This window comes from Protopterus annectens, chromosome 9.part0 (assembly GCF_019279795.1).
Source record: "Protopterus annectens isolate FY-2018-M chromosome 9.part0, PAN1.0, whole genome shotgun sequence".
In the NCBI taxonomy this organism is placed as follows: Eukaryota; Metazoa; Chordata; order Ceratodontiformes; family Protopteridae; genus Protopterus; species Protopterus annectens.
In genome coordinates this window covers 1,800,705,579-1,800,777,667 of record NC_056743.1, presented here as the reverse complement: position 1 = coordinate 1,800,777,667, position 72,089 = coordinate 1,800,705,579, and positions in this window count along the sequence as shown.

The window sequence follows — 72,089 nt, the reverse complement described above, 5'->3', positions numbered from 1 at the left end:
TCTGGGAAAGGCTGGCACAGGTTCTCCAGCTGTGCCCCTTTTACCCAGACTATACAGTAGTAATTACTGCCACCACCCAGCTAATATTATCAGCTACCCAAAGGCCCTTAAAAGGGTGCCCAGTTATTACTGTACAATATTATTATCCAATTGGTAGATGTGACTAAACAGTCAGAGCTTATTTGGAGTGTCTTGGACAGTAAACTCTATAAATATGCAATGTACTCTAGAGCTTAACTGATCTCTACACAAACCCATCCACACTTAAAAGGTTTTAAAATATTTAATAATAAATAATTAAAACCACAAGACAATAATTTCTACTACAAAGTCAGTGCTAGTCAAAAGTTCAAAGATCACACAGAAATACTTAAAATAAATCAGTAGTACAGTTCTGGGGTCTACTTTATTAACTTGAACATTCAAAGTTCGAGTGCATAAAGATCAACACATATGCATTAAACTCTTAAACAGTCGAGAGTTAATAAAGAAAAAAATACACAGGAAAAAAAAAAGCTGTAGGCAGGGGGGCAAGCTCCCCTGTGCCCCCCACTCCACCCCCCGCTACTTAAATATACCAATTCCGAGATTAGACGACGTTGAAGTAAATGGAAATCTCCACCTACGGAGATTTCCGTTTACAGTTTTCGATGGCTTGCACTTTCGATGCATATGGTTTGATCCATATATATTCGCAGTTTTATGCTTTTGCGTAAATAAAGCAGACCCCAGTTCTGACATCACAGAAAAACACTTAGTCTAATATTTCTAGCTTCTAGCTATCTATAAGAAAACACACTTCTAAAATAACTTACTTAAATAGAGCAACAGGCAGTGCTGTGCCTTGGATAGTCAGACAAAAATGCTTCATAATCTCTGGTTCTCACTGTTTAAATTGAAACTGCAGTTCTGCTAAAACATTATATCATGTCACACTTTCCTGGTGTTCCCAGGCTGACAGAAACTGCATTTACATTCTTTTACACTTAGAGCAATAAAGGACATTCCACATGTAAATTCTGGTCATTAACTTTAGCCATAAAACAATAGGCAGGAAGCCTTCATCTAGCCATACTGGAGCCAACTTATAAACATCAAAGGCACTCATGAAATAATTTTAATGCTTGACTTAGCTTTCTTTACAGCAGAGGGCAATGTTGCCACATTGTTTTAAGTTCAATGATAGAATTATAGGCCGCGGTGGTGCAGCGGTTAGCATTGTTACCTCATAGCAAGAGGTTCTCCCCTTCGACTCCCGGCTGGAGTGCCTTCTGTGTGGAGTCTGCATGTCCTTCCCATGTTTGAGTGACGCTAAAGACATGCTGGTAGGTACGAGTGTGAATGGGCGTGCCTTCTTTGAGAGTTGTGCGTCGAGCTGGCAACTCGGCTCCATAAAAATCCACTGCCAATCATGAGCGGACCAGAGTTCCGCTGTGGCGACCCCTAACCGGGAAAAGCTGAAAGACTAAGACAAATGATAGAATTATGTAAATTATATTTGACTAGGCTGGCAGCCTTCACCCATCTCTACCAGTCTTCAAACCCACTAACATGGAAAAGTGTTACACCCTTCCACCCCCATGTCATGTCCTCAATAATGAGGTCAGATCACAAAGCTGTTGCCCTTGAAGTAAAAATCAACCTGGAATACCCAGCTAAACCAGTAACAGTTAGGAACTATTCTAAGGCAAACTACATCCTATTATGTTCCTCATTGAAAGAATACAAGACATAAGTAAAATGTCCTATGCAGACCGCCTCAGTGCCCTATCCCTGTATTATGTCTCCTACTGGCTTTTGAGGTGAAATCTATACCTGGCATATAGGGCATTGTCAGACTCCACTCTGATGGACCTCCTGCATATCCACAAAAAAAAACAGCACCAGAATTATCCCTTCTAAAGACTTAAACCTTGCCTGTGATATAAATAGGACTTGCTAGAGAGATAGATATGCATGCCAGAGACTACCCAGTTTGTGGCACTGGCTCCCTATCCATGTCAAGCAGGGTTGCTCCCTAACCCAATTCAAGTGCAACTTGGACAATTGGATGGGAAACCAGAAATTTATCCCTGGTTTGGCACCTATGTCTCTAATGGACATGGGTAACCTGTAAAGGATTCATCTCCCAGGTCTATGTTTATACTTATCAAGGGTATCAGAACTTGACAGAGATTTGGGATACATGGCTAGGCTTAAAAAGGCCCTTGTGGTTGTTAGCCTAGTAAACACCTATGAACCTATGAACCTATGTAAAAATTTGTCAAAATTCAAGGCTCCCCCAACCCCAAGGCCACAGCTACCTATGGAGAATTTTTCACAGAGTCCATAAAGTTGAGATTCCTCATCAAATCCTCTAAAGCTAGCTATGAAAACAGAATTGCAGCAGATAGTAAAGACAACCACAAGGTCTTCTATAGTTATGTAAAGAATCTCCACAGCAATACCCAGACTTGTTCTGAGCTACTGCACAATGGTACCTCCTATACCGAGCCAACAGATATTGCCAATATACTGGCCAACAGATTCAGTGCTAACTTTACCCCTCTCTCCCCCACCAAAGAACCAATCACAATACCAATAGAATGCCAGGTACCCAGTATTACTGCTGCACAGGTTAAAACAGCACTGTCCAAGGCCAAAAATACAGCTTCTATGGGACCTGACAATATCCCTGGCTGTGTTCTACATGAACTACAGAGTGAACTGGCACCTCACCTGTGTGCTCTGTTCAATCACAGCCTCACCTCAGGCTTTGTCCCTACTGAATGGTGCACTGCTACAGTCATCCCTCTCCACAAAGGAGGAGCAACTACAGACCTTAGGAACTATCACCCCATTAGCCTGATGAGTCTGATATGCAAAGCTATGGAATGCATCATCATGGACATAATAAACAAGGATATAGGGAATCTCCAAACTCTGAACCCCACACAGTTTGGTTTTGTAAAGGGTAGATCATACCTGCTCAACCTGGTTGACTTCTTTGAATCAGTTACCAGAGCTGTGGATGAAGGCAAGGTGGTTCATACAGCCTACCTTGATCTGACCAAGGTCTTTGAGACCATTCCCCATTCAGGAATCACAGAAAAACTCACTAAGCTAGGCATCAACCCCTATATCACTAGGTGGCTTGCAAACTGGTTCACAGATAGAACCCACAGTGTGAAAGTAGCTGACTCCAAGTCAGACTGCCAACCTGTCACGAGTGGAGTCCCATAAGGTTAGGTCCTGGGTCCTCTCCTGTTTGGTATCTACTTCTCTGAAGTCCAGATGAACATGCAGAGATTCTGGATGACAAAGTTGGCAGATGATTGCAAGTTGGGAGCGGTTATTAATTCCCCAAGTGATACTAACATCCTACAGAAAGGCCTCAATGAGTCCAATGACTGGTGTCAGAACCATGGCTTTAAGCTCAATGCCAAAATACGTGTCATCATCCCCTTTGGGAAAAACCTGGTTCCCATGAATTACCACATCGATGGTAGTCCACTGAACATGGAAGGAGTTATAAGAGATCTGGGAACACAGGTTGACAGCAGCCTCTCTTTTGACCACCACATTGCCACTGGGGTCAGAAAGTCCTTCTATGTGGCACATCTCATTACTAAGGGTTTTGCATCCAGGAAGAAAGAAGTCATTGTCTACCCTCTACTCGTCCCTCATTAGGCCAATCATTGAGTACAATGCCCCAGTGGCATGTACCTCACTAGACACCTGCAACAACTGGAGAGGCTGCAAAAGTACCTCACAGAGGATCCTAGGCCTTAAACACTTGTCCTATATGGATAGACTCAAAATACTCCAACTAATCTCTGTCTCATATCGCCTACTTAGAGGTGATCTCTGCTTGACTTACAAATCCATGTCTAAGCCAGCTCTGCTAGAAATGCTACATCTAAAGAAATCCCAATCCCTCCACACCACACGCTCCAGAGACCTCAACCTCGATACCACAATCAACAGAACACACTGGAGGGACAGGTCCTTAACCCATGGACTGCCCATGCTATGGAATAGACTTCCCTTACATGTCAAACAGAGAACCTCACTGGCTCTCTTCAAGAGAAATCTTGATGAGTGGATGGGAAATAGAAAAATCACCCCAGGGATCACTCCAGTGGCTCTACCCAACAGAGGTACTGGGAACTAAGGTTGGATGGCAAGATGTCAGGGTAATCCTATGGGTTAGGCTTGTAAAGGCTCCAGGGCCATTAGCCTAGCATACACCTATGAACCTATGAATCCATGAACCTATGTGAATGGCTACATAAAAGCTGCCATACCTACTGGAAGTAAACCCAAAACAAATATTAAAAATAAACCCCACTGTTGGAATCCTCAACTAGGCAGGGTATATAATAAATGAGAGAAAAAACTCATGGCCAAAATCAGGAAGAGCAACTGCCTTAAAGACAAGTGCTCTCTTATACAACTAAAAAAGAAACTAGGAAGCCTAATTAATTCCAACAAAGTCAGAATAGCCTCATAGGCTATGGGCAATCACATAGCCTTTTTACCTATGTCTGGAACCTTAATGGTGACGGTATGTTGAACTGCTGGTGAATGGCATCATCTTTGCTGATCAGTGTAACAAAGCAAATCTACTGGTTGATAAATTCAGCTCAAACTTTACCCCCCACTCCCCCCTCAGTTTCACTAGGTGAAATCTCCTCCAACATACTTCTCCCAACTATTAACAGGGACCAGGTGCTGACAGCACTCGCTAAAGCCAAAAACACCACCTCTGTAGGACCTGATAACATCCCTAGTTGCCTGCTGAATAGTCTAAACATGGCCTATCAGGACCACGTGTGTCACTCTTAAACTACAGCCTCAAAATAGGCTGCATTCCAGGTGAATGAAGGACCACAACAGTTATTTCCCTCCACAAGTGTGGACCATCAACCGACCCAGGGGACAACAGATCCATCAATATAACAAGCCTAATATGTAAAGCCATGGAACAAATTCTCATAGAAATGATAAACAAGGACATTGGCAACCTACAGACATTGGATCAGTCCTAGTTTGGCTTTGATAAGTGAAGGTCATGCCTACTTCACCTAGTAGACTTCTTTGAGAGGACTGCCAGGGCAGTAGACAAGGGTAAAACAGTGTACACTGCATCTTTTGATCTGGTCAAGGCATTGAACACAATACCCCACTCAAGCATTGTTGACTAGTTCTCTGAGCTAGGCATAAATCTCTACGTAACTCAGTGGATTGCTGGTTGGCTCACAGACAGGACCCAAGAAGTCAGGTTTGGGAGACCACCTCCACCAAGAGACTGGTCACCAGTGGAGTACTCCAGGGCTCCATCCTGGGCTCACTCTTTGTTGGAATCTACGTCTTGGAAGTCAAGGCTAATGTTCAAAGCCTCTGGCTCACTGTGTTTGCACCTGACTGTAAATTGGGAACTATTATAGATTCCACCCAAGACACCAACATTTTGCAAGAGGGCTTAACACAGACAAATGACTGGTTCCAAAGCCATAGGCTAAAACTCAATACCAAAATATGTATTATAATACCTTTTGGGAAACTGTAAATCCAAGTTAATTACTACACTGAAAAAACATCCCTAAGAGCCAGCCCAATAGTAAGTGATCTATGAACAGCAGACAACAATCTGGCCTTTGACCAACACAAAGCAAAGAAAGTAAGAAAATCATTTTATGTCACCCAACTTGTAGGTAAGGGCATAGTATCCAGGACCAAGGAAGTCATAGCATCAATCTACTTGGCCCATATCAGACCTATCACTGAACACAATGCTCCCTTTGGCTTGTACCTAATCAGACACTTGCAACAGTTGGAATGACTACAAAACTTTCCCACCAGGAAATTTAGGGATGAATACCCTGTCCTATACTGAGCACCTAAAGACTCTGTCTCTGTATTCATGCTCCTACAGACTGCTGAGAGGGGATCTTTGCCTTATTTACAAGGCTTTCTCAGATTCAGACCTGATGGATTTGTTGTACATGTGCAAAACAAACACCACCAAAACCGCTAGATCTAGAGATCTGAACTTGGCTTGTGACATAAACAGAACGTGCTGGAGAGACAGATATGTGTCCCAAAGGATTCATACACTGTGGAATAGGCTCCTCATCCATGTAAAACAGAGATCATCCCTGAGCCTATTCAAACAAAATCATGAGAATTGGATGGGAAATAATACCTTATTGCAGAGGCCATCAATAAGAAAAGCATTATCCTAACACTCCTCTACAAGTCCCTTGGTAGCCAGCCTGCTCACATGACCTCCGTGTATAGATCCCCATGAGACTCGAGATCAAAATGGGTTTGTTGTTCGCAGCTAGGCTTGAAACAGCCCTAATGGTTATTCGTCTAGTAAAACCCTGTGAACCTATGTGTAAAGACCAGGAGTTTTAAAATGGGTTCTATAAAAAAAAATCTTTAAAATTGTTTTGTGCTTAAGTTACCATGAAAATCTTTCAAAATATGATAAGCAATTGCAACTATTTTGACCACCTTTACAGGATTACTTAATCTTTTATTTAAAATCAACCATTGCTAATTTTATAAAATATAAATGCATTGCCTGCCTTCATAGAATTAATCATAGATGCCAGGGCCTTGCCTTCTTCAAATATTTCAGCAGAGAGACCTTGATAGTTCATTTTTCCTCCCTCGTACCAGACAGGAAGCTGTCCCTTTATCCTTTGCCAGTCTGGTGAGTGTTGTGTGTGTATATCTTACAATGGAGTCACCAATGACTAATACATTTCAGGGAGGCACTGTAGGCTTATGAACCTCAAGGGTACAGGACTACAGTCCAGGTGACTCCCAGTAACAGTCAGTGCAGGTGTGATGTTAGTATTTTGGTTACATGGCTTAGGTAAGGTAGCAGGCTGCCTCGGAGACCTAGAAGACTTAGGTAAAGACTTTATTACTACCTCAGCATTATGTAGGAGTAATACTGCAAAAATGAAAATGTAGTGTTGTTTATTGACCTTGGGTAAGACATAGAGTCCAATTTGTGATAAACAAATGCATCTTTCACATGTACAATCAGTATGTGTTAAAAAATAAGTGGGATGTCAGTAAACTCCAAGCAGTGACTACACTTCAGAAAATCAAATACCAGTAGGATGGCTAAGAATGATGTAAATTCAGGAGGCAATTATAAGCAGCCAGCGATGTATGGCTTACCTTCCCCTTGATGAGTATATACTGTGCCCCTTTAAGATTTAGTTTACTGTGCCCTCTGTCCTAATAGTGACAGGGAGTAATCCCTGACAAAAACCGATCCCCCCATCCACCTATCGAGATTCTTCTTGAAGAGATTCAGTGAGGTGCCACATGAACTGGAGAATTGGAATTCTATTCCAGAGAGCTTCTATGAACCTGTCCTGTCCACCCACAAGTTCTATTTATTTTATGAACCTCTAGAGTACAGGACTACAGTCCAGGTGAGGTCAGCAACCCAGTTCAGTGCAGTGATGTTAGTATTTTGGTTACATGGCTTAGGTAAGGTAGCAGGCTGCCTGGAGACCCTAGAAGACTTAGGTAGGTAAAGACTTATTACTACAGCAGCATTATGTAGTAATATACAAAAAAAAAAAATGTAGTGGGACTCTATGGTCACAGATAGTGTTTTTTTTTGTTTTTCACTTCAGCACAGATAACAGCAAAGGCAATGTAGACACTGTTTTAATCTAAAATCAGTGCAAAAAGGTGACAGCTAATGATGTGCAATGCATAAGCAGCTCAGTTAAAATAGTGGAGGGTATCAGTTTTAAGTGAAATTATCAGTTACACCCTTAGTTATCTGTGGGTGCTCAGTATTCTGGGTATATGAAATACAGTGGGAGGGCAAGTTAATTTAATTCATTTAAAGGGACTGCAATTTATATTTTTGTGCTAACTAACAAGAACCAGTAAAAGAGGAGTAGGGGGGAATTTTTCAGTCAAAGTTACAAAAGAGGCAGACAACTAAAGTCACACTGGGTTTAAGAACAGAGCAGAAAGAGAGTGAAATTGTTCTAATTCCTATAACTCACCAATAGACACAGCTTTGGTTTCTGGCCTAAGCAGAACTTTTAATATGGAATGGGAACGCACTTGACATAGTGCTAACAGACTGCAGTGAAATGAAACTGTGAAAGGTTACCACCTAGTCCTTTTTTGTAAGAACCACCCCCTCTTTAGGCATGTATATGTTATGAAAAATTAATTAATTCATTTATTGATAACCAGATAGGAGGGCTTTTCAAGGAGACCTTTTTGGCCACAACCCAAGTCACATTGTGAAATAAGTATGGCATGGATTGACTACAAAAAAACATTTGACAATATCTCACATTCATGGATAAAAGACTGCTTTAAAATGTATAAGATACACCCGACTCTCATCAATTACATTACAGCAACCATGAAACAGTAGCAAACCACTTTGCAGTTAAGCCATGATAAAGGACAATTTATTATTCCAGGGATTAAAATCCAAAGGGGAATATTCCAGGGTGACTATCACCATTGCCCTCTTACCTCGCCCTTAACCCATTAAGCGGTTTGCTTAACAGATTAGGTCATGGCTATAATTTGGCTCCAAGAAAACAACAAAGTCTAATAACTTCTCATCTTCTCTTTGTCAATTATTTAAAACTGTATAGCTCATAAGATGAGGAAGTGAAAGCACAACTGCAAGTAGTGAAAACTTTTTCAGATGATATAAGAATGGCATTTGGTCTTAACAAATGTGCAAAAGCAACCTTTAAAGCAGGAAAACTGCAGCAGCAAGAAAACATCAGTTTGGGATAGAAATGTGATATAAAAGAACTTGAGCAAGAGGGAGTGTATAAATACTTGGGAACTGATGAATGATCAACAATAAAACAAACAAATGTAAATAAAACATAGAAAGGAATATTTTAGAAGACTTCAATTAATCCTGAAAACAGTACTGACATCTAGGAACAATATTCAAGCTATAAACCAATTTGCTCTTCCTGCCCTAACTTACAGTTTTGGAGTGCTTGACTGGTCCCAAAAGGTGTTGGATAGATTAGACAGGAAAACAAAAAGCATGTTTCATGCTCACCAAATGATTTATAAAAATTAGTTCATACCAAGACTATATATTCCCCATTCCAAAGGAGGTATGGGCCTCCTTGAAATTGATTACATGTATAGATCTGCAATCATGGGACTGCATACATATCTGCTGACCTCACAAGACTCATAGTGGAAGTATTGAAACATGAGAAGAATAAATAGGTTCATAGGTTCATAGGTTCATAGGTTCATACTAGGCTATCTGCCCAAGGGCATTTATAAGCCTAGCCCATAGTTATGTGGCTTTCACCACCCCTTTAGTTTGAATAAAAACTATGCCTATCATTTTGCTGTGCCTCTGTCAAGCAGTGACACTGAAGTAATCCCTGGGGTATATCTGCGATCTCCCATCCATTGGTCAAGATTCCTCTTGAACAAGACCAGCGAGGTGCTCTGCCTCACATGTACCGGCATTTTGTTCCACAGCATAGGGAGTCTCTGGGTGATGAATCTGTCCCTCCAGCACGTTCTATTTATAACCGTGTCAAGGTTTAAGTCTCCTGCCCTTGTGGTTCTGAGGGATCTAGATTTTTTGAGGTGAAGCATATTCATCAAATCTGGGTTTGACATGGCCTTATATGTCAGGCACAGGTCACCTCTGAGCAAGCGGTATGAGACTGAATAGAGCTGGAGTTCTTTCAGTCGGGCAGCATAAGACATAATATTGAGACCCTTTATCCTTTTGGTGAGGAACTTTTGGGGCCTTTCAAGCTGCAGCAGGTGTCTGGTCAGATACATTCGAACGGGACATTGTACTCAATCATAGGTCTAATGAGTGATGAGTACAGGGGACGATGACCTCCCTTGATCTAGATGTGAATCCCTTCATGATCAGGTGGGCGATATAGAAGGTTTTCCTAACTACTTTAGCAACATGAGTGTCAAACGAAAGGCTACTGTCAACCTGGGTCCCCAGATCCCTGATGACTTTTTCTGTGCTCAGTGGATTGCCACCTATATGGTAGCTAGGGGTAACCTTGTTTTTCCCCGAAGGGTATGACTATGCATTTTTTGGCGTTTAACTTCAGGCCATGGCTCTGGCACCAGTTATCCGTTTCTGTGAGGCCCTTCTGGAGGATATCTGTGTCAGATGTGTTTTCGACTATGGCGCCCAGTTTGCAGTCATCTGCAAACTTTGTCAGCCATAACCCTCCTGTGTTTGCTTGTACTTCAGAAAAGGAGATGCCGAACAAGATCTAAGATGATTCCTCTTTTTAGTCTAGCAGAAGCATGTCTGCATCAAGCGGGAATGGAAATCAAACCAGAAGTAGATAAAAATCAGGTAGCAATTGATTGTGCCAAAAAAACAAAAGAAAGAATATAACATGAAGGATCAGATGAGAAGGCAAGAAATGTCGAAAATGTATAAATTTAGTTGCAAGTATAGAAAACTCTTGGAAGAATCTTCTGTTGATCAGGATTGAACACAGGAATGGTCAAGGAGAGGTGAATTCAAACCAAAAGATGAAAGGTTAATACTGGCGGCCCAAGAAACATCCACAAATCACAAGAAGATATGGCAAACGTAGTTGTAAAAAATCCATTTATTAACTGAAGCGCTTTTCGTCCAGTTTAATGCACGAACTTCATCAGATAAAATACCAAGTGAACTGTTACTTTTTAAATAGGCTAATAAATAGATCAGCTGATGTATCAGAAATTCAAAACTTTAAAGCGACATACCTTATTCAAAATGTATATGACATTCAAAAAACTTTCTATTATAAAATACAGTTATCCTAATTAATTAAATAAAACATGGAAGTTATTTTAAAATTAAAATTAAAATTGAATAACTTCACATTTGAAAATTCTTTAACAATGAACTGTTAAAAAGCATACTGTTAAATACATATACAAGCCAGTCTTATTCAAGCAATGACAATTATAAATATTTCATGTATAATGTAAAGTAAGTTACCAGATCTATCATCCGGTACTCAGTAAAGTAACCCATTATACCAATTCTTATTAAAACTATCTACGAAGACTCTTTAGTTTTAATATAGACATAATGGAACACATATCATTAAGGCCCGGCAGGTTATATGCATACAATCTAATCTGCCATAATAATTCTAACCTTTCTAGTTCTACTTCTATTGGTCCCCCTCTCATATTTGGCACTAACTGATCTAAGATCCAGAATTTAAATATATGGGTGGAATATTCAGAAACATGCTTAGCTAATGCATTTTCTTGTTTAAGTTTACTTATATTGTAAACATGTTCGTAAATTCTATCTCTCAATCTACAAATTGTTTTACCCACGTAAAAACATAGGCAAAACTGGCATTTAGCTAAATAAACCACCATCTTTGAGTTACGGTTAAATTTACCTTTACTTTTCAAATCTAAATTATTAATACCTATCAAGTTACCCACTAAAATATTTACAATAGGGACAGGAGCCGCAGTTATGCATGCCCTTCCTATTATTAATATTATTATTATTTTTGTGTATACTCTCAAATAATTCTTTGAAGTTTCTATCTCTTCTTATAATAAATTTGGGTACTTCCCCTACTTTTTCTATTATTTCCTTACTTTCTTTTAAAATATTCCAATTTTTATATACAATATTTTTTAGGTGATAAAAATCAGTATTGAAAGTAAAGATGAAACTATGCTCAAATCGTAAAGTATTTTCAACAGTAGTTAAATTAACAGAAAGATCCATTATTTCACAATTAGAGTTCTCATTTATATTTATTATTGAATCTTGGATTTGTGCCTCTAGATTACCTTTAACAATTAGTATATAGATGCCTCTACATCTCTTCTCCTTAACCTCATCTATAATACTATCTAAGAATGCATTTGGATACGCACTTCTAAGGAACATATCTTTTAAGTTTCTGCATTCGTTATTAAAGTCATCTTCCCTTGAGATCATTCGTGCTGCCCTCACCAGTTGTCCTTTAACCACTGACTTTTTTTGGAAAGTAGGGTAGGCACTTGAATAATGCAGGAAGGTATTAGAATAAGACAGTTTCCTATAGATTCTTGTTTCATACTTTTTATAAGTATTATTCTTAACTAGTAATACATCCGAGAATGAAATTTGTTTCTCTTCAAAGTTATATGTAAATTCGAGAAAATCAGTGCTTTCATTGAAATAATGTACAAGGTCCTTAGCTTGATCTTCATTACCTTTAAATAATATAACTATATCATCTAAATATCGCATATAATATATTATTTGTGAATTTATATGTTCTTTATTAAATATAAAGGACCTTTCCCAATAATTCATAACCAAGTTTGCAAAACTTGAGCCACAGGGTGAGCCCATTGCCACTCCGCTTTTCTGATGAAAGAAGCTATTCTTGAATGTTATATAGTTATGTGCCAATACTATGTTTAGTAATTCTTCTACTAAAATCAATTCAGATGTAGGTGCACCTTTTTCTTTTAAATTCAAAATAACCCACTCTATACCTAGATCTTGTGGGATTAAGGTGTAGAGGTCCTTTACATCCGCTGTTAATAGATTATTATATTCTTCAAAACTAATATTATTTATCTTTTCTAAGAAAGACCAGGAGTCTTTACTTATACATGTTTCAGATGTCACATACTTCTTAAGAAGCCCATCAACTACTTTTGCACATGCGTAAGTTGCACTATTCCTACCATCCACAATGGGTCTGAGGGGTGGATCACTCAGATTCTTATGTATTTTAGGCACACCAAATATAACTGGAACAATAGGTGCTTGCATAATCAAATAGTTATATAAATCAATATCAATTCTCTGCATTATAAATAAGTCATTGATATAAATTTTAATCCTGGCTTATATATGTATTTAACAGTATGCTTTTTAACAGTTCATTGTTAAAGAATTTTCAAATGTGAAGTTGTTCAATTTTAATTTTAATTTTAAAATAACTTCCGTGTTTTATTTAATTAATTAGGATAACTGTATTTTATAATAGAACGTTTTTTGAATGTCATACACATTTTGAATAAGGTATGTCTCTTTAAAGTTTTGAATTTCTGATACATCAGCTGATCTATTTATTAGCCTATTTAGAAAGTAACAGTTCACTTGGTATTTTATCTGATGAAGTTCGTGCATTAAACCGGACGAAAAGCGCTTCAGTTAATAAACAGATTTTTTTCAACTATGTTTGCCATATCTTCTTGTGATTTTTGGAAGAGACTGTGTTCATTTTGTTTTAGTGGCCCAAGAAACATGTGGGAGAAACAGACAAATGCATATTTTGTAAAACAGAACTGGAAACAGTTGCATACCTTGTTGCTGGTTGTGATATATTAATGGCAGAAGGACTGTATACTGAAAGGCATAATAATGTGGCAAGACTGTTGCACTGGGGATTGTGAAAACATAATGGTATTGAAGTAACTGAAAAACACTGGAAACATGAACCACAAAGCATCATTGAAAATGATGAAATCTATATCACATGGGATCACCCATTACAAACAGCTCAAAAGATTCATGTGAGAAAACCAGATATAGTGGTCCATGAAAAGAAGACAAAAGTAGCATTGATGATTGAAATCACCATACCCAGTGACTACAGTGTCTTGCATACAGAGAGAAACAAAGTAATAAAATATCAAGATCTGCAGGCAGAAACGAGAGCAATGTGGAAGAAATATACCCAGATAGTTCCAACAGTAGTAGGAGCAATGGGTCTTATAAAGAAGAATCTATAATCATATTTATATATGTTACCAATACAGTTCAGTGCGAATTGCAGAAGGAGTTATTACTGGGCACATTGCAGGTGCTGCAAAGAACACTTCTAGCTGACATCAAAGATTGAAACAATACTAATTTCATGAACCATAATCATACTTTGACTTAGGAATGGCATCCATTTCCATCATAGTACTAGAAACCCAAAAGATTTGGAGAAATTAAAAAATGAAATAAAAATATTTAATATGAATATGTGCATAGACACACAAACTGTTAACTACTCCCTTAAATTCAAGTTTCCCCTATCATGGATGATTACATTATGTCCTAGCTATTAATACAAACTAACTACTATTCACTATTAATAGCTTTAGCAAAAAAAAAATCTGATAACTTGTGAATTTCTATATACAGTACATGATAAACTATTACACAATGGAAACTATTTTACGGATGAAGTACGGCTATTTTCTTCCTAAAAAAGGACGTGGCATCAGCACATGCAAACAAATGTGTCTTCACATCTCAACTGTCCTAATTTCTTCCTTAAGCATTCCTCTCTTCCTCAAGACACTGTGCTGCAGTCAGATAAACGGGTTTATTATAACTTGTTGATATGCTGCCCAGTGATTCTGGACTAAGCGGTTCTGCATTTTCCCAGGATTCAGTGTGTTGTTTCGGAGAGTTTCCAGCATACATTAATTACCTTTATCTTTTCTGTTTTTGATTTATTATTATATTTCTGCCTGAAAACTGAAAGCTGGTTTGAAGCATTGTGTAAGCAGGTGGTGCCTAGGGTAACTGATGCAATGGTCCAGGGGATAGGACCTGGTCTTGGAGGAAGAAAATACATTTGAAACTTTTGGCAGTCACTACTAAAGAAGTAACACTGATTTATCTTTAATACTGTTCAGACTTGTGCCATAATAGTTACCAAAACGAATCTGTTCTTGTAATTTCAAAGAATTGATAGTCTACTTGTTACTAGCAGTTCCTCTGCTAGTACCTTTAGTGTTGTTAAACCAGGTTTCATATTGTGAGTTTCCATATTCCCACATTCCAGCACAACTTTGTTTCTTTGTATCTTTTACATCTGAAAGTCTCAATTTGTAACATACCAAAAGCTTGCATTTAACTTCATCTGTCTGCACATAAGTATTTCCTTGCTGCGTGTCACCACCCCTTCAGTGCCTCTTAATTTGACGCGAACATCTTAAACAGATGGTGATAATCTTTAGCAAAATGGCTCAGACAGGAAAATATACTTTGCACATTTACAAGTGCAGACAGGCAGCTTTTGTTCTAAAGAGACCATTGCTGGCAGCAGAGAAGGGATTGCAGGCTGACTGGTTATGTGGGCTAGAGGGAGATGAAGTGAGAAATGATTGTTTATTGAATCATAAGCAAACCAGTGTCAGTAATTTAATGACTTTTTCTAGTTCCATATAATACATTAGGTAACTCTTTTTCTTTATGACTGTAGATTTTGAACTGCAAACTCTGCCAAAGTAAAATTAAAGTGGAGGTTTTGTGTGTGTGTGTGTGTGTGTGGGGGGGGGGGGCTATAATATTAAATGAAGATCAGGCCAACGTGAATCATATGGTAGGAGATTTCAAAGCCATATCTTAAGGGCCACATATACCAAGTATTTCATGGTAGGGCATTTTCCCCCAAAATTCAATCATATGTTAATTAGCCCAGTTGCCCTAAAAAAACTTTTGTTTACTAGTAACAGATCATTCAGGATGTACTGTTCCCTCAGTCCTTCACACAATGAGGATGGTCAGTAAGTACAGCGTTAGTGACACACAGAGTGGCAGTACAGTGGAACATTTACTATGCATATGGTGGCCACTGCCTAAGCTGTGTGGTAGCATGTTTCATATGCCTTCTGCTTCTGTTGTGCTTGTATGTGGCTATAAAATATAATTAAAGTAATAGAAATAACAGAAATATGCAACTTAAAGTGCATGAAAAAAAATTCTGAATCATCCATAATTTGTGTTACCAACTTTACCCACTTTATCTGATTCAGGATTACAGAAGAAAAGGATCCTCTCTGGCATTCATTTGGCATAAGGCAGAGATCTCTCTTTGGATGGGATGGCAGTCCATCACCAAACACACATGCCTATGCATGAGAACACACAAACATACATACAGTGCAATCACTAATTCGCCTATCTGAACATCTTTGGGGTGTGGAAGGAAACCAGCTTACACAGTGAAAGCCCACCTGACCACAAAGAGAAGATGCAGATTCCACACAGAAAGTTGTACAGCCAAGAACCAAGCTGAAGACCTAAGCACTGAGCGGCAGTAACTGCATGACCACTGTTGTACCGCTATACCTGGGAATCAAAAACCCAGAGGATGTATAAAGAGATAGGATAAAAACAACAAAATAAACCTGAAAGAGGGCCGATGGCAGTAGTATCAGGTAATCTAAACATAACCATGCAGTGTGTGAAAATGAATCTTCGCAGAGGGCATGTGGGATTTTATGGCTCTTAGGAAGAAGCTTCATATACTGAATGCATGATCGTCAAGAGTCCCCCTTTTTCTCATTGTCTACATGAATACCAAGATGCTTCATTTTTCATCAAGCTTCAGAGATACTGTGTACAGTTAGACAGATCCAATATCCATAATACTATAGAAAGAATGGAGGCAGTTTTTAAGCCAGATGGTACTGGGTTAGTAACTGAACCTCTGTGGATGAGAATAAAAAGAGTTATATATGCATCCCACTGAGGAAAGTTGAGAGAACAGCACATGGCAAGAATAATAAGAGTGCTTCAAGGCAATAAATAAAGTTTGAGTAGATGCTGTACTAAAGAAAAGTACTCACTGTGGTTATAATTGATGGTAGGGAGAGGGGAGATCTGGGCCATATGACAAAATATTGGCATCCTATTCACCAAAAGAAAGCTTTGGTGAAAGGGCAATATGTCATACTGGCCAGAATGATTTCAGATTTTGATGACTTTATACTACATCAGAAGCTGATAAAATGAGGGTATCCAGAGTACTTTGTAGGGGACATCATGGAGGAAGTGAAAAAGAAAAGATTAACAGGTATATTTAATACCCTCCTAGGTACTAGAATGGATGTTAACCAGACACGCCCGTGGGTATATAAAGAAGAGATTTCATTCAAAGAAATGTTAGAGAGAACCGCAACCCAACTAGAAAAGGGTGGTAGTTTTAAATGTGGGAGGTGCCCTCAATGCAAGTACATGGTTGACCAAAACCAGATAAAAATCAGGAATTGTGGGTTTATTAAACCTGGGAAGAATTACTATTGTTATTCAAAAGGAATTGTGTACATAACACTCTGTCAATCATGTGACGGGTTCTATGTGGGAAGACAAAAAGGGCTATAAAACAAAGAATATATCAACATATGTATGATATAAATAATAAAAATGATAAGAATGCCCTTTGTAAGCACATCAACACTTATCCTACCCACTCATTTAAGTTTTGTGTTATTGACCATGTGGATTTGGGGCACAGTGGTAGTCCTTCTGATGATTTCTTGGAGTTTAAATAAATGAAATGGCAAGTTAGAACCAGTGCCAGTGAATTTCCCGGTTTGAATGACAAAATTTCCTTAAGATCTTTATTGAAGCTTAGATTTGCATATTGTATATAAAATGACAGACTATGTATATATTCTTTTTGTATCAATATCGAATGTTTTTTACTTATTTTGGGGTAGTAATGCTTATTTATTTGCTTATTTATTTATTTAAGATTAATTAGTAGGAGCGGTTGGTAGGCTATTGGTGACCAATAGAGTTGCAGGAGTGTGTATTTAATTTGGTTTACTTGTGTTTTAATTCATTCTGAAGAAGTCTATTATACCGAGACAAAATCACTCAATAAAAGGTTTTAATATTATTGGTGGCAGTGGTGTTTCAGACTTTCATCTCCATGTTCGACTTTTTACATAATATTTTTTGCAAAAGATTGTGTGTTAATCCCATGTTAAAGTCTTGCACAGGAGGCTTTGTGATCATGAAGATTTGCTATTTAGGTGGTCGAATCTTAAGTAATTTACAAGGCATTTCTATGAGTTTGCCCCTGTTGTGCAGGGAGTTGTGGAGGTCGCCCCTTACTTTAGTCAGGTGTTTTTACTAATTTTGATCTGCGAAAGTCATGGAAATGTTCTGTTGATGAAACAAGACTCTATGAAATTAACTATATTCAACAGCATTTAAGTTTATATAAGGCAGACTATATCCAAGAGATTTAAGTATATATAAGGCAGATACATAGCATTTCGTTTGGGAAGGGACAGTCTGCTGAATAAATGCAGTTGTGCTGCCCAAATGGTGGTCTTCTGCATTTAGGGTCTATGTTTCTATGAAACACATCAGAAGTGAGCAGGATTTAAACAAACTTCACTATTCTATTACATGGGCAACTCTACAAAGCAGAACTTACCTAAAGGTGTCTCAATACTTAAGTTTGCTTCAAAGTGTGGCCCATGTGATTCACGTCATAGGTAGACAAATGGCAGGAGAAATCAGAACACAAATGTAGAAAATAGCTATGAACAATGCATGGAAGATATGTTAGAGAGAACCAAGCACAGTAAAGCAGCCAAACAGTTTTATATTCTTCATGATTTTCAGCATGTGATAATCACAACTATGGTGTGCCATTGTATGTTCATCTAAGTTGAGAGGTTATTTAGAAGTTAGAAGATAAGTTCATCAATTTCCCTTGCATTTCTTTTCAAAGCTGTCAACACTCCTCTGAAAAAAAAAACTGTCTGATAAGAAATAGGATACCTTTCTGTCCTAGTCACAGTAGTTCCTGACTATGGAGCTATGAACTTGGTCCCCTGTTGTTTGACTGAAGACTTGAGGACATGTAGGCCTGAAAATATATTTAACACAAGTTTTTTTTGCAGTGTCACATAAAATGATGGACAGTTTTAGTAAATATGTTTTAAATATTTTAGTTAGAAACCATCAATTGATTTAAATGACAGAGGAAATTAAAGAAAAGTTGTGTACATTTACCATAAATGTAGATGTTCGATTGTATTCACTGTTGTGGTCATTACATTAGGCTTATCTGCTTGCAGGTAGCCCTCAGTCGGCCTGATTATCAAAGTCTTGGGTCCTGCATCAGTTGCTGTCTCATCTTCCATGACATCAGGTAGTCAGGGGTATAAAGCATGCAGCCAATGCCATTACATCAGTTTTTCTTTCCTCAGATGTCAGGTGCCTCCATAATGGGAAGCAAATTATATATAAGGTTACACCTCCAACAAAAAAAGCAAATACACCAGAAAGCTTTAAGCCTAGTAAGCAAGAATAGAGGTATAGTCAATAGAAGTCAGGGGGCTGGAGGGAGGGTAACCAGGACTGCAACAGTGAATACACTCAAACATCTACATTTATGGTAAGTGTACACAACTGTACTATACTCTTCATGTTTCACTGTTGCAGTCATTACTTTTGGGTAGATTCCCAAATCTAAGGAAGAGGAGGCAATTAGATAGCATTAGGACCAGCTATAAGGCCCTGCAAGACTGCAGTGGCAAAACCAGCTCTGAATTTAGAAAAAATTAGCAAATGGTAATGCTTGGTGAAGGTATATACATAACTCCAGATAGCAGCTTCTAGGATGTCCCTGGTAGGGACACCTCTGAGAAAGGCTATAGAGGTAGATGCAGCCCTGGTTGAATGTGGTCTTATCCCCTGTGGGGTAGGTTTTCCATGGTGCTTATAGCAGAAATTAATGCAATGGCCTATCCACTTAGAAATGGTTTGCTTTGAAATGACCTTCCCTTCTGCCCCTGCAGCAAATGCAACCAGCAGCTGTTCAGATTTCCTGAGAGGCTTAGTCCTGTCCAAGTAAAATCTAAATTGTCTGTGCATGTCAAAGGAGTGCAGTATTCATTCCCCTTTGTTTTGTGGATTAGAAAAGAAGGTTGGCAAATGAATGGACTGATTAAGGGCCACACTGGATACCACCTTGGGCATAAAGGAAGGATTAGTCTTGAGGGAAACCCTGTCTGCATGGAAGCTAAATAATGAAGGGTTCCACTGCCATAAGGGCCTGTAATTCAGACACCCTTCTTGCTGAAGTGATGGCTAGAAGGAAGGCTGTTTTCCAAGAAAGGAATTTCAACTCTGCATTTGCAGTTGGCTCAAAGGGAGGTACAGTGAGCTTTTCCAATACAAAGTTAAGGTCCCAGGCTGGAGTAGGGGTGGTCTTAAGTTTTTTGGCCCCACTGAGGAATTGCTTCAGCAGTGGATGAGAGAAGAGGGGTGGCTCTGTATTGTAATGAGCTGAAATGGCTGAGGCATGAATTTTGATGGAAGAAAAGGAAAGGCCCTTGTGAAGCATCTCAGTTAAGTATTGAAGAATATGCGGTAAATTGGGCACAGTTGTATCCATCCCCTGTGTTTGGTACCAGGAACAGAATCTTTTCCATTTTTCAGCATAGGATTTTCTAGTACTAGGCCTCCTTGCCTCCAGAATGACATCCATCACTTGTTTACTGAGGGATGGTAACAGAGAGATCATGAAATTAGCCAGGCTGCAAGATTCAGTGTTGAAGCTGTGGGTGCAGAATCTGGCCATCCCGCTAGGACAGCAGGGCAGGGGTCTGAGGCAGGTGCCATGGTTCCAGAAGTGACACACTGCACAAGATGGGGTACCAGTGTTGGCGTGGCCAGTCTGGTGCAATAAGTATTGTCCTTGGTTTGTCCTGGTTGATCTTTAGTAGCACTTTGGAGAGGACAGGCAGAGGGGGAAAGGCATAAACTGATAGGTTTTCCCATGTGAAGGACAGAGCATCCACTTTTCAAGCTTGTCTGTGGGGAGTCCTTTTGCAGAATTTCTCCAATTGGTAGTTCTGAGGGGAGGCAAACAGGTCTATCTCTGGGTTCCCCTGTTTGTTTCTCAAAATGTTGAATATCTTTGGATTCAGTTTCCAATTGTGTAGGTCCATGAGATTTCTGCTTAGGTCATCTGCCAGTGTATTTAGCTTGCTTGGCAGGAATTGAGCTTATAGGTGCACTTGGTAGCTCCACAGAGCCATGGCTAGTCTGCAGAGAGAGTATGAGTGGGTTCCCCCCTGCTTGTTTATGTACCACATAACAGTGGTGTTGTCCATTTTTACCAATAATTGTCCTGGAAGAATGTGGTCCTTGAAGGCTGTCAGAGCATCTGTACAGCTAACATTTCTTTTTGATTGATATGCAGGTGCATTTGCCTCGGGTTCCATTTGCCCTGAATGCACTGCCCTGCCAAGTGAGCCCCCCATGCATAGTCTGATGCATCTGTTGTTAGGGTTTGAGCGGCAGGGGGTAGAGTGAATGGCAGTCCCTTGTTTTGGTGGCAGGCCTCTGCCCACCAAAGGAACTCTATCTTTAGACAAGGATCTTTATCTTTACTCTATCTTATCAAATCTTTACTATCTTTACTCTATCTTATAACTATCTTTACTCTATCTTATCAAAGGAACTCTATCTTTAGACGGGAAACATTGACTCTAGGTCCTGAGAATGTTGACACCATAGGCTTTTTAGATACCATTGTAGTTTCCTCATATGCAGTCTTGCGTATTGAATTAGTAGAATGCAAGAGGCCATGAACCCCAGGGCTTGCAGTATTTTCCTTGCAGATAGTTGGGTCTTTGTGGCCAGTTTTTTGAAGTAGTCTGTCAAGTGAACTTGTTTCTCTGGTGTAAGGTAGTCCATCTGGGAAGTTGTATTCAAGCTTGCTCCCAGGAATACAATTTGTTGGCAGGGTACTAGATGTGATTTCTTTTCGTTTATGGTGTACCCCGGAGAAGTTAGTAATTTCTTTACAAATGCCAGATGGTTTAATAGTATGTCCTGGCTTTCTGCCTGAATTAGACAATCGTCCAGGTATGGGTATATTTGAATATTTCTTTGCCTGAAAAATGCAATGACTGGAGCTAGGCACTTTGTGAATACCCTGGATGCAGTAAATAAGCCAAAGGGCAGTGCAGAGAACTGATAGTGCATGTAGCCTGCTCTGAGGCACAGCTATCTTCTGCGAGATTCCCTTATTGGGATGTGCAGGTAGGCTTCCTTTAAATCCAGTGTTGCCAACCAGGCATTTATGCCTAGCATGGGAAGCAGCTGATGAAGAGTTAGCATTTTGAATTTTGGGATTACCAAAAAAGTGTTTAGGATACAGTTCCAGGAATTGTCTTTTCTGGGTACCAGGAAAAGTCTTGAGTAGAAACCTTGCCCCCATTCTTCTTCTGGGACAAGCTGAATGGCCCTGATGCTTAGAAGAGAGATAACTTGCTTTTGAGCCTCTGCCCACTGATTTGGGGGTAGGTCTGGCCAACCGTTTGGGGTTGGTAAGGAGTGGAAGTGAAATCTGTATCCTTGGGAAACTATATTTAAAACCCATTTGTCTTGCGTAATGAATTCCCAGTTTTTTTGCATGCAGGGCGATCTTTCCACCTAAAGGAACAGTCAGTTGAGCAGGGCTTGGAAGGTTTAAAGTTAAGTCATTGTGACAGTTTACCATAGGGGGCTGTCTTACTACTCCCAACTTTGGAAGTGGGAGCACCCCACTGCTTAGGCTTGTGAGTACCTTGGGACTGAAGCCTGGGTATTCTACTGGTTCTGGGTTTGGACTGAGAGGGCCTGGAAGAGGCAGGAAAGCGCCAATGCTTAGAAGGCCAGTGCCTACTAAATCTGGGAGGCTGTACTTGCAGGAAATATTTAACAGTTTGCATACATTTAGCTTTTTCCTCCTTTTTTTAAGTACTTCTTCTGCTTTGTTGCCAAACAGGTTGTCTTGGTTTAAGGAAGCATCCAGTAATTTAGCTTTAACATGATCTGACAAAGATTGCTCTTTAAGCCAAGCATGCCTTCTAAGTACAGACCCAATGACAGCAGCCCTGAAAGATGCCTCAAATGAATCAAAACCACATTGCACAGTATGTTTTCCAACTTCTTCAGCAGAATGCATTAAATCCTGTAATTCTTTATTTTCAGCACAGTCAGGAATCAACATCATTTTCTGTTTAAGCAATCCAATAATATGCTGCTGATACTTAACATATGAAGCTGGCAGTTTAAGGCCCTAATGACCAAAGTTGCAGAAGTGTATACCTTTTTACCCCATCTGTCCAGGGCCCTGGAATCTCTATCAAAGGGGGGTAGGGTTTTGGCAGTAGTAGCCTTAATGCCTTTGGGTCCCTGTGAAATGGTCTCAGTATCCACAGTAGGATTCTTAAAGAGGAACTTGTGAGAGTCAGGTACCCTGTAATACCTGTCAGGTTTTCTGGGAGCCAGCGGTAAAGAGTCAGGGGCCAGGCTAGATTCCGAGAAGGCATCGTCTACAATGTCCAGTAGAGGAGGAATAGGTAAAGGCCTGTGTTGAGGTAGGAGTAAGAATTCCCAAAGCCTGTTTTTGGAGTCAGAGTAATCCTGGCTTTCCCAGTGGAAATGCTCCCTAAGAGTATGCAAGGTTTCACCAAAAGAGAAATCCACTGGAGGGGAAGCAGAGGGAATGGAGTCCTCTGCATCAGAATCCTCATAGGTAGATAAGGGCAACTCCTGGTCATCAGAGAAAACAGAAATTTCAGAATCCTGATCAGAAGAATGAGAAGGAAAAATTAATTCTAGGTTCCTTAGAGGGAGAAGGGTGGCTTCCCCTGATTAGAGTAATAAGGTCTTCAGCCATTCTTATCATTTGTTTTTCTAAGCACAGGGGCCTGACCATGCAGTCTGGGCATCGGTTTTCTAGGCATGGATGGAGTTTTAGGCCTTGAAGAAGAAGATGCCGTCAGTTTAATATGCAAGTCAGCAGGCCTGAATACACCCTCAGAAGCTGGTGCCTGCACAGTGGCTCCGGACCCATCCAATGTAGAGACATCCGCAGGTTCCACAGTCGAAGAAGCATCTCGTGGCATTCTGGACTCTGAATGGGTCTCAGTAGAGGCCTGCGAATCTGAAGTAGCAGGTATCGGGGGCTGTGAAAGTGCCTTACTGAGTACCGGTGAACTGGCGACTAGCTTAGGAGAAGCGTCGTCGGCAGCTTTGGACCTATGCGGTCTGTCTCTGTCTTTATCTTTGTGTTTTTTCGGAATGTTGGTAGTCGGGTAGCTTACCGAAGCCATTTCTGGATAATTGAACCGAGTACCAAAATATTTAGATGCACCCGCGGTGGTGGTGCTGCGGTAGCGTTTTCGCCTCACAGTAAGATGCTGTCTGGTTCAATTCTCAGCTAGAGCATCTTCTGCATGGAGACATGCATGAATGAGCGTACCTTCATTGAAGGTTGTGCGTCAGGGCTGGTAACTCGGCATGCAAAAATCAACTACCAATCATTAGCGGACCGGAGTTCCGCTGTGGTGAACCCTAACCAGGAAAAAAGTCAAAAGACACAACAACAACCAAAATATTTAGATGCGAAAATGAACCGGCGACGAATAGTTTGAGGTTTGAATAAGGCACAGAACCGACAGCGAGGTACGTCGTGGTCTGGGCCTAAGCAAGGAAAGCAGTACGAATGAAAATCTTTATGAGGTATTTGATTTCCACAAGAAATACAATTGTTAACTTTTACTGACATCAGTTTAGATCAAGAAAAAGGATCCCCAATGGGGTACTTAGCTTAGCTGAAGACTTTGGATCTGAAACTCAAAAATGAAATTTTAGGAGTCGGCCGACCGGCACTTGCGAACTGCTTCTGCTTCGGGCACCGCACAGCAAGAAAGACTGATGTAATGGCATCAGCTGCATGCTTTATACCCCTGACTACCTGACGTCATGGAAGATGAGACAGCAACTGATGCAGGACCCCAGACTTTGATAATCAGGCCAACTGAGGACTACCTGCAAGCAGATAACCCTAATGTAATGACTGCAACCGTGAAACACGAAGAACATCTATTGTTTTTCATGTTTAAGGTGTTTAAGGGTATAAGGATCTACTTTTAGAGTTGTGTTACTGCTGTTTTTCTGATCTGAATTACTAGAAGTAGAGGGGGACAGAGTTTTTGATGACAATGGTGTTTACCTTTTCTCTGTAGTTCTGTCAACCTGGAGTTAGTACATTTAAGTAAGGGAGTATGTGGCAGCAAAGCTTTCTGTGTGGAGATGGGCAGTGGGCATGACTACCTTTTAAAACATAATGTGTTTGTGTGTGTGTGTGTGTGTGTCTGTGTGTGTGTGTGTGTGTGTTCGCGCACGTGTCTCAGTGTGTGTGCATACATGTGTCTGAGTGTGTGTGTTCATAGGTTCATAGGTTCATACTAGGCTATCTACCCTAGGGCATTTATAAGCCTAGCCAGAGTGTGTTTGGCTTTCACCACCCATTTTAAATTAATTTTGCTATGCCCTTTTTCGAGGTTAGTATACTGTGCCTCTGTCTAACAGTGACACAGAAGTGATATTTTTCTGTTTTCTTTTTTTTTTGTCCTGGTCACTACCATTTTACTTTCCTTTATTAGTGTGACAGAGAAGTTGACTGTTTAGAATGGAAGGTAACAGCACCAGTAAGACAGACTAACTAATGAAGAGCAGCTAAACAGGACAGACACAGAGCCTATCTTAACAGTCTGAGGCAAGCCAAGCACTGAACAAAGAGGAAAAAACACAAAAAATACAAAAAATACTAATGATGACTACATATACAAGATACAGAGATAAAAAAGTTTAAAAAGAAAATTTAAACTACCATCCAGTTAAACATGTATAAACTAATAAAAAAATACTTTTTACATGGTTATTTCATCTCAGTGGGGTTTGCCTGTGATCTCCTGAAACGGCTAACAAGTGCAGCATTTATTAATAAAATACAGGGCATTATCTAGCAGCTTAAGTGGCAACAAATGTTTCAAATCTTGCTTCTTGCTGTAAGATCTTATAAGGCATGAAACATTGTGCCAGTCTAATATAAAGTAATTACGCTTTCATTTTTTACACACACATATATATATATATATATATATATATACATATATACATATATATATATATATATATATATATATATATATATATATATATATATATATATATATATATATATATATATATATATATATATATATATATATATATATATATATATATATATATATATATATATATATATATATATATATATATATATATATATATATATATATATATATATACATATATATATATATACATATATATACATATATATACATATATATATATATATATATATATATATATATATATATGTATATACATATAAAGAATGCATTTTACTTTTCTAACTAGTATGAACTGTTTAACCTTAACAAGTAACATATAAATAAACATTTAAAAATACACTTTGGGTGTCACAAACAAATGTAACAAGATTCAAAGGCCAGTATTTGAGCTTGGGTGGCCCAAGAGCAAAACAGAAAACATTACATGAATATTATCTTGCCGTGTTTACAAAATCGGGTTTTGGCAAAACCTCAGTAATAACTATAAATACTTAACGCTCCAGATTATCTGAAGAATTGGGCTGCTTTCAATGCATGATGGTGAAAACAACTAAAGATAACACACACTGCATGGAATGCAGGCAAGGCAGAAGCATTTTAAAGCTTTTGTACAAATGTATAGTCTTAACATAACACATACAGTTTAATCTGTCCACACGCGCAGATGTACATAGAAAAAACAAAGGTATGCTGTCCTCTTACGAGGTTCTGCTTTTCCAAAGATCAACACACCTTCAGTTCATATAAAGTCATATGACTTCAGTTTAAAAAAGAACAGTTCCAGCCAAAAGTATATTTTTAACTGGAAGAATATGGTACTTAGATTATACAAGCAATGTCAGGTATGAAACCTGAATACGTGTGTGTGTGTGTGTGTGTGTGTGTGTGTGTGTGTGTGTGTGTGTGTGTGTGTGTGTGTGTGTGTGTGTGTGTTTTAAGGGAACTGTCACTGAAATTACAGTGCTCCACAGATTAGCACAACAAAGGCGGTCAGCATAAGGCATCTGCTTTAGGCCTGTGATTCTTTTAGTGAGGTATTTCTGCAACCTTTCCAGTTGTTGCAGATGTCTTGAGAGGTACATACCAAATGAGGCATTGTATTCTGTAATGGGTCTAATGAGGGATGAGTACAGTGGGACAATAACCTCCTTTTTTCTAGATGAAAAGCCCTTAGTGATGAGGTGTGCCACATAGAAGGATTTTCTGACTGTTGTGGCGATGTGGTTATTGAAGGTGAGACCACTGTCCACCTGTGTCCCTAAGTCTCTTATCACACTTTCAGTGTTTAGTGTACTGCCACATATGTGGTAATTCATGGGTACTTTTTTTCCCCAAAGGGGATAACTACGTTTCTTGGCAGTGAGCTTGAGCCCATGGCTCTGGCACCAAGCATCTGTTTCTGTAAGGCCCTTTTGTAGAGTTTCAACATCATTTGGGGATTCATTACTGACTCCCAGTTTGCAATCATCTGCGAACTTTGTTAGCCAGAATCCCTTAGTGTTGGCCTGCACTTCAGAGAAGTAGATGCCAAACAAGAGAGGTCTAAGGACTGAACCCTGATATACTCCACTTGTCACTTGTCTGGAGCTGGATTTAGAGTCAGCTACTTTTACAGTGTGGGTTCTGTCAGTAAGCCAGTTGGCAACCCATCGAGTGATGTAGGGATTAATGCCCAGCTTAGTAAGTTTATCTATGATTCCAGCGTGGGGGATGGTGTCAAAGGCCTTCGCGAGGTCCAGATAGGCTGTGTGAACTGCCTTACCCTCGTCCACGGCTCTGGAGACTGATTCAAAGAAGTCAATCAGGTTCAGGGGACAAGATCAGCCCTTCACGAACCCAAACTGGGTGGGGTCCAGTGTTTTAATGACTTTGTTTATAAGTTCCATGATAATACATTCCATTGACTTGCAGATCAGGCTCATCAGACTGATGGGGCGGTAGTTGCTGGGATCCAAGGTGGATCCCCCCTTGTAGAGTGACATAACTGTAGCTGTGCGCCACTCAGTGGGCATGAAGCCTGAGGTGAGGGTATGATTAAACATGACATTTAAGTGAGGTGCCAGTTCATTTTGTAGTTCATGTAGTACACAGCCTGGGATGTCATCTGGTACCATGCATGCTGTATTATTAGCTTAGGAGAGTGTGTTTTTTACCTGTGTGGCCGTTATTACCAGAATTTGGCAATCTTCCGGTATTGAGATGGGCCATTTAGGGGGTGAGAGGGGAGTGAAGTTGGCACTGAATCGATCTGCCAGGATATTGGCAATATCCTTGGGATCAGTATATTTAATGCCATTATGTTGTAGCTCATAGCAGATCTGAGCATTGCCATTTAGATTCTTGACATAGTTATAGAATGCCTTGTGGTTGTCTTTGGAATCTCTGGCAATTTTATTTTCATAATTTTGGCAATATGAATGTCAAAGGAGAGATTACTATCTACCTGGGTCCCCAGATCTCTTATTACCTCTTCTATATTAAGAGGGCTGCCACCTATGTGGTAATTCATGGGTGTTTTGTTTTTCCCAAATGGGATGACTATGCATTTTCTGGCATTTAGCTTGAGGCCATGACTTTGACACCAGGTGTCCATCTCAGTAAGGCCCTTTTGGAGGATGTCCATGTCAGCCAGAGAGTCAATTATGGCTCCCAGTTTGCAGTCATCGGCAAACTTGGTTAGCCATAGTCCTCCTGTGTTTGCCTGTACTTCTGAGAAGTATATGTCGATCAGTAGGGGTCCCAGGACCAAGCCTTGCAGGACACCACTTGTGACTGGTTTAGAGTCGGACCTGGAGCCTGTTATTCTTACTGTATGAGTTTTGTCTGTAAGCCAGTTGGCAACCCATCTCGTGATGTAGGGGTTTATGTTCAGGCTGGTGAGTTTTTCTGTAATACCCGAGTGGGGAATGGTGTTGAAAGCCTTGGCGAGGTCAAGGTAGGCTGTGTGAACCACCTTTCCCTCGTCTATGGCCTTAGTGACTGTCTCAAAGAAGTCAACCAGGTTTAGTAGGCATGATCTGCCCTTAACAAAGCCAAACTGGGTTGGGTCAAGTGTTTGGAGGTTCCCAACATCTTTGTTAATGAGTTCCATGATGATGCGCTCCATAGCCTTGCAGACCAGGTTAGTCAGGCTTATGGGGCGATAGTTACCAGGGTCAGTTGTTGCCCCTCCTTTGTGGAGTGGAATAACCGTTGCTGTGTGCCATTCTATGGGCATGTAACCTGTGGAGAGGCTGAGGTTGAACAGCGTGTTTAGGTGGGGGGTTCATTCATTCTGTAGTTCGTGCAAGACGCAGCCTGGGACACCATCTGGACCCATTGACGCTGTGTTTTTGGCTTTTGAAAGGGCTGTTTTTACCTGTGCATTTGTGATTTTTTGGGACACTACACTTTTCCGGTATTGTTGTGGGCCCTTTTGGAGATGAGAGGGGTGAAGTTTGCACTGAATCTATCTGCCAGGATGTTGGCAATATCAGTAGGTTCAGTATATGTTGTGCTATTTTGCACTAGTTCAGTGCATATCAGCGAGTTGCCACTTAGATTCTTAACATAGCTAAGGAAGGCTTTGTTGTTATCTTTTGAATCCTTGGCCATTTTTCTTTTGAAGTTAGCCTTGGATGATTTCATGTGGGACCTCAGTTTCTTACTGATACTGATCAGGGATGTCTTTCCTTCTTGGGATTTGCTTTTTTTCTGAACCTGTTTATTGCAGGGGTCCGCCAAACTGGTTTCCTTCTCTTAGAGGAGTGAGTCTTGGTTTTGCTAGGGATGGCATGATCCTTGCATCCTTGTAGGTGCTCATAGAGTGCATTTGTAAAGGTTTCTGCATCTTGGGCAGCATTATCCTTTAGTGTGGGGGCTGTGAAACTTACCACCTCTGTATTAAGTAAGGTGAAGTTTGCTTTAGAAAAGTTTTTTACTGTGGTTTCCTTAGTTCGGGGTGGTGGTGGGGTGTGGACATCCAGAGTGATTAGTTTATGGTCTGATCTAATCAGTGACAGGATGACCTCCAGTGTGGAACATCTGTCGTCCATGTTGGCGATGACCAGATCCAATATGTTTTCACCTCTGGTAGGGAAGTTTACCAGCTGATCCAGGGCATTTGAGTCGACGAATTCCAGGAAGCGCTGGACCTGGGAATTTGTACTCGAGTAGTTTTCCCAGTGAATGGTAGGGTAATTGAAATTGCCCAATATCAGGGTGTTTGGTAGGACCTTCATGTTTTCCAATGTCTCCAGAAAGGTGAAGTGGTGGTCCTGGGTCATGGAGGGTGATCTGCAGCAGGCCACAATTTGCATTGCAGATTTGCCCGATGTTAGTAGCACATGGATGATCTCAGAGGTATCATGCTGTGCCACTAACCTGGAGGTTTAAGTATCCTTGATGAATATGGATACACCCCCTCCTTTTGCGTTTCAGTCTATGTTCTGTGGCAGAAACGTGTGGTATGATCTGTAGCCCGGTAGTGCTGGGGTGCTCTCTGGAGCCTTGAACCAGGCTTCAGTTACTGCACAGATGTCGACATTCTCCATACTGAGGAGTGCTTCGAGCATGTGCATTTTGAGATTTAAACTCCTGGCACTGAGTAGCATAACCCTCAGTTTTTTGTTAATTATGCTGTTTACAAAGGTGGGTTTGACTTTTGAGCCTTGCCTAAAAAAGGCATTATGGGGGCAACAAGAGCCTTGGCCAGTATTCAAAAGCCTAGGGATGACAGATGCAAGCTGTCTCTTGCAAAGCAATGCAGCTTGTCGAGCATGTTGTCCCAGGCTGACAGACACTGGATCCCCTTTGAATGACACCAGACGCTTAGCCAATTGTTGAAATTGATATTTTTTTCTTTATACTGAGGTATCATTCTTGGTGAGGGCAGGATGCTACTCAGGGTCAGGGTCATACCAGCCTGTGCTACATGATCAGAGAGCTCTTCCATGTCTCTTTACGTGTAGTCCAGGGAGGTACGTCTAAGGTCATTCACACCAACATGAACAATGACAGAGTCATATTTGTACTTGTTCTGGAGTGATCTGAGTGCTTGTGCTATGTGGCAGATTCTGGCTCCCGACAGGCAGCTAACAGTAACCTTCTGCTTGTCCAGCCTAGTGAGTGGGACGTCAGTGTGCCTGACTACAGAGTCACCTATTACTAGTGTGTTAGGTTTGCTATTTCACCTTAAGGGCTGTGATTGTGCGGCACACTGATTTTGTCTAATTTGTGTTGTCTGATTCGTGACGGGAAGTGCAGGTTGTTCGGGTGTCTTCTTTGGAGGTCTCTGATGCTTTTGCAGGTTTTTATTTAGAGCCTCCGAGTATGATTTTGTGTATTTATGTGTATTTATTGCCAGTGCTGTTTTAGTAGGTGTGTGTGTGGCTGGAGTTGTGTACAAGTGTTAACCTTCTCCTCTTGACTGCCTGTTCCAGTCTTGGGTGGAGACAGCTTAGCTTCCAGTTTGGCTGTACAATTGCATCTCTCACATATGTTAGTGCTTTGTGGTAGGAGGATAGGGTTGTCTGTGTACATGAGGTAGTTGTAGCATTGCCTCAGGATACCCAGATTCACCAGCTGGACTGGAGAGTGCACCTGAAGTTGCCCTTTGGTCATGCCTAAATAGTAGGGTGAGCTGCTTAGTCACTTGGTTTGTGAGGGGTGAATAAAGAGCCTTGCCCTACTGGGCAATCAGTGTCAGGGTATATTAATGCTTGCTATTAGGTCTGAGCAAGTGCTGGGCTGTAAGATGCTTTTTGAGTTCTTAGTTTGAGAGTTAGACTAGTTTCAAGGGAAAAACTGAAGAGTAGACTTAGTGGAGCTGGGAATAATTTAACCCTAGCTAACCGGCACTGCCCGGTGCGCAAAACTGTGCAAATGTGGTTTTTATAGTAGGGAAATGAAAGAGATAGAAATTACCCCAAAATGGCCAATAAACTACTAACTTCTGGGCTGGAACCACTCCTCCAGGGACAGATAGGTTGCTCAAAGCTCCCCTCTCTCACAGGTGAACAGAGAAACTTCCTTCTATCCAAGTAAGGTATGAGCAACTCAGAAACTAGTATCACAACCCTGAATTCAGCACTAGCCTGAAAACTGGACTATACTAGCTTAGAAAGGCGGGAAACAAGGAATTTTTATGTTTTTTTTTTAAAAGATAAGGCAAAAACAGTAAAAAATACACTTAAAACAGCTTTAAATTACTACAAACGATCAGAAAAGGCTATCGCACTTTAGTGTGTAGCCTACAACAGTTAAACAAATTATCTAAAGAAAAAAACAACTTTTTAAAAGTGCAGGCAGTCAAATAAGTACAATGTGTGAAAAAACAAGCTTTTAAATCACAATAGACACTGGAAAATCTGTGTTTAGGCAGAAAACAGTTAAGTACAGCAAGAAAGTACAGAAAATTGATACTTAATCAGTTCAAAGTCTATCTCCTAAGCTAGAAGGCTTGTATCAGTTTAAGGCTTTATAGTGCTACCCAGTAGGTTAGTTACAGAAAAGATGGGAAACAAGTGCAGATGTGGAGTTTTAAACCAGAAAGTTGAAAGAGATGGACAAACTGTCCAAATGGTCAATAAACTACAATTTCTGGGCCAAGAACCTCTCCTCTCGTGGTAGACAGGCTACCTAATGCTTACCACTCCCACTGATAAGCTAGAAGGCTTTCCTCCAACACAGAAAGGCTTGGGGGGCTCAGAAGCTTACAAAGAGTCCTGGATACAGCAACTCTTTATCTGGACTAGGCTAGTTACAAGAAATGTGGGAAACAAACGCAAGTGCAGCTTTTAAACCAGAACATTGAAAGAGATGGGAAAAAACTGCCCAAACAGCCAATAGCTACAATTTCTGGGCTAGGAACTACTCCTCTTGTGGTAGATAGGCTACCTAGTGCTTACCACTCCCACTGATACGCTAGAAGGCTTCCCTCCAACACAGAAAGGCTTGGAGGCTCAAAAGCTTACAAAGAGTCCTGGAATACAGCAAATCTGTACCTAGACTAGTTACAGGAAAGGTGGGGAACAAATACAAACATAGGCTTTTAAGCCAGCAAGTTGAAAGAGATGGAAAACTGCCCAACGGCCAAATAAACTGCAATTTCTGGGCCAAAACTCACTCTTCCCATGGAGGATAGGCTACCTAGTGCTTACCACTCCCACTGATAAGCTAGAAGGCTTTCCTCCAATACAGAAAGGCTTGGGGACACAGAAGCTTACTAACAATCCTGGATACGGCAACTCTGTAACCGGACTAGGTTAGTTATAGGAAATGTGGGAAACAGGCAAAAGTGCAGCTTTCAAACCAGAAATTTGAAAGAGATGGAAAAAAACTGCTCAAACAGCCAATAGCTACAATTTCTGGGCCAGGGACCACTCTTCTTGTAGTAGATAGACTACCTGATGCTTACCACTCCCACTGATAAGCTAGAAGGCTTCCCTCCAACACGGAAAGGCTTGGGGGGCTCAGAAACTTACAAAGAGTCCTGGATACTGCAAATCTGTACCTGGAATAGACTAGTAACATGAAAGGCAGGAAACAAGCACAAACACAGGCTTTTAAATCAGAAGGTTGAAAGAGATGGAAAAGCTTCCCAAATGGCCAATAAACTATAATTTCTAGGCCAGAAACCACTCCTCCTGTGGTAGATTGGTTACCTAGTCCTTACCACTCCCACTGATAAGCTAGAAGGCTTCTCTCCAACACAGAAGGGCTTGGGGGGCTCAGAAGCTTACCAACAGTCCTGGATACAGCAAATCTGTACCTGGACTACACCAGTTATAGGAAAGGCAGGGACCAAACGCAAAACGGGCTTTTAACCAGAAAGTAGAAAGAGATGAAAAAACTGCCCAAACGGCCAATGAACCACAACCTCAGGGCCAAAAGCCACTCTTCCCATGGTAGATAGGCTACCTAGTGCTTACTACTCCCACTGACAAGCCAGAAAGCTTCCCCCAACACAGAAAAGCCTGAGGGGCCCAGAAGCCCACCAACAGTCCTGGATACAGTAAGTCCATATCTGGACTTGACTAGTTACAGGAAAGGCAGGAAACAAGCTTAGAATTTTTTTTTGTTACAGAAAAGCAGCTAAAACAGCAGTAAATACAATTCAAATTGTAGTGCAGGCCAGCACACAACGGCAAATACAGTTCAAATAAATGCAATTAAACTATCAAATGACTAAAAAACAAGTGCAGAAGGCAATAAATTAGAAGGCTACTAACAAGCAGCAATAAGTGCAGAGTAAGAGTGACTGAACAGATAACAGCACATAGAAGAGCAACTAAGACAGTTACAGTAAGAGCAGATGAATAAGAAATATACAAATATATATATCTATATATCTATATATATATATATATATATATATATATATATATATATATATATATATATATATATATATATATATATTTTTTTTTTTTTTTTTTTTGAGGGAAGGAGCAGAGCAGGATTAAGAGGCTACAGGGGTTGTCCTTCCCAAATGCTCTCTTTGTACACAGTAGGAGTGCCTGAAATCAGAATATGATCTCACTGCACTCAGCTGAGTGAGCAAATGAGATGGGCCCAGAAGGAGTATCCAAATACAAATCTACAAGAGGGGTGGGCAATTTCAAAGCCACCAACATTAATACCAAAACAAAAACAGGAAGGGTGGGTGGGGAACTAACTGTAGAGAGACAGCCACAACTTCAGTTGAGTTAATATTCAGTGAAAAACACAAATAAATAAATTAAATACAGTACTATATGCAAAAGAGCAGATAAAAGTGTACTTAAATTCACTTATACGCCCAGCTGATTTCAGGTAGATGTTAGCTGGCCAAAGCTCTGATATTAGAACTCTTGTCTTGCTAATGTCAGCTGCCTCCATTATTGCCTTCTGCTGCCCCTTCTGTATAACCAATGCACTTTCGACCTCTTGCATTCCCTTATTTGGTTATGTGAAGATGTGATTATCAAACAGTGCAATTCACCATTGACTTAAGTACACCAAACCAATCAAAGTGTGGGTTTAGAACTGACGGAGGGTGAGCTTTGACAATGGGGAAATACATTTCACAGGCCCAGCAATCCTTCTGAATGAAACACTTATGAAAATCAAAGACAAGGGAAAAACAAAGTAGTTCTTAAATAAAGTAACATCAAGTTTTAGGGAAACATATAACATTTCTGAAATAGAAATGAACAGAAACAGGAAGTCAGAATACTACCAAGTAAAGCAGAAGGAAGCAGGAAAGTCAGTCACAAAGTTAAATTCTGTTATTAACCAGTTTAGTCCAAAAAGGACAGAATATTCTGTTGACATTTGTTTTAGTAAAGCTAGATAAAAGGAGGGGTTGTGAAGCTGAATAACATGGAAGGAGGGTGTGGATGAAAGCGATTGGGAAAACAAAACAATGCTGCTAAGTGAATATTTTTCCTCGTTGTTCTGAAAGGAGAAAGGATTTTTATTTATGTATTTATTTAAAATTTGTTGACCAGGAAAATCCAACTAGGAGAGAGCCTGTTTTCAGCAGAGGTCCAGGAAACACTCCAGATACAAGTCTTTGGAATGTTGGAGGAAACTGGAGCACCCAGAGGAAACCCAAGCAGGACATGCATACTCTACACAGAAGGCACCCCAGCTGAGAATCTAACCACAGAACCTCTTGCTGTGAGGCAACAATGTTAACCACTGCACCACTGCTACTCAATAAGAAAACTCAGAAGAAGGAAGACTTCTCCCATGCATTTCACATAGTAAAAGTTCTGAAAGTTAAAATGGCAAAAGACAATATGGCTTGAAATAATTCAACTGAGAATTGTCTGAGAACTAGTAACACATCTGGAAGTATAGTACTAACTCAAAACTATTTTAAGCAAACCTCTTGCATGTGAGAGCATAGCACTGAAATCAGCAGAAAGCAAAACTGCACACTTTCAGTAGTTTTGAAAGAAATAAGAAAACTTGTTGATAAATGCAGAAAATCATTTTTCTTGTGGGGGAACCTTTAAGAAGGCTTTGACTGGGTAACTAGGGTATTGGGTCAGAAAAGCTACTGGCCATGACATAGTTACACTTTGGCAAAGCTTTTTATATACTACCTCACAAGAGGTTAATGTACAGATTAGAAGGATTAGTAGTCAGTCCTAGGTCAATAACACTGGTGAAATACTGATGAACACAGAAAGGGACAATGGACTAAGTGCACCAAGGCGAAGGATATGGATCAGTGCAGTACTACAGGGCAGGGGTGAGTTCTTTGGCTAGAAGTTTTCAGAATTGTCATGTGACTCTGGAGGGAACAGCTTGCCTTTTATATTAATGACAGGAAGTTATGGAACTAGATTCGTACATAATCATGTATAGCAAAAATGAAAAGAGACAACAAAATTGCAAGACTGGTGTAAATCTGGCAACATAAATGTGATTCAGAAATGGTAAATAATGCAGTGCCATTATGAGTAACTGCATGTTGTTTAACTGACATCCAGTCATTCAAAATTAAAATTTAAATCTTGCTAGGTCACAAGCGGACTCAACAGCGAACAAGGAGAGGACCTGCTGTTACTTATATCAAAAGATCCAAAGATAGGAAAGAAAACGGCACGAGGAAACAACAAGGAGTACTAAATGAATATCAAAATATAGAGGAAGAGTGAGTGCAATGCATGGAACTAAATCCCTCTGTAAAGACGGGTATTTTATTTTATTTAACATTTGTTTACCAGGAAAGTCTGACTTGGAATGAGTCAATTTTCACCAGAGGCCTGGGGAGAAGTAAAGCAAACTTACTCAAAGGAGCATATATACATAAAACAAAAAAGAAAAAAAATGTCAAAACGCCGAGTAAACCACAAACTTGTAGGAAGGAGAACAAAAGAACCGTTTATTCACAGACTAAGCGCTTTCACCCTATGTCCTTAGGGAATCATCAAAGTGAATTAACATAAAAAAATCTACATTTATACAACTCTAAAATACAACACGCCCACTACTAATTATAAAATGCTGTGCCAATTAATTCTTAAAGAAATATAGTTAAAAACAATCAAACACATTAATAAATGTACTATAATATTAAATAACTAGATGACTAAATAAACAATATATAACCATGCACAAATTAATATTAATATACATAAATATGTGCAAATCCTGCTATAAATAAATAAGTTAAGTTAAAAAACTTGACTAACAGAAGTGTACCAAAGAAACATATATGTATTTTAAACCTGCTTATGAGACATTACAAAAAGGGGGGAGGTGCTATTATAAAAGTGACATTATTTCTAGTGGTCACTTTAAACTGCAATGCTCTTAACTTCAGTACAGAACTTAATGATATATTATCATTAATACCTGGAGATATAGTGGTGTTTGTCCTCAATTGCATTTCTAACTCCAAATTCTGTAGGTATAGGTTAACATCACCCTCTCTAAAACGGTCAACAATTCTGTCAATAATAAAAAAACAAGAATTTACTCACATTTCGCTGAATGATTATAAATTGCACTTTCCTTCTTACTTGTTTTAATGTGCCTTACATGTTCTAATATTCTTTCTTTCAATTTTCTAGTGGTTTTAACCACATAGAATGCTGAGCTAGTATTACAATTACAATTGCCTGTACTAGGTATCGAACGTTGGTACCCCTCTACCATGACATATGGCCCTGTGTTAATAAACTTACATGCCTTACACATGTTGCACTTAGGCATCCTAGATACCATCCTTTTCTTGTTACATGTTTTTTCAAATAGATTCTTAAGGTTGGGCACTAGAAGAAAGAGTCACTTAGGGGCAAAATTAACATATTTTTTTAATCAGAGGAAAATCTGGTTCCATGAATTTTGTTGTTCATAATAATCTGTATTTGTATCATAAAATAAAAAAAAGCCAATACTAAAGATGTATCTAATCTACCTTTTTTAATTTGTGAATGCCGTCCCTGTGTTGGTATGCAAGATAAGTTTTTTTTTTTCTTTTTTTTTCTACTTTCATTCCTAATTTTAATCAGTAACTTGTTTGGGTAACCACTTTCTTGAAACATACCTACAAGAGTATACATTTCCTGTTCAAAATCAACTTCACTACTTGTCAATCTTGAAATCCTAACAATTTGGCCCTTTACTACACTCTTTTTTGATGGTTGGGGTGACAACTGTTGTAGTGTATGTTTTCTTTCTATGCACTCTAGAAATTAATTTCTTATAATTTTTATCCCAAATTAGTGTAATGTCAAGAAAATCAATGCTCTCATTACCAACTTTATATGTAAAGTTCAAAAATGAAGTTGTAGAATTTAAATAACTAATAAATTCTTCAAGCTCACCTACTGAACCTCGCCATAAGATCAGTATGTCATCAAGGAATCTTAACCATGTAATCACTTTACCATACACGTTGTGTTCAAAAACACAGTTTTCCTCCCACTTAGCTAGTACCAGGTTAGCATGTATGGGTGCACATTTAGCTCACATAGCTACACCCATTGTTTGATGGAAAACTTCACCTTCAAATAGTAAGCTATTATTCAATAACACGAGTTCCATAAAAATCAACTAAAAGCTGTCTTTTCACATTGTGCATGCCCTCTTTGCCAAAGAGGGCATCTCCAAAAAGCACCAAGCCTTGATTGTGCAGTATTGAGATGAATAAATTTGTGACATCAACTGTAACAAATAAAAAGTGATCATTAATGGAAGTGTCCCTTAAGATTTCTAAACAGTGCTACGAATCCTTTAAATGTGTTTATAATACTGTAAACAATTTTTACACCAGAAGTCTATGTATGCTGCTATAGGCTCAGTTTCTGAGCCAGTCACAGAGACAATGGGCCTAAATGGGGGGGCTCTGTAAATCTTTGTGGATTTTTGGAATTCCACATATCTTAGGTGTTATTGGGAAATCCACAGTCATATATTTATACTCTGTATAATCAAGCACATTCTGGGTTAAAAAATCATGTAAGACCCAGTCAATTTTACAATATGCTCTCCTCATCTCATTAATAGTGACCCTCTCATACGTTTCAGTGTCATTTAACAACTCATAATTTCTACTTACATAATCCTGGTGATCCATCAAAACAATCCCCCCACCACTCTTGTCAGGCTTCATAACTCTAACCTGGTTATGCTCTTTAAGTTGTTTCAATACATTCCTTTCATCTCTTGTTAAATTGTACTCCTGGTGTTTTCCAGAATTCTTAAGAATACATCTTATTTCATTTTCACAAATAGTCTCAAATGCAGCTACATGTAAATTACTTGGTGGGACAAATGTACTTTTCCTTTTTAGCTCTGTTTGTCATGAAAACATAACTTCAGGTTTAATTGTCTAATAAAAAGTTTAAAATTAGTTAATACTTTAGCAACATCTTGCTTAAAACTTGGCACAAATGAAAAACCTTTACTAAACAAGGTCGTATGCACTTCACTTATGGTGTGCTGTGAAAAATTATATACATTAAAACCATTTTTAGAAATACAGTCACATACAAATTGGTCAACAGGTACCACATCATTGTAATGACCTTCATAGTTAGAACTATGTCCATTCAACATAATGTCACTAACACCTAGTTCCTCCACTGGTGTTGTTGGTAGAATGAATTCCTTCCTTGCCCCCCCCATTGTCTCTGTTGTCTGTTCTGTATTCTCTTGGACCTTCTTGCGGGTGGAGGCTGTTCTAAAAAGTCATTGTTAACAGCCTCACTTGATGGCTCATTGTCCGTGTTAAATTCATCTTCAGAACTGTTAGCCAAACCGTTTTGTTCCTTAGCATGCTTACTAGGGAAAAGGTAAACAGTTTTATGCATGTAATCATTAGTATCTCTTAATATTTTCTTTTGTTTTCTGACAAAATTTTCTTTCATATATTTGTCTATTTCAATGAAAATAAAATGGTATATGTGCTTGTTAGCTTCAAACAGCAAGTCACTATTTAAACTGTTGTTTATTTCAGTCATTTCTTTTTCTAGTACACAAAGTTTACGATCATTTTCTCTCATAATAATCCACACTAGGTCTAACCCAGTGTGGTCAAAAAGCTCCAATAGCTCACCATGCATGATCAATCCGGTCTCTGTCTCATTGGGAAATTTCCATATTCTTAAGTCTTTCAGCACTTGGTTTAGTTCCAATGAACATTTTAATAAAGATTATCAGCTCGCAGGCCTTTGAACTTTCTTAACAACTTCTCAAATGTATGGAGCTGTGTGTGGACTGTACCATACCCCTCCCCTTGAGTGGGGGGGGGGGGCGTAGACTGTAATTCCGGTAATTTCATTATTGAACTGAAATTCAACAATGTTCCACTTGCTGAATTCATCCAACCATCGTTTTTAGACTGGTTGTTCACCTCTGGTCTATAGACACTACGTCCTGAAGTCCCTGGTGTGGAATGTAGTGTTAGTAGTCCAGCCTGAGAATCAGACAGATTGATCTAGTCCAAACCATGGACGTTCAACATAGGTTGTTGCTGTTTGAGCAGCAGCAGAATCTCTTCTAGTTTCTTAAGTAGTCCCTCCGTGCTCGGTGGTGGTAACCCAAACGAATGCCACAAAACACAAAATAAAGCAAACTTGCTCAAAGGAGCATATACACATAAAACAAAAATGAAAAAAATCTCAAAATGCTGAGTAATCCACAAACTGATAGGAAGGAGAACAAAAGAACTGTTTATTCACAGACTAAGCACTTTCACTCTATGTTCATAGGGCATCATCAGAGTGAATTAACACAAAAAAACTCTACATTTATACTACTCTAAAATACAACATGTCCACTACTAATTATAAAATGCTGTGCCAATTAATTCTTAAAGAAATATAGTTAAAAACAATCAAACGCATTAATAAATGTACTATAATATTAAATAACTAGATGACTAAATAAAAAATATATAACCATGCACAAATGAATATAAATATACATAAATATGTGCAAATCCTGCTATGAATAAATAAGTTAAGTTTAAAAACCTGACTAACAGAAGTGTACCAAAGAAACATATATGTATTTTAAACCTGCATATGTGACATTACAAAAGGGGGTGTTATTATAAAAGAGACATTATTTCTAGTGGTCACCTTAAACCTGCAATGCTCTTAACTTCAGTACAGAACTTAATGATATATTATCATTAATACCTGGAGATATAGTGGTGTTTGTCCTCAATTGCCATTCTAACTCCAAATACTCTAGTTAATACTAGTTACTCTAGGTTAACATCACCCTCTCTAAAATGGTCAGCAATTCTGTCAATAATAAAAAACAGGAATTTACTGAAACCCTCACATTTCACTGAATGATTATAAAGTGCACTTTCCTTCTTACTTGTTTTAATGTCCCTTACATGCTCTAATATTCTTTCTTTCAATTTTCTAGTGGCTATCAACATATTCTTCTAATGAGACATGTTAAAAACAAATGACTTCACAACACTCTTAAGATTGCCTTACTAATGTTCACATGAAAGGGGAAAATAATTTAATTTACAACGACAAAAGTTTTAGCAGCATTAAATTGCAATGATGAAGCAAAGCAAAAATTTCAATCTCAGCTATTAAAGAACTGCACATAGTTGCTCGTGAAATATCTGTTGACCCTTTTCATCTAGAACCCGGACTAGATAAAACAAGCATGAAACGCTGAAGTTAACAGAAGTGAGAAAATATGCTGAAAACACAATAAAATTTAAACAGAGCAATTTATCAATGAAGTCACAATAAGATATGCCAAATCATTTAACAATGCAAACACAAAAGAAGATAGAAACTCTTTATCAATACAAATACAATATAGCAATAACCCACGCCTGGGTGGGGTAATGCTGGATTTACCCACAGTTGGTGTGGTTTGGTCACGAGGGCAAAGCCCAAGTGGCCAAACAAAGACAACCGTGGGTAAATCTAGCATTACCCACACCCAGAAGTGGGTTATTGCTATTATGACATTGTTTAAGAAAAAAAACCTTACTTTTCTTAAATAATGGCATTGTATAATGCCTCCTTGCTGCTCTTCCGCAGCTGTCTGGTATTCTGCGGCAGTTCTGATGTACTGCGCATGCGTATGCTTACGCACTACATCAAAGCTGTGGGTGGAAGAAATGGAGAAAGCAAGATCTCCGTTACTTTTTTTAAAGCTGTCTCTCTATGTTAAACTCCTTTAACATAGCGTGACAGTGTCTAAACAGCAACCAAGATCTTGCGTTCTCCTTTGCTGTAAAAATAGAAATACTTATACTAATGGAAAAAGTTCGGGCGACAGGACCTTTTTCCATTAGTATAAGTCTGATTTACAACGTGAACACTGACCAATCAGAGTGCACGTTTTGGAATATTAATGGGGGGTCATTGTATAATGGAAGATAATGCATTTTATACAGTATGCATAGATTGATAAACATGTACTTTTGAATATGATGAAACTTGGTAGGTAGGTTATCCATTGTCCCTGTGGTACTTGCAGATAGATTCATGGAGTCTTTCAGTGAAGTCACTGATTTAATTTTAATAAACAAATAATTTCAGGATGCAGGTCTTAGCTGAGTAAAAGTTTTTGCCCTATTTTATTTTTGAAATGTGGTCTGAGTTGAGTAATATTGCCATATTGGCTGTTTTTTTTCTTTTTGAGTAATAACATTGCCTCCCGAATGGTAAGTTGGATCTTTGAAGTGGGCAGTATCCTAGTTTTAATACTTTTAAAGAGAAGGCAGTTAAACAGATTAGCATGTTCAGTTACTGGTAACCAGTGTAGATGTTCATTTAGGCTTTGGTGGTAAGTTTCAGAATTTGCTAATATTGTAAAACAAAAATTTTGTTTTCAGAAACCTGCTTTCTTTTTGTAGTCAGAATGCAGAGCACGTAAGGGTAGACTATACTCAAGTTTGGATGGAAGTACACTTTTCATAACTGCAGTCCTGCATGCTGGTGAAAAGATGAAAACTCCTGTAACAAAGCTTGAGTTGTGAAAGTCCTTTATTTGTAATATTGTCAGTGTGGTTAGTGAATGTGAGAGACTGAACAACAATTAAACTGAAGTATTTGTACTCAGAACCATTAAGGATTGTGTTATCCAAAGTGTTTTTTGAGAAACAAATAGCATTATATTTCATTTAGTTGTCTTGAGAAGCAGTTTGCTAGTTAATGTCCAATGGCATAGCCTAGAGAAGCTTGCCTATAGCTGTACTTGTAGGTTTGTATATGATTTATTGGCTTCCAAAGATAAAATATTGTCAGGATATTGTGAGTGTTGGCAAGTCGTAGTTTATATCATTGTTGTTGTTGTGTCTTTCGGCTTATCCCGGTTAGGGGTCGCAACAGCGGAATTCTGGTCTGCTAATGTTTGGTAGTGGATTTTTACGTACCATGTTACCAGCCCTGAAGCACAACTTTCAACAAAGGCACGCCCATTCACGCATGCCTCCACACAGAAGACCCACTAGCTGAGAATCGAACGGGACAATGTCTTGCTGTTAGGCGACAACGCTACCGCAGCACTGGAGGTCTGAGAACAGTTCCCTTGGGGAACTGCAGTACTGAGTATACATTTTGGATGGTATTAATTGTTAGCATAAATCAGTGAGATTATTTTTAAACCATGCAATGGTGTTTTTCCCCAAAGTTATGCCTTCTGATTTTTTGCAACAAAATGTCATGGTTGACAGTCTGATAGACACTGGTTATATCAAAAAATATTGCAATAAGACTCAAAGCCCTATCACTGTACTTTGTATTTTACAGACAGCTACAAGGTGGCCTGTGTCTAGCATACAAAGTATCCTCTGACCCAATACTGATGGCCCTACTGCACATCAGCAAGTCAAATGGTATCAGAAATCCTCAGTCTAGGGATTTAAACCTCTTCTGAAATACTAACAGAACAGTTTGGCGGCACAGGTATATCTCACAGTGAATAACACTACTCTGGGACAGGCTCTACAAACACGTAAAACAAAGATTACCTCAGTCTATATTCAAGTGCATCTTGAATCTATGGATGGGAAACAGAAAATTTACCCCAGTACAGTGCCCTGTACTACTAACAGATGGACACAACTCCTAAATATTTTATCTCATGCATTTGCCCCCTCAGATTATCTGTGGTGTAGATTCTATGCATAATAAGCTGGTATATTGTGTGGCACACTGGAATCAGCCACAGCTGGAGTGACTAAGCACCTTGAAGTAGCAACTACATGAAAAATGAACTCTGATAAGTTAGCCAATATTAAGTTCCATGTTGAATGAAGACAAATTATTTTATTAACAATTACCTGACAAATGACTGGTGCCAGAACCATGGCCTCAAGATGAATGTCGAAAAATGCATCATCATCCCCTTTGGGGAGAGTGATGTCCCACATATTATCACGTTCATAATAATGTGATAAGCATGCAATCAGTCACGAGGGATTTCGGCACCCAGGTTGAAAGCAACCTGACTTTTGACCACCATGTTGCTTCCGTTCTACAGAAAGCTTTCGATATCACGCACTTCATAAGTAAGGGTATCTCATCCAGGGACAAGGAGATCATAACATCCTTGTATTCTTCCCTAATAAGGCCAATTATTGAGTAGACTGTCCCCTTTGGCATGTACCTTGCAAAACACATCCAGCAGCTGGAGAGACCACAGAGGTTCCTCACCAGAAGAATCCAGGGCCTCAAACATCTACCCTACACAGATAGGCTAAAAGCCCTGTCCCTCTACTCAGTTTCATACAGATTCCTCAGAGGTGACCTCTGGCATACAAAGCAATCTCAGACCCTGCCTTGATGGGACTACTGCATATCCGCAAGTCAAGCTCCACTTGCATTACCTGCACGCACGACCTCAACCTGGTCTATGACATCAATAGGACTTGTTGGCAGGACAGATTTATGTCCCAGAGACTCCCCCATCTGTAAAATAGGCTTCCTCTCCACATCAAGCAGAGTACCTCATTGTCCCTTTTCAAGCGCAACCTAAATAACTGGATAGAAAACAGAAAATACACCCCTGGGATTCCACCCGTGTCCCTGCTGGACAGGGACTTTGGGTGCTAACTTATCTAAACATGGCTAAACTCTTGGCTAGGCTTATAAGGGCCTCGGGGCCGATAGCCTAGTAACTTCCTATGATCTCATTATATTAGAACAGGCATGCAACCCTTTTCTACTGAATATAGTAACTTTATATTACACCATCATCTCTCTGGTAAGGCAGCTAATATTTTATCGTACTCTAGTAGGACACAATGACATTTTACCTGACCATTATATAATCTTTAACTGTGAATGATGACAGACTGTGGCCAAAATATTGACATATAATTCTGAATCTGAACAAATGTTGCAGGTGCTTCATTTTTTTTGAAAATGTATGACAATCTGGCTCTATTTATTAGTTTACTTAGGATTCAAAATGTGATTCACAGCCCTGGATGTAACACACATTACTTCTGGCTCGGTTGAAGAATATGTCTAAGTTTAATAAAATACCCAGTGGTCCTTCTGATACTAGATATTTTTGTACAGTTGCCTCTTACAGTAAATGAGTTTATATTTGGGGATAGAAGAATAAAATACACAAGTAATATAGGGAGAGAATTTGGTCACGTGACTGAGACAGTCTTCTTAGAACCATGGGAGTATAGGCTGCACACTATTTTTTGTAAGATATTAACACTGTAAACTAACTTGATCACAATTTTGTGATTGAATAAGTACATCTGATGATCTGACAACTTGTCATTAATACAGGTTTGACAATTTCAATCAAAATGTGGCCATTGCCCTACTTTCTAGCTCATTCTATTTGGTTAAACGCTTGATTACATTTTATGCTAAAGGAAATGCATATACTTGATAGCACAGCTAATATTTTTACATCAGCTCTGGTAACAATGCTATGTTTTTAATAGGCTACAGAGTTATATTTCAATCTTACCTTAAATTATATTTGTGTGACATGCAGGGATGTCCAGTAAACAGTGATCACCCATCACTAACAATTATTGGCATCAAAAAGGTTTTAATTGCAACTACTTCAGCCGAGGTTATGTTTCTGTTAGTGGATGCAAATATTATGGGCATTTTATGTCATTTGTTTTAGTCACGAGATGCTTTCATGCTGGCTCTAAGAGGCAATATTTGGGTTAGGCCCAAGGTTAGTGGGGGTGGCTCTAATAGATCTTTCTTAGCTTCTACATTCATTGTGTGGCTTTTTACATTATTGTCCTCTGCTACTTTCTGTCAGCATTTTATAGTGCAAGCTCACTTGACATTTTTATTTCAGAAATAAGCTGTTTTATGCTTTGTTTAGCTAATATGTGAATCAGTTACTTAAGTCTTTTGTATTTCAAAACCTATTTATATCTTGGTGGGTTACTCAAACAACCTATGAAGTAATAGAACTAAAATCTCATAATGGAATCTTCCTGGCATTCAGATTTCTCAGAAATAGGAATCTTTTTTGCCGTATACTTTATGAAATGGATGCCAGTGTATGTTTAGTACAGGAATGTATGCTTATTACAGGAGGCTAATGCATAAGCTGTACAATTTGATGAAAATAAATTTAACTGTCTTCCCTACATTTTTGCAGCTGGTACATCTGACAATAAAAATGCTCTATCATTACTGATCAAACAAAATTTCTGTCTTGAAATGATCAAAACTGAGGAAGACACAGATATAGTTATGACTGGGTATACCACTCTTATGCATATTAAATCACTTGAAGAGTTTCTGTATATATACAGTGTGGTAATCAATATTTTTAAGATATTGTTTTCATACATTACTGTCTTGCAACAGCCATGACTACATATAGTCCAGGGACTGGAACCTAACCACAGGCCCTGAAAATAATAGTTTAACATTTGCTCTCATAATCCTGGAATAAATACGATTTGAAATACAAAAGTGAAATACATTTATTCTCTGATCATTTTTAACATATCTCTATATTAAACCTCATATGACCATGAACCTCAAATTTAACTGGAGAGTCAACGCATGGTTACTATAAGAAAATGACTTTCACACTGAAATTTTAAGGCTATTGAATCCCCACTTCCAGAATTCCATGGACAATCATATACCATTTAATATTTGACAGGTGGCATTTAATGTTATACCAAGGGGGATCCTGTTTAGTGAAGCATATCATCTAAAGAAATTTAAAGTAAAGAAAATAACCGAATTAGAGGTATTGATTACTAATTTGATAAATATATACAGAAAAAGGTAATGATTTAGAATATCCAGTTGTAAGTTCAGAAAAAAAAGTAAATTAAAAACTTACAAGCCACTAACCAATCAATATTTGGACAAAAATTCTGCTAAATATGCTGAAAGGGCAAAAGCTCCTCCCTAAGCTTGAAGAAAGTATATTAAAAATTAATAATAATGCTAATATAATTTTTGTTAAAGAAAATTATTCACTACATATTAAACTACAAGAAATATGTATGACTTTTTCATAATACATTCATACTACATGTGACTTGGCAAACCCTCACATTAAATAATCCTATATAAGTAACTTTTTTATAAATTTTAATCCTAATAACATCCCAAATTCTATACCACAAGCTCTTTAGGCTGGTTTCTTTCTGTCTCTCTCTATCTCCATAACAGTTTTGAAGTTTTGAGCTCCTTAGGACCAGATAAGTTGCCTGGTCCAGAAGGCTTAACTTTGTTTTCTTTTTACACACACACACACGTATAGATAAATATATATATATATATATATATATATATATATATATATATATATATATATATATATATATATATATATAAACACTTTATAAGCTCAAAATCCTGAAATATGGAATTTCAGAATCTCGAGCCCATAAAGTCGAAAGTCGAAAACCACGAAAGACCAGAAGCGTGAAATTCAAAATCTCGCATGTTGGACATGTTGAATTACTGGTTCTGGTGTTGTTCTGTGTTCATGAATTCAGGTAAGTGTTTTTGTTTTAGAGTTTTGGGCAGGGGCTGTGATGTGTGTTACTGTGTTTGGTTACAGTGTCTGTGTGTGTGTGTGTGTGTGTGTGTGTGTGTGTGTGTGTGTGTGTGTGTGCGCGCGCGAGGGGAATGTTGCTTGTGTAGTAGTGTTTTGTGTGTATGTAGTGTGACCTTGGAGTTAGCATATTTAAGTAGGGGGGTGTGGGAGGTGCAGGGGGGCTCACCCCCTTGCATATAGCAATGGTAGGTGTGTGTGTTTGTTTAGTTGTGTGCATATGTGTTGTATTGCTTTTTTGAAAGTGTCAGGAGGTATGTGTGTTTGTGTGTGTATGTGTTGTGTAATGTGTGCTGTGTGTTTTCACAGTTTTGGGTTTCGTGGTTGTCTGGTTTTGGTTATATGGATTTTTGACTTCATGGTCTCGAGATACTGAAATTCAATATTTCAGTATTTCAAGATTATGAAGTGAATCCTAATATATATATATATGTATATATATATATATATATATATATATATATATATATATATATAAAATAATTGTATTTATTTATTTATTTAACATTTATTTACCAGGAAAGTCCAATGGGTCAGTGCCCATTGTCAGCAGAGGCGTAGGAAGAAAAGCTCCAGAGACAATTAGCATGATTACATAACTACATTGATTTCATTAACTTGTATGCATTAGGAAAGGACAATTTGTATATACCATAAAATTCACATTGATGGGTAGGACAGACATTTATACATACAACAGTTCAAAGCAATCTTGCACAATAGATACAGACATAAGGTTTATATAAGGAGGGTATATCCATGAGACAAGTGGACTTTACAAATTATGTGATTCAGACAGAAATATGCTAGAGGATACTTAAATGAGTATTATTATTATAGTGTGTTTATTTTGTAGGTCATGTGGAACAGGGATGAGAAATGAGAGCAGAGGAATTGCAGAGGAGACAAAGGGGTGCTAGAAGCTTATGTATTAAAGAGTAATATATGGGAAAACAAGAGAAGAAATAAAGGTTAGAAGAAAGTATAATGTTGGGAAAAGACAGAAAAAGAGGGGGGAATAAGAGGTTAGTTGAGTAGAAATAGAGTGTTAAGTTACGGGTTATGTGGAAAGGGAGCACAGTTAAGGTAGAGGTATGCTAAGTAGGGTGAGGGGGAAGAGGGAGATTGATATGTGGTTTTAGAAGGAGGGGAATATGGATTGAATAGATTTATAGTTAGTTAGTGGTGGAGGGGTAGAAGAGATTATAGTAGTAAAAGAGTAATTATATAATTACATATGATGGGCATTAAAGCTGGAAAGAATGTAGGATGGAAGATAATAGACATGAAGAATGAGATTTAGTCAGGGCTAGAGCGTAGGCAGACACGGTTGTTACTCAGGTGATCCTTAAGTAATTTTTTTAAATGAGTTGGGTTAGCAGTAGTTCTGACAGGTTAAGAGATATTTGTTCCAAATTTTGGAGACATAGTTGGAGTAGAGAGAGTCCCTGGCACTATTGTTGGATTTGGTGATTTGTGGTAGAGATTTATTTGAGGAGCAGAGGAATAGAATGTTGGTGTAGGGTTGGAGTAGATTTTGGAGCGCTGGGATTTATCTGGTTGGTGTATCAGTCTGTGACCAGTGATGAGCTGGGTGTTGATTAAGTAGTGGGCTAATTCTAACCAGATGAGTTGTTGTAGGATCTGTGTGGGGACTTTGTTGCCAGTTTAGCTATTTTATTGTAACAAGCTTTGAGTTTCACTAAATCTGTTTCCTTTAGGTTGGTAAGAATAGGGGAAGCATATAGCAAGGTAGAGAGTAGATGGGTTCTGACAATTGCCTGTGTTGTAGTGTTACTGAGGAATGGTTTGATTCTGGATCGTTCATAGGTTCATAGGTTCGTACTAGGCTATCTGCCCTAGGGCATTTATAAGCCTAGCCAGAGTGTGTGTGGCTTTCACCACCCCTTAGGATGAGAATACTATGCCCATTTAGGGTTTAGTTTACTGTGCCTCTGTCTAGTAGTGACACAGAGATGACCCCCGGGGTAAACCTACGATCTCTCATCCACTCGTCAAGATTTCTCTTGAAGAGAGTTAGTGAGGGGCTCTGCCTAACATGGACTGGGATTCTGTTCCAGAGTGTAGGGAGTCTCTGGATTATGAATCTGTCCCTCCAGCACGTCCTATTTATTTCTGTGTTGAGGTTCAAATCTCCTGCTCTCGTGGCTCTGGTGGATTTGGATTTTCTGAGGTGGAGCATGTCCATTAATTCCGGATTGGATATGGCCTTGTACGTCAGGCATAGATCACCTCTGAGTAGGCAGTATGCGACTGAATAGAGCTGGAGTTTCTTCAGCCGGGCAGCATATGACATATGTTTGAGACCCTTTACCCTCTTGGTGAGGAACTTTTGGGGTCTTTCCAACTGCTGCAGGTGTCGGGTAAGATACATCCCAAATGGGGCATTGTACTCAATCATGGGCCTGATAAGAGAAGAGTACAGGGGCACAATGACCTCTCTTGATCTAGATGTGATTCCCTTCATGATAAGGTGGGCAATATAGAAGGTCTTCCTAACCACTTTGGCAATGTGAGTGTCAAATGAGAGGTTACTGTCAACTTGGGTCCCTAGGTCCCTGATTACCTCTTCCGTACTTAATGGATTACCACCTATGTGGTAATTTGTGGGTACCTTGTTTTTCCCAAAGGGTATTACTATACATATTTTGGCGTTCAGCTTAAGGCCATGGCTCTGGCATCAATTATCCATTTCTATGAGGCCTCTCTGAAGGATGCTTGTGTTCGCTGGAGTATCAATTATGGCGCCCAGTTTGCAGTCATCTGCGAACTTTGTCAGCCACAATCCTCCTATGTTTGCCTGCACCTCGGAAAAATAAATGCCGAACAAGAGGGGTCCCAGGACTGAGCCCTGTGGGACACCGCTTGTGACCGGCTTAGAGTCTGACATGGCTCCAGCAACTCTGACCCTGTGGGTTCTGTCCTTTAGCCAGTTTGCAACCCATCTTGTGACATATGGGTTTACATTTAAGCTGGTGAGTTTGTCTATGATGCCCGAGTGGGGTATTGTGTCAAAGGCTTTTGCAAGGTCAAGGTAGGCTGTGTGAACTGCCTTACCCTCATCAATGGCCTTAGTGACTGTTTCAAAAAAGTCGACCAAGTTCAAAAGGCAGGATCTGCCCTTGACAAAGCCAAATTGGGTAGGATCCAATATCTGTAGGTCCCCAATGTCTTTGTTTATGAGTTCCATAATGATCCTTTCCATAGCTTTGCAGACCAGGCTCATCAAGCTTATGGGGTGGTAATTTCCAGGGTCCATAGAAGCACCACCTTTGTGGAGTGGGACCACTGTTGCTGTACACCACTCTTTGGGTACGTATCCTGTAGTAAGGCTAAGATTAAACAGCAGCCTTATGTGCGGGTTTAGTTCCTCTTGGAGTTCATGTAGCACACAGCCCGGGACACCGTCCGGTCCCATTGATGCTGTGTTTTTAGCTTTGGAGAGGGCGGCTCTCACCTGGGCATCTGAGATGTTTGGGAGGCTACACTCTGCTGGGATAGATATTTCTCCTTTTGGGGGAGTGAAATTTGCACTGAACCTGTCTGCCAGAATGTTGGCAATGTCTGTGGGTTCAGTGTATTTTGTGTCATTTTGGACTAACTCTGAGCATATCTGTGAGTTTCCACCCAGGTTTCTAACATAGCTAAAGAAGGCCTTGTGATTGTCTTTTGTGTCTTTTGCATTTTTCTCTCAAAGTTGGCCTTGGATGATTTTATGAGTGATCGTAGTTTTTTGCTAGTACTGATCAGAGATGCCTTCCCTTTTAGGGATTTTGCTCTGTCATGTAGTAGCTTCCTCCTCCTGTTGTAAAGTTTGTTAATGGCTGGGGTCCACCAGACAGGGCGCCTGCCTTTGGGGGAATGGGTCTTGGTTTTATTTGGGATTGCATGATCCATGCATTCTTGAAGGTGCCCGTAGAAGGCATTTATAAAGGATTCAGTGGTGTGGGTTGTGGTTTCCACTGGCCCAGGGGCCTTGAAGGATACCACTTCAGTCTTAAGAAGTGTGAAGTTGGCTTTTGAGAAGTTCTTCACTGTAGTCTTTTGTGCAGGGGGTGGGTGCGGGATGTGGATTTCCAGTGAGATTAATTTATGGTCTGATCTCACCAATGAGGGGTATACTTCCAGTGTGGAGCATTTTGTCCCCATGTTTGTGATGATCAGGTCTAGTATATTATCTCCTCTTGTGGGAATGGTGACTAGTTGTTCCATCGCATTTGAGTTTATGAATTCTAGGAACCTTTGGGCTAGGGTGTTGGGGCTTGAGTAATGTTCCCAGTCTATGTTTGGGTAGTTGAAGTCTCCCAATATGATGGTATTTGGAGAGACATTCATACTCTCCAGTGTCTTCAGGAAGGCTGAGTGGGGTTCCTGAGTTTGAGAGGGTGGTCTATAGCATGCTACAAACTGTAGGGCAGTTTTGCCTATGGTTAGTTGCACCTGGATGGTCTCTGATGCTTCATGCGTTGCTACTAACCTGGAGGTGTGGGTATCTTTGATGAATATGGATACTCCCCCTCCTTTTGTGGTTCGGTCCAAGTTTTGGGGCCGGAAAGCATGATATGAGGTAAAACCTGGTAGTGCTGGGGTGCTCTCTGGAGCCTTGAACCAGGTTTCAGTCACTGCACAGACATCGATGTTCTCCTTACTGAGGAGGGCTTTGAGAGCGTGCATCTTGAGGTTTAGACTTCTGGCATTGAGCAGCATTACCCTTAGTTTTTTTCCACTTGTGTTTTCTAGGGAGGTAGGTTTGTCTTTTGAGCCTTGCCTAAAAAAGGCACTATGGGGGTGGCAAGAGCCTTGGCCAATATCTGGAAGCCCAGGGGTGACAGGTGCAAGCCATCCCTTGTGAAGCAGCGTGGCTTGTCAAGCATGTCATCCCAAGCAGACAGACATTGGATCACCTTAGAATGACACCAGTAATTAAGACAATTGTTAAAACTGATAATTTTGTCTTTGTACTGTGGCATCATTCTTGGTGAGGGTAAGATGCTGCTCAGGGTCAGGGTCATACCGGCCTGGGCTACATAATCAGAGAGCTCCTCTATGTCTCTTTTCATGTAGTCCAGGGAAGTACGTCTCAGGTCGTTTACACCGGCATGGACAATGACTGAGTCATATTTGTACTTGCTTTGGAGCGACCTGAGTGCTTGTGTTATGTGGCGGATTCCAGCGCCCGACAGGCAGCTTACTGTAACCTTTTCCTTGTTTTATATGTCTTTTTAATAGTGTGAGATAGGTGCTTGTCAAATTTCACATTATTGTCCATGGATTTACTGGAGTGAAAGAGTATAAGTTTAGTTTTGCTTGGATTAAGAATCAGTTGTGAGTTAGAGAGCCAAGATTCCATAGCTGAGAAAGAACGTTGTGTTATTGCTTTGAGTTGTTGGTTGGATGCAGTGCAGATCAGTCATCTGCATACTGAACAATGGAGGCAAGGTGGGTAGTAGCATGAAGTCCATTGGTGAAAATACTGAAAAGAGGACCTAGAATTAAGCCCTGGGTCCCCCCCATGGTGGCAGGCAAAAGAGATGAGAGATCTTGGTGCAATTTGACAGCTTGGTGATGACCAGTTAGATAGTCATGGAACTATGCAAGAGATGAGTGACTGAGTTTTAGAGTGGAGAGTTCAGTGAGGAGTTTCTGGTGGGAGATGGTGTCAAAAGCTTTGGACAGGTCCAGGAAGATGTAAGATACTAGTTTGCCTTCATTTCTGCATTGGTTGATTGTATTTGTAAAACTTAGAAGGGCAATTGTGGTACTATTATTGGGGTGGAAACCATGCTGTGTATTAGATAGGATATTTTTAGATAAGAGATAGTTCATGTGAATACATTTTTCTAGTACTTTGGCTAGAGAAGATAATACTGCTTTGGGTTTTTAGTTGGAGAGCTCAGTAGAGTTCTCTCCCTTATGTAGTGGGATGATGCATGATATACACCTGTCCCCTACCTAATATCTCTAAGGAACAGATTTTAAATGCCCTCTCTAAGGCCAAAAACACAGCCTGTATGGGACCAGACAACATCCTGGGCTGTGTTTTACATGAGTTAAAACAAGAATTAGCATCACCATTGGGCACGTTTTTCAATCACAGCCTAAGCACTGGCTTCATCCCAGCACAATGGAAAACAGCTAACATCATCCCTTTGCACAAAAAGGGTACATCCACAGACTCCGGGAACTATAGCCCCATTATCCTAACCAACCTTATCTGCAAGGCCATGGAACAAATCATCATAGTCCTTACTAACAAAGATATAAGAAATCTCCAAATGCTCAACCCCACCCGGTTTGGCTTTGTCAAGGGGAGATCATGCCTTTTAAACTTGGTGGACCTCTTTGAGACAGTCACCAAAGCCCTAGGCAAGGACAAATTTGTGCATACAGCCTACCTAGACTTACCCAAGGCCTTTGACACAATCCCCCAGTCAAGGCATCATTGATAAACTCACCCAGCTTGGTATCAGCCCATATATTGTCAGGTGGGTTGCAAACTGGCTCACTGATAGAACTCATGCTGTCAAAATAATGGACTCCACCTCCTCCAGAAGACCTGTAACTAGTGGTGTTCCACAGGGATTGGTTCTGGGACCCCTACTGTTGGGAATCTACTTCTCTGAAGTACAGGCTAAAAGTAAATGACTGTGGCTGACAAAGTTTGCTGATGACTGCAAACTGGGAGCGATCATTGAAACCCCTAGTGATGTCAACATCTTGCAAGAAGGTTTTACTCAGACTAACGACTGGTGCCAAAGTCATGGTCTTAAACTTAATGCAAAAAAAGCATTATCATCCCCTTCGGCAAGGATGATCTTCCTGCAAACTACCACATCAATATCAATACCATAAGCACACAGTCAGTAGTGAGAGACCTGGGCACACAAGTTGACAGCAACCTTAACTTCAATCACCTTGTCTCTACAGTGGTAAGAAGGGCATTTTATATTGCTCATCTCATAAGTAAGGGCATTGCCTCCAGAAAAAAAGAGGTTATAACCCCTCTGTACTCTTCCATCATCAGGCCAATATTGGAGTACAACGCTCCCTTTGGTATGTTCCTTTCCAAACACCTGCAATAATTGTAGAGACCAGAAAGGTTCCTTACAAAAAAAATTCAGGGTCCTCAAGATCTGTCTTATGCGGACAGATTGAAATTATTGTCACTTTACTCTGTGTCATACAGACTGCTCAGAGGTGACCTGTGCCTTGCATATAGAGCAGTCGCTGACCCGGCTTTGATGGAAATGCTGCACATTTGTAAGTCAAATGGCACACAGGTCACTCATTCAAAGGACCTTAACCTTGTATGTGACATCAACAGAACTTGCTGGAAAGACAGATTTGTCTCACAGAGGTTGCCTCACATTTGGAACAAGCTTCCTATTCATGTTAAACAAAGCCCCCCCTTGGCCCTATTTAAACATAATTTGGATGATTGGATGGGTAACTGGAAAGTCACCCTGGGGGTTCCACCTGTGTCCCTCTTGGACAGGGTCAATATGTGCTGATTTTAGTGTTTGCTTGAACCAGATACCTTTGGGAACATGGGTTGAACTTGGCTAGGCTTGTAAAGGCCCTGGGGCCATTAGCCTAGTAACTTCCTATGATCCTTTGATCCTATGATCCTATGATCCTTTGGTTGTGTGGAGAACAATAAATTAAACAATGTAGAATAACCAAACAAGGCATACAAACAACTAAACTCCTCTCAGTACCTACCCATCTCCATATTTCTTCCTCTCTTCTTACTTGCCCCTCCTTTGAATTACTTTGTATTACATCAGTTTCTTCTCCATTACTTTTTTCTCTCCACGTCCTCAGTCCACTTTTTGTTTCCCCGCCTCAGTTCCCCCTTTTCTTCTTTTTTCCTTTTTTGCAGTTTAATGCATTTATTTTATTTCAACATATGATGACTTGGGGTAGAACACTCATCACATATGACCAATTTTAGTCTCAACTCAGAGAAGAAATTGAATTACAAATAAACAAAAATATGAGCAAAAGCACATGTACATTAATATACATAATAGCAAATAGACAAAGTAAGCATGCATAGCACGTGATACAAATAGAAGACAATGCAATTGTGTACAGTGTTAGCATATGCCTGTTACAGGGTTGAAAGTTAGAAGTTGCTTTTGAAATTGACTGAAAGAGTAACTTAAAGAAATTGAAAAATATCGGGGTGAAGAGAGGGATGTAAGTAAACAGTAGTAATATTTTTATTTGTGATAGTATGGAGAGAAGGTGAAGATCAGGTGATGTGTTTAGATGAGGAGCATTAACATTCAGAATGTATCTCAAGACGTCTTTTAGAGGTGAGCAGAATATATGATAAGAACAGGTATGTCTGATGTCAGGGGTGATAGATTCCTACACTTTGGGGGCAAGTAGGAAGAAGCAATGGTCAGTGCAGTGAAGTTTAGTTTTAGGTGATTGCAAAGATGGTATAATCTGGGTTTGATTTCATAGACTATATTGAAAGCTATCATTAAGCCAAGGTGCTAGAGCGTGAATAAATTATTTTTCTACCTGGTTCTGCTGGCCTTTGTGGGTTTATATATTGGGGTGATTGCTGTACACATTTAGCTGCAAAGGGAGGGACTGTTTTAATGTTTTGAAATGGGAAACTTTATAATCCAAGTAGGTGTATTCTTTGTTTCACTTGTGACCTGTTAGCCCTTCAGCCATTTTGCTGTGGTTCTCTTTCTTTGGGTCAAGAGTTATGACTCTGCATATGTTATTGGTGATTTCTTGGGTTAGAGTACAGTTATATTTGAAAACGTATACTGCTAATGGCAGACTATAGTTCAAATGTGCTAGAAGAATGCTTTTCCTTGCTGCTGTCTTTTTTATTTTATTTTTTAAGAAAGAGTTTGGCATGAATGATTTGTTTTTGCCCAAAGGAGTAATGTTTTGATCTTTTTCTTAGCATTGTATAGTTGATAGTTAATTTTTAAGAGAAGAGGCAAACAAAATACCTAGCTATTTGAAAGATTCAGTATTTTCGATTTGGATGTTTCTATGGTAATTTATTTGTAGGGAAATTTGTGTTTTATTCGTTTTTTATTTGGGAACAAATAGATTTATTTTTTGAGTAGGAGTTGAGAAGAAGACTGTTATTGATACATTGGATAGGTGGTAGGTAGTATGGTTTGTGCAGAACAGAACCATGTCATCTGTATATAGCAGAATGAGAACGTGGGATAGGTCATATAGGAGTTTTTTTTATGAAAGTGGAAAACAGGAAAGGGACCAATATGGAACCGTATGGAACTCCTTGTAGTTTTTTAGGTAGTTATAAAACCACAGAAGGGTGTCAAGCCTTATGACGATGTTGTAGGAGGCTGTTTTGATCAGTGAGACTGAAGGCTTGGGTTAGATCTAAAATGATTGCACATGTGAGGTGAGTTCATACCTAAAAGGATTTCATCTGTGAGTGTCCAGAGGGCTGTTTGAGTGCTGCAAGCTATTTAAAAGATGCATTGTGTGTAGTAGAGGAGGCTTTATGTACTTTGTAATCTGTCAGTTGGAAGTAGATGTTTTTTTTAGGAGGTTACCAAGGATGGGTGGGATAGAGACTGGCTGTAATGGGAGATTTTGTTACAGTTTTCTTGTTTATGGATGGGGTAATTCTGGTTACTTTCCAGATAATGTGCAGAGTTTTGTTTAAGGTAGAGACTGAATATGTATGTTTGAGATGTATTATGAGGGAGTCCCTGAAGAAGTATATTTTTTTATTTATTGCCTTTTGCTGACTGGAAAATCCAACTGGGCACTTGTCCTATTTTCAGTGAAGACCCGTGGAAAAAAGCTCCACATAAAATATATATTTACAATGAACAACAATAAAAATTATATCATTTTAAGCATTACTTTGCAGGCAGCATTGAGACAAATAATAAAGGCATATATCACATTCTTTAGAAGTTATATTATTTTACACAAGTCAAATCCATGTTAACATGTAACAGCTGGAAATACTTAAGCAATGGTAATGCACATAGGTTTAGTATATGTATACTGACATTAATGAGGTAGGATGTTACTACAGCAGGAACAGAAAATACAGGAGGATGAAGAGATTATGCAGAAATAAAAAAGATAAACATATGTTCTGATAGTGGAGAGGTTGAGATAACAGTAGATAGGTAAGGTGATGAAGTGGGTAGGGAGGGATATTAGTATAATATAATTAAGGATAAAGGTTAGTTGGAGGAGCAATAGTGTTAGAAGTGGCATTTAAACCATGGCTGGAATCCATCTGAACCTGGTGGGTCATCAACATTTATTAGTTGAGACAGAGGCTCTATATCTTTTGGGCCAAGGTATTTAAAGTGAAAAAGGAGCAATGCATCAAGGTGGGTTTGGAGGGATGAGAGGGTTTTGTAGGAGTTAAAGGTGGTGAGACTGGGTAAATTGCTAAGTTTTGTGAGAAAGTTAGATAGCAAGGAGTTTGTTGACCTTTTTTGGCTTGATTGTGACTGATTTCAAGTTATACAAGTGACCTCTTTCCAAAGTTGTTTAGGGAAAGTGAAAGAGGAAGATGTGTACTTTTTTTTCATAAACTGACATTTTTAATTGATTGTTTTGATACGTTTCTAATTTGAGTACATTGCTGTCTTCTACTGAGAGAAATGGGTTTGTTTTCCATTCCTGCCAAGCATTATCTTTTAGTAGTAATAGAGATTTGCGTTCAGGTGTTATCTAGTCATTTCATTTAGGTTTTGTTTTACGTGAGAAATTATGTGGAAGCATTAGTTTTCTACCTGTGAACGAATGTTTCTTAGTGATTCTACTGCTTTTGCAGGGGCTGTTTTTATTTGGTATAAACAACCAGTCAAGATTTGAGAGTGTCATTTTAAGTTTAGTTGTGGTTGCTTGTTATTTTGACTGGAATGTGATTAGTTTTGGAGTAATTTTTTGTGAAGGTTTGTTTATGAAAAAGTGATTGGACATCAGTCCCTAATTAATGCAGGGAAAACATTGACATCAGAGATGTGCTTTGTTGTTATGATTAGGTCTAGAAAGGAGCAATTACTGCTATGTATATTGTACACACTGTATATTCTTTTACTCATAAGTTTACTTTTGTAAACTTCTCTGCATTCACCACTGCAAGTTAATTATCTATGCATCTGACATATGACATACTGACAATTTTGTATTGATTTGTTTTGAATTCTCTTACTGTTTTCAATTTTGTATCATTGTTTTTCATATTGTGCTCCCACACAGACAGTGAAAATTTGTCCACAGCAGTAACTACTCTACTCCCATTAACACATGAAAATAAATTACACACATCAATGTATATGCAGAAATTAGCTGGAAATATTCAATATCAATAATCTGGTCAGTCATCATAAACTGAGAATATAATATCAATCAAATGTTAGGAAATGAACAATATGGTTACAATGCTACTTACGTTATGTACAGTCTCAAGAGACACTGAGTGATTAGAAGGAGAGCTGGAGTTGTATTGTATGGAATAAGTAAAGTGGTACAAAGTATATTGCCTAAGAGTTGGGAAACTATGGGTTTTCATAGGTTCATAGGTTCATAAGTAGGTACTAGGCTATCGGCCCTGGGGCCTATACAAGCCCAGTCAAAAAGGTACCCTGGCCTTTGTCACCCAAGAAAATTATTTTCCTGTGCCACTGTCAATCAGAGCCACAGAGATGATTCCTGGGGTGAATTTCCTATTTCCTATCCAATCATCAAGATTTTTCTTGAAGAGTGCTAATGAGGAGCTTTGTTTGATATAGATAGGTAGTTTATTCCAGAGTATGGGAAGTCTATGGGACAGAAATCTATCCCTCTGGCATGTTCTGTTTATTGTGGTGACAAGGTTTAGGTCCCTAGAGCATGTAGCTTGGAGGGATTGGGATTTCTTTAAGAGGAGCATGTCCAACAGCTCTGGGTTTGACATAGCTTTGCATGTTAGGCAGAGATCACCTCTGAGTAGTCGATATGCAACGGAGTAAAGCTGGAGTTTTTTGAGACGGTCTGCGTAGGGAATCTGTTTGAGGCTAGTAATCCTGTTTGTGAGGTATTTCTGTTGTTGTAGATGTCTTGTGAGGTACATACCAAAAGGGGCGTTGTACTCTATAATGGGTCTAATGAGTGATGAGTAGAGGGGAACAATGACCTCTTTTTTTCTGAATGAGAAACCTTTTGTGATGAGGCGTGCCACGTAGAAGGATTTCCTGACTGCTGTGGTGATGTGATTATCAAAGGAGAGACTATTGTCCACCTGTGCCCAAGGTCTCTTATCACACTTAAGTATACTACTGCCTATGTTGTAGTTCATGGGTACAGAGTTTTTACCAAAGGGGATGACAATGCACTTTTTGGCATTGAGCTTGAGGCCATGGCTTTGACACCAGGCATCTGACTCAGTGAGGCCCTTTTGTATGGAGTTTTGATTATGGCTCCTAGTTTGCAGTCATCTGTGAACTTTGTTAGCCAAAGACCTTCTGTATTAGCCTGTACTTCAGAGAAGTAGATACCAAACAGGAGAGGACCCAGGACTGAACCCTGTGGTACTCCACTTGTCACTGGTCTGAAGTCGGATTTGGAGTCTGCTACTTTTACAGTGTGGGTTCTGTCAGTGAGCCAGTTGGCTACCCATCTTGTGACATAGGGATTTATACCTAGTTTAGTGAGTTTATCTATAATTCCAGAGTAGGGGATGGTGTCGAAAGCCTTGGCAAGATCTAGATAGGCTGTGTGAACCACCTTACCCTTGTCTACGGCTTTGGTGACTGCTTCAAAGAAGTCTATCAGGTTTAGGAGACATGATCTGCCTTTTACAAACCCGAACTCAGTGGGCTCCAGAGTTTGGAGATTACCAATGTATTTGTTTATAAGTTCCATGATGATACGTTCCATGGCCTTGCAGACCAGGCTTGTCAGGCTAATGGGGTGGTAGTTCCCGGGGTCCATGGTGGCTCCCCCCTTGTGGAGTGAGATAACCGTCGCTGTGCACCATTCAGCAGGCACAAAGCCTGAGGTGAGGCTATGACTGAACATGGTACTTAGGTAGGGTGCCAGTTCATTCTGTAGTTTGTGTAGAATGCAGCCTGGGATGTTGTCTGGTCCCATGGATGCTGTGTTCTTGGCTTTGGAGAATGTGTTTTTTACCTGTGCAGCCGTGATTACAGGAACTTTGCATTCTTCCGGTATATAGATCGGCTCTTTAGGGAGTGAGAGGGGAGTAAAGTTAGCATTGAACCCATCTGCCAGGATGTTGGCAATATCAGTTGGGTCTGTATATTTAGTGCCATTGTACTGTAACTCAGAGCAGATCTGAGTGCTTCCATTGCAATTTTGACATAGCTATAGAATGCTTTGTGGTTGTCTTTAGAATCAGTGGTGATTTTGTTTTCATAACTAGCTTTGGAGGATTTTATCAGGGATCGCAGCTTCTTCCTGAGGCTGACCAGGGAGCTCCTCCACTCATGGGATTTTACTCTTTTTTGCAACAGTTTCTTCCTTCTGTTGTGCAGTTTGTTTATGACAGGGGACCACCATATTGGCTTCCTTTTTTTGGAGGATAGCATCTTGGTTCTGTTTGGGATAGCACGATCCATGCACTCATGTAAGTGTTTATAAAGTGCATTTGTGCAGGATTCAGAAGTTGTAACTGTATTGTCCATCTGCATGGGTGTCATGAAGTTCACAACTTCTGTCTTAAGAAGCATGAAGTTGGCTTTGGAGAAATTTTTTACCATGGTTGCCTTCATGGGGGGGTGGGGGCAGGATGTGGGTATCTAGGCTAATTAGCTTATGGTGGGATCGGACCAATGAGGCGTTGACTTTAGTTGTGGAACACCGGTCACTCATGTTGGTAATGACTAGATCTAGGATATTGTTGCCCCTGGTGGGGGTGTGGATAAGTTGATCCAGGGCATTGCAGTTTATGAATTCCAGAAAGCGTTGAGCAAAGGAGTTGGTACATGAGTAGTTTTCCCAGTTAATGGTGGGGTAGTTGAAATCGCCCATTATTAGGGTGTTTGGTTGAACCCTAATATTTTCCAGTACATCAAGAAAAGAAGAGTGGGAATCCTGGGGCATGGTGGGTGATCTGTAGCAAGCTACAATTTGGATTGCAGTTTTGCCCAGAGTTAGTTGCACTTGGATAACCTTGGATTATCCTGAGCAACTAGCCTGGAGGTGTGGATATCCTTAATGAATATGGACACACCTCCACCTTTGGTATTCCGGTCCAGGTTACATGGCCAAAATGTGTTGTATGAGTTATAGCCCGGTAGTGCAGGGGTGCTCTCTGGAGCCTTGAACCAGGTCTCAGTCACTGCACAGATATCAATGTTCTCCATTTTAAGGAGTGCCTCGAGTGAGTGCATTTTGAGATTTAGACTTCTAGCATTGAGTAGCATTACCCTCAGTTTTTACTTGCCTGTTCCTGTTATGGTGGTGAATTTGTTATTTGAACCTTGCCTAATAAAGGCACTATAGGGGCAGCAAGAGCCTTAGCCAGTATCCGGAATACCAGGGGTGACAGGTGTAGGCCATCTCTGGCAAAGCATCATGGTCTGTTGACCATGTCATCCCAGGCAGACAGATACTGGGTCCCTTTAGAATGGCACCAAAAGCTTAGCCAATTGTTGAAGTCAATCATTTTGTCCTTGTACTGCGGCATCATTCTGGGTGATGGCAGAATGCTACTCAGGGCTAGGGTCATACCTGCCTGGGCTATAAGATCAAAGAGCTCTTCCATGTCTCTTTTCATGTAGTCCAGGGAGGTACATCTCAGGTCGTTCACACCAACATGGACAATGACAGAGTCACATTTGTACTTGTTGTGGAGTGACCTGAGTGCATGGGTTATGTGGCGGATCCTGGCACCCGACAGGCAGCTGACAGTAACCTTCTCCTTGTTTAGCCTGGTGAGTGGGACATCAGTGTGCCTGACTATAGAGTCACCTATGACTAGTGTGTTGGGTATGTTGTTTTGCCTTATTGGCTGTGGTTAAGTGGCACACTGAGTCTGCGGGCTATGTGTCATTTGGGTTATGTTGGGGGATGGAGGTTGCTTGCACTTCTGCTTTGGAGATCTCTGTTGCTTAGAAAGATTATTATTGAGAGCCTCCACGAATTTATTTTGTGTTACTATGTGTGGATTTTGGTGGTGTAGATTTAGTGAGACTATGTGATGAGTGCGGCGTGGTGCAAGTGTTTAACTTCTCCTCTTGACTGTCAAGTTCAGTCTTGATTGGAGAGAGCTTTACCTCCAGTTTGGCTAGATAAATGCATCTCTCACAGGTTGTAGTGTTGGGTGGTAGGAGGAGAGGGTTGTCTGTGTACATGAGGCAATTTCTACATTGCCCCAAGATGCCCAGATTCATCAGATAGACAGGATAGAACACTGGGAGCTGACCCTTGGACATGCCAGAATAAAAAACTATTTTCCTCTAGATAAGTGAAGAAAGTGAGTACAAGAGCTGTTTTTCTCTAAGCAAGTGAGGAACGTAAGTACCAAAACTGTTTTCCTCTAGGTAATGAGGAAGGTTGAGTGCTGTAGTAATTAGTAGGTTATTTAGTGCTTACAAGTTCTGAACAAGTGCTGATCACAAATAAGCAAATTCAAGTGCTAAAAGTAAGAATCTGTATCTGGACTAAACTAGTTAGAGGAAAGAGGGAAACAAGTGCAAATGCTGGCTTTTAAATCAGAAAGTTGAGAGAGATGGAAAAACTGCCCAAACGGCCAATAACTACAATTTCTGGGCCAGAACCACTCCTTATGTGGTAGATAGGTTACCTAGTGCTTACCACTCCCACTGATAAGCTAGAAGGCTTCCCTCCAACACAGAAAGGTTGGGGGGGGGGGGGCTCAGAAGATTACATACAGTCCTGGATACAGCAAATCTGAATCTGGACTACACTAGTTACAGGAAAGGTATTTTATTTATATATATATATATATATATATATATATATATATATATATATATATATATATACATATATACATATATATATATATATATATATATATATATATATATATATATATATATATATATATATATATATATATATATATATATATATATATATATATATATATATACATATATATATATATATATATATATATATATATATATATATATATATATATATATATATATATATATATACAGAAAAGTAGCTAAAACAACAGTAAAAACAATTCAAATGCAATGCAAGCTAGCACACTTGAGTATGTAGCAATGTTAAACCAAACAGTTTAAAAAATGCAATTAAATTAAAAATGACTAAAAACAAATGCAGAAGGAGTCTATTAGGTAGAATGAAGTAAAGAGATGTGATTGGGAGTGTCCCAGATCAAATCTACAGTGGGGGTGGGCACCTGCAAAAGCCTCCAAATTTAAACAACAAGACAGGAATAGGGAGGGTGGGTATGGAAAAACCCACACCTTCAGCAGAGATCTGAAAAACGATATAGTGAAGCAAAAATAACAGTCCACAACTCTGAAGTCAGGCAGCAATGATATAAAATTAGTCAAACAACAATTACCAGTACACAACTCTGAAGTGCCAGAAAAATATACTCAACTCTGTATATCTCCAGATAGTTTGAAGAGCACTCTGTCAGGACACAGGAAGGCTCCAGCAATGATATGCATAAGTTTTGTGGAATTTACAAGGTGACTATTTGAAAAAGAATTCATTCTGGCACTGGATGAACTATAGAATGTAGTTTGGATTTGTTGTTAAGGACTCTTGGGTTTGTATTCCAAGACTAAAAAGCTGTTGTCAGTGCAGTGAAGCCTGGTTCCTGGTGTCTGTAGGGACATAAGTTCTGTAAGGAGAGATCTGAGGTGATATTTAGAGGTGCAGTCAAGTAAATAGCTGACTAATAATGGGAAAGATTCAAGACAGATAAATTGTGATTGATGATTTGATCATTTAATTGGTTTGATATTATCTTTCCCTATTTGGATAAGGTACATCTCTGACCAAGTTAGTTAACCAGTGCTCAATTCCCTGTTCCTCCAAGAGTAGAAATACAGGTGCTCAGTGGGCTTACCTGCATAATAAATTCATTGCAAAATATGCTAATGTTATCCATGTTCGGTCAATCTGTCAAAAATAATGCTGGCAACAAGATCAGTTAGTGTTTCGCTATCAGGTGGCCTGTCAAGGCAGGCATAGAATATAAAGCTAGGTATACCTGCCTACCCTTAAAGGTAGGTTGAAGATTAGAGAAAGTCCATGCTTGAATCTCTGGTGGGGGATTAAGGATGTACAAGATATGGTGTGGAGACATGCCAAAAATGATAGGATTGTCAATGGGGGAAATGCTGTTTCTGTGAGTGGCCAGCACTTTTGTGGTTCAGCCCTATTGCCTTGCTCTGGATCACTATACTGAGTGGATCTGTCCAAGGAGAAACAATCTGGCATGTTGTTGTTGTCTTTTGGCTTTTCCCGGTTAGGGGTCGCCACAGCGGAACTCCGGTCCGATAATGATTTGCAGTAGATTATCACAAATGCCAAGGTGCCAGCTCGACATTGAACCTTCAATGAAGGCCCGCCCATTTACGCATGTCTTTCGAACACCCACCCAACCACGGGGAGGACATGCAGACTCCATACAGAAGGCACTCCCTGCACTCCAGCCGAAAATCGAACGGGAGAACCTCTTGCTGTGAGGCAAAAATGCTACCACTGCACCACCGCGGAAGTACTAGAAACAATCTGGGATAATAAAAAGAAATATCCCCTTCCCCACAATATGATGGAAGCTGGACTGCATGTGGCAGCTGCTGTCTTCCATTTTCATTCCTACAAGGATCTAGCTGAAGAAGGAAGTTGCAAGTCCCAGTGAACAGGGGTTCCCTGTTTGGGCACCTGGGAGATGGGTGGAAAAAAATACATATCCTTCAACAGTTTGCAGTATTCATTATATAAATTAGTTCATGGCTGCAAACTGTCTAAATTAAAGAAAAAAAACTTCTTAAGCCATTCAGAATGTAAAATAATTTTTGCTAATATTGAAATGTCCATCAAACTGCAGGCACTAGTCAGAAATCTGAAGCTGAATGAACATTTTTACATTTTTTTTTAATATCAGCTCTGAACAGAAACTGCAAGACTGAAACATTGTAACATAACACTTGAAAGTTGACTTCAAAATTCCCTGTGTCAACCTACTGATGAATATAAAACAGATTCTGCTTGGATGTGGTTAGGTGGTATGGTTTGTTTTCTTGTTCTGTACAGGTTTGCCTAAACCACACCCATTGCCTGCATCTTAAATTACTTGCCAAAAAGCTTTCAAGAGATGTTTTATCATTTTCTGGCAATAAAAGACAGCACTGAACACAGAACCGATGCCTTAGACTCCCACTTTCTAGAAAATGTTCCAGCCAGAACCTATTAATCACTTTTGACATTTACGGAATGTTTGTGTCTGGGTTGTTTTTGCATATAAGCCAAGCAAGTAAGTAGTTTTGTAGTTAAATGTTATTTTTATTATTGTGAGGCGGGTGGATTCATTGTTGCTACTCATAAGGGTTTAACCTGCACTGTGGCAATAAGGGATTTGTTTTCTCTATTGGCCAGTTTATTATGGTTATTACCTTGTCTTGCACTGATTAAATCTGTGATATATTCATTAGCTCCTCCGTCATTAGTTCAGAAGCCCAGCCTTAAAAAGTGACCTAATTCTTACCCTCCCACAAAAAAGCTAGCAAGCCATTCCTTTCAGTAATTAAATAATAAGTTAATTGATTAATTACTGCTAATCTGGAAGTCTCAGTCAGACATAGCTCCCCTTCAAGAATAACCTGGGAGAAAAGGGAAATAGTATTTTATTTATTTATTTTTTTGTCTGCCAAAGAAGTAGAGTTATAACGCACAAGTGTTTCCTTTTGTCTATGCCTTGCAGTACTTTCCAGTTAAATAACTCTTTTAGGGCTATAGAATATGCAAGCAGAGAATGAGTTAATCAAGCCCAGGTTCTTTAAATGTGTTTTATAACCAAATGAGTTTGACTGTTCTTTTGTTCCAACCAACCTTATAAACTGCTCCATTGGCATAGCATCAAGGCATGTAAGTCTGCAGTGGCAGAGTACAGTTCTGATTTTAACTTGCTCAGGTCTGTGGTAATTTTTAAGCACAGTAAGTTAACTGCTGTGGCATGCTGTATCAAAAATGGTGGCTGCTCCGTCAGTCACATGACTCTGTGTCTGGTCTAACTCCATCGGCATCATATGGTGCTTATTTTTAACTTATGCATGTGCTCCACAGCATGATTCTGTGTCTGGTCTAATTCCGTCGGCATCATATGGTGCTTATTTTTAACCTTATGCATTTGCTCCACAAAAAGCACTTGGATCAACTTGTAAGCAGGCTTGCCTCCTATACATACAGCCTTGCAAAGACATTGTCCTTTCAAGATGTACCTTGTCAGAACTACAGACTAAGAAAACAAAAGTCAATCGATGATGAAAGGTGCACTGAATTGTGGTTGGGGGTTACACAGTGGCCTCCCATTTTAGCCCTGTCATGCCTTGCCATTTGCTGACATTATTTCAGCAGTATTCCTGTGTTCTTCTAAGAGTAATGCTCCTCACTCCACTCATAGCACTACCCTGTAGCTTACTTACATTGCTGTTCCCCAGCTCTTCCAATATTGCTCACAACATTATCTTTTTATTCCATTTCCAGTGCTGTCCCTTCTCTCTTTCATTCCTGCCAGGAGTACTTATTACCCAGATGCCCCTGTATTGATGCTATCTTTTATTTGTTCCACCACTGGCCACAATACTGTCCCATGATATGCTGACTCAGCTGTGTTTTACTACTGTCCACAGTGTACATGCTCCCTGCATTACCCATTAAGTCTGATGTATCACAGGGATCTGCTCTCTGCTCCCACTTTATAGATAATTTTCAAATACATCACTGTTGTAAAACTGAAGCATTCCTCCTCCTTACATTTCCTGTAACTGTTGAACATATTGTCATAGGCAAAGATGTCTTAACTAATGTAGCTATGCCCCCTGTGTTTCGTTTCTGCTGTCAAGAGTAAGGTTATACTGGACTAAGTCTTTTTCTGACAGATGTACAGACAAGGATTCATTTCATAATATATTACTGTTTAAAATAGTCTCAGGAATATTCCGGACAGCATGTTTATACTGTATAAAATAACATTTTAATCATTTACATGCTCTAAAAAAACTTGTAAAAATGATATTACTGTGTCTCATTTTGGTAGTCCTGCCTGTTCAGGATTGTTATGTTTTCGTAAACATGCCTTCCTACTGTAGTGTATGTGGACATTTTAAAGGAAGATACAAACATTGAACCACTAATGCTATGACAAAATGTATCAAAAAATAATTCTTCATGTTGGGATCCCAGTAAAGTCTAATATTTGTCTTTGCAACATCTGTAGACATCGTGTGCTACTGTAACTATACATTATTTTTGATAGGTCATATCCCAGTATACATGGCTACATGAGGCCTGATTATATCCATTGACTGTTATCTCACTGAAAACAAAACACGACAGGAATTTTGGCACAGTGTGGCTATCAATAATGGTGACAAAAGATACATATCATAGTGTAGTACATGCAGCAATGTAATTTCACTCTGTACTCATTGGGGGGGCAACTTGTTAAACACCTTTATTATACAAGAGAGGTACTTTCACCTTTCTGCATTGCAACGTTCTAATCTTGGAGAACAACATTAACAGTGGCCAGTACTGGCAACTACAGGGCAGCAGTGAAAGCTAAAATAGCATTAAAAGCTGCAAAGTACTCCGCTCTCACATAAAAAACATTCTGTGGCAGAGAAACATGTCTAACTAAATGCAATTGCTTTAAGGATAAGAGCTAATGTGTGTACTCCAGTAGTGCATTTCTAGTTATACCACCTTTATGTGCTTTTGATATCTGTTCTTTTAGTTCTAAAGATCACCTTTTACAATATGTTTTCTTTATTCTTTGTTTTAAATATATATATATGTGTGTGTGTGTGTATATATATATATATATATATATATGTATATATATATATATATATATATATATATATATATATATGTATATATATATATATATATATATATATATATATATATATGTATGTATGTATGTATATATTAAGATGTCTAATTTTCCTTTTCTTTATATCTAATATTTTATATATGTTCCTTCACACACAATACAGGATATCATTATCATCTTTCGGCTGCTCCCGTTAGGGGTCGCCAAGGCAGATCATCTGTTTCCATTTCTTCCTGTCCTCTGCATCTTGCTCTGTCACACCAACCACCTGCATGTCCTCTCTCACCACATCCATAAACCTTATCTTAGGCCTTCCTCTTTTCCTGTTACCTGGCAGCTTCATCCTTAGCATCTTCTTCCCAATATACTCTGCATCCCTCCTCAGCACATGTCCAAACCAACGTAATCTTGCCTCTCTGGCTTTGTCTCCAAACCTTCCAGCCTGAGATGACCCGCTAATATACTTATTCCTAATCCTGTCCACCCTCATCACACCCAGTGCAAATCTTAACATCTTTAACTCTGCCACATCCAGCTCAAACTCCTGCCTTTTTGTCAATGTCACTGTCTCCAACCAATATATACTTTTTGTAATTATAACATGCTATATTATCAACACTTTAATTTGCCTGTTGACCTGTGCCCTGCTTAAGTACCTTTGGTCACCTGTCCTGCCCATTCCTTATATGATTGCTGTGTACAATCTATAACTTTCATGCACTTAGATAAAAAACAGAGTTTTTATTTATGCTTTGTTTGTGAACATTGTTTTGTATGGTCCACTTGAATTGTCAGTAATTTGCCCTTATGCCTAATGTCTGTCTTTTTATTTGAATCAGCTGCTATGCTGGTTTATCTGAATTTTTATTACTGTATTATATTAATCAATTTTTGTTTCACCCTTATTTGTACATATTGTAAATAATAATAATACCACTTGCATTTATAAATATTATACAAATGCCTTGCCTGTATGTTGTTAAAATACTATGTACATCTCTTTGTAGTTTTAGTCTATATAAGTTTATGTTTGTATCTTGTAACATAGTGCCCTGGCCATGGCAGAAAAGTGTTTGTCAACTAGTTCACTTATGCAGTTAGCAAATTGAAATAAATAAAATAAATCCAACGTTCCAAGTCACCGTTGAAAGCTTTTTTTTTTTTGGGGGGGGGGGGGGTCTAACCTACCTATGCAGTTAACAAATGTAACAAATAAATATATACATACATACATACAAATACATAAATTGTAGTCTTTAAAGTCATTTGTTTAGTAGAGAGATACTACTTCTGGTTGCTGTTTGAAAGGCAGCACTAAGTGTTTCACAGTTTTCAAAGCTGGAAAACACTTTATGGTTCAACACTTTTTTCCATAACTAGTATAGCGCACATTCTCTATAGGACCAGGTGACATCCCAAGCTGATTATTTAGCATTTCCACTAAGTACCCCTTTCAATTATAGCCTAACCACAGGCTTTGTTCCTGCTGAATGGAGAACAGCTATAGTTATTCCCCTCCACAAAGGTGGCCTAGCAACAGACCTAGGGAATTACAGACCCATAAGCCTGACCACCCACATCTGTAAGGCCATGGAATGTATCATTATGGACCTCATAAATAAAGACATATGTGACCTTCAAACCCTGGATCCTACCCAATTCAGCTTCATGAAGAGCAGATCCTGCCTGTTAAATCTGGTAGATTTCTTTGAAAGTGTGACCAAGGCCATTGATGAGGGCAAATCTGTGCACACAGCATACCTCAACTTGGCAAAGGCTTTCAACACAATCCCACATTTAGGCATTACCGATAAACTCAGCAAGCTGAATGTTAACCCCTTTGTTGTAAGATGGGTTGCCAACTGGCTCACAAACTAGACACACACTATCAAAGTGGGTGACTCCACATCAACCAGCAGGCCTGTTACCAGCAGGGTGCTGCAGAGATCAGTGCTGGACCCCCTACTGTTTGGTATATACCTCTCAGAAGTTCAGGTCAAAACTAAAGGTTATGGTCATTATGGCTGACCAAGTTAGCAGATGACTGCAAACTAGGTGCAATCATTGAATCCCCAAATGATGATAGTATACTCCAGAAGGGTCTCACATAGACCAACAACTGGTGTATTAGTCATGGTCTCAAACTGAATGCAAAGAAATGCATCATCATTCCCTTTGGCACAAATAATGTCCCTTTACACTATCAAGTCAACAACCCTAAGTACCCATGAAATGGTAAGGGACCTGGGATCACAGGTTGACCATGACCTTAACTTCAGCCACCATGTGTCTACTGTTGTAAGGAAAGATTTCCATGTAGCTCACTTGATTAATAAAGGTATTGCCTTGAGAGCAAAACAGATTATAACCCCCCTATACTCACCACTTATCCAGCCCATAATTGAGTATAGCACCCCATTTGGTATGCACCGTACTAAGCACCTGCAGCAATTAGAGAGACCTCAGAGGTTTCTGACAAAGAAGATCAAGGGCCTCCAGGATGTGCCATATACAGACCGACTAAAATCCCTGTCACTATACTCCGTATCGTATAGACTTCTTAGGGGAGACTTATGCCTGGCCTAGGGAGCAACCCAAGACCCAAACTTAATGAACTTACTGCATATCAGTAAATCCAGTAGGTCCAGGGCTACCCATTCCAGGAACTTAAATATGGCCTGTGACTTAAATAGGACTTGCTGGAGGGACAGATTTATCTCCCAGCGACAGCCACGTCTTTGGAACAGGCTACCAATTCATGTGAAACAGAGCAACTCTATGACACTGTTCAAAAGGAACCTGGATGAGTGGATGGGGCACTGTAAATTCTTACAGGTGATAGTGCCTCAACCCTCCTGGACATGGGCAGTTATCACTAAATGCAATCTTGGGTATTGACTAGCACTTCTGCGGTATTACATTGGGTTGAAATAGCTAGGCTTAAAATGACCTCCAGGTCAATAGCCTAGTAATCTCCTATGATCCTTTGATCAATTAAATTTCTATGTATTACAAAGAATTATGATCTGGTTATTCCAATCACGTCACTGTCCATGTGTTCTGGACATGGAAAGCAAAATTCACCCCTCAAGTTTTACTTTGCTATGCTCTTTAGGTGAATTTCTTGACATCTGTTTCTGATAGGAGATCAATTACAAAGACATGCAGTAGGTAGATTTGACACTCTAAATTGGCCATAGGTGTGAGTGCACATGCGAGTGTGTTGTGTGGAAAAACTACTGACTACTTAGTGGTGTAAACC